This window comes from Triticum aestivum, chromosome 3D (genome assembly GCF_018294505.1).
Source record: "Triticum aestivum cultivar Chinese Spring chromosome 3D, IWGSC CS RefSeq v2.1, whole genome shotgun sequence".
Lineage (NCBI taxonomy): Eukaryota > Viridiplantae > Streptophyta > Magnoliopsida > Poales > Poaceae > Triticum > Triticum aestivum.
Genome location: NC_057802.1, coordinates 551,744,754 through 551,816,842, shown reverse-complemented (window position 1 = coordinate 551,816,842; position 72,089 = coordinate 551,744,754). Strand labels below are relative to the sequence as shown.

At 45.4% G+C, this 72,089-nt stretch overlaps 2 long non-coding RNA genes across 7 annotated transcripts; one reads left to right on the top strand and one right to left on the bottom strand.

The window, feature by feature from the left end:
* Window positions 1–46,097: 46,097 nt before the first annotated feature.
* On the top strand, window positions 46,098–47,705 carry LOC123075343 (uncharacterized). Its single transcript, XR_006436120.1, has 3 exons — window positions 46,098–46,906; window positions 47,019–47,152; window positions 47,258–47,705. It is a non-coding gene; the product is annotated as an uncharacterized lncRNA (long non-coding RNA).
* A 7,380-nt stretch (window positions 47,706–55,085) lies between these two features.
* Window positions 55,086–58,606, bottom strand: LOC123080427 (uncharacterized). 6 transcript variants are annotated; one of them, XR_006438425.1, is made up of 7 exons: window positions 58,228–58,606; window positions 57,553–57,625; window positions 56,399–56,741; window positions 56,200–56,329; window positions 55,836–56,120; window positions 55,486–55,711; window positions 55,086–55,380 (listed from the first exon to the last, which is right to left on the bottom strand). It is a non-coding gene; the product is annotated as an uncharacterized lncRNA (long non-coding RNA). The 6 variants fall into 6 exon arrangements; XR_006438422.1 differs by having other exon boundaries at window positions 56,479–56,741; XR_006438420.1 differs by having other exon boundaries at window positions 56,200–56,741.
* Window positions 58,607–72,089: the final 13,483 nt, after the last annotated feature.

The window sequence follows — 72,089 nt, the reverse complement described above, 5'->3', positions numbered from 1 at the left end:
TTACTATTTGCTACCTTGCTGTTTTTATTTATTCAGATTATAAAAATATATTTATAGCATCCATATTACACTTCTGTTACCATCTCTTCGCCGAACTAGTGCACCTATACAATTTGCCATTGTATTGGGTGTGTTGGGGACACAAGAGATTTCTTGTATTTGGTTGCACGGTCGTTTGAGAGAGACCACCTTGATACGTCTCCGTCGTATCTACTTTACCAAATACTTTTGCCCTTGTTTTGGACTCTAACTTGCATAATTTGAATGGAACTAACCCGGACTGACGCTGTTTTCAGCAGACTTTCCATGGTGTTATTTATGTGCAGAAACAAAAGTTCTCGGAATGACCTGAAACTCCACGGAACATCTTTTTGGAAAATATTAAAAATACTGGAAGAAAAATCCACGTCAGGGGGGCCACACCCTGTCCACGAGGGTGGGGGCGCGCCTGCCCCCCAGGCGTGCCCCCTGCCTCGTGGGCCCCCTGACGCTCCACCGACCTCAACTCCAACTCCATATATTCACTTTCGGGGAGAGAAAAATCAGAGGGAAGGATTCATCGCGTTTTACGATACGGAGCCGCCGCCAAGCCCTAAAACCTCTTGGGAGGGCTGATCTGGAGTCCGTTCGGGGCTCCGGAGAGGGGGATTCGTCGCTGTCGTCATCATCAACCATCCTCCATCACCAATTTCATGATGCTCACCGCCGTGCGTGAGTAATTCCATCATAGTCTTGCTGGACGGTGATGGGTTGGATGAGATCTATCATGTAATCGAGTTAGTTTTGTTAGGGTTTGATCCCTAGTATCCACTATGTTCTGAGATTGATGTTGCTATGACTTTGCTATGCTTAATGCTTGTCACTAGGGCCCGAGTGTCATGATTTCAGATCTGAACCAATTATGTTTTCATGAATATATGTGAGTTCTTGATCCTATCTTGCAAGTCTATAGTCACCTACTATGTGTTATGATCCGGCAACCCCGAAGTGACAATAATCGGGACCACTCCCGGTGATGACCATAGTTTGAGGAGTTCATGTATTCACTATGTGTTAATGCTTTGGTCCGGTACTCTATTAAAAGGAGGCCTTAATATCCCTTAGTTTCCGCTAGGACCCCGCTGCCACGGGAGGGTAGGACAAAAGATGTCATGCAAGTTCTTTTCCATAAGCACGTATGACTATATTCGGAATACATGCCTACATTACATTGATGAATTGGAGCTAGTTCTGTGTCACCCTATGTTATGACTGTTACATGATGAACCGCATCCGGCATAATTCTCCATCACCGATCCAATGCCTACGAGCTTTTCACATATTGTTCTTCACTTATTTACTTTTCCGTTGCTACTGTTACAATCACTACAAAACCCAAAAATATTACTTTTGCTACCGTTACCGTTACTTCCATATTACTTTGCTACTAAATACTTTGCTGCAGATATTAAGTTATCCAGGTGTGGCTGAATTGACAACTCAGTTGCTAATACTTGAGAATATTCTTTGGCTCCCCTTGTGTCGAATCAATAAATTTGGGTTGAATACTCTACCCTCGAAAACTATTGCGATCCCCTATACTTGTGGGTTATCAAGACTATTTTCTGGCGCCGTTGCCGGGGAGCATAGCTCTATTCTTTGAGTCACTTGGGATTTATATCTGCTGGTTACTATGAAGAGCTTGAAAGACGAGAAATCAAAAATTTATCCCTCAACTACGAGGGGAGGTAAGGAACTGCCATCTAGCTCTGCACTTGATTCACCTTCTATTTTGAGTAAGCTTGCGACACCTAAACCTGCTTCTGCTATTCGTTCTGATATGTCGCATGTTATTGATGATGCCACTTCTGCTATGCATGATACTTATGATGAAACTACTTCTATGCTTGATACTACTGTGCCACTTGGTGAATTTCTTGATGAACAACTTGCTAGGGTCAGAGAGAATGAAATTATTGAAACTGATAACATTGATGAAAGTGATGATGAAGACTCTCCCCCTAATAAATATGAATCGCCTGTTGTTCCTGAGGGTTATGTTTTGGAAAAATAAGCTGCTATAGCTATTTTAGCTTGCAAAGATAGATACGAGCTCAAGATGTTATTAGCTAAATGGAAGCAGCAATCTCTTAATGCTAGAATGAAACCTGACCCTGCTTTTGCTACTTCACCTATCTGTATTACTGATAAGGATTATGAATTCTCTGTTGATCCTGATGTAATTACTTTGGTTGAATCTAATCCTTTTCATGGCTATGAATCAGAAACTGTTGTGACACATCTTACTAAATTAAATGATATAGCCACCCTGTTCACTAATGATGAGAAATCTCGCTACCTATATATCCTTAAAATATTTCCGTTCTCATTAAAGGGTGATGCTAAGATATGGTTTAATTCTCTTGATCCTGGTTGTGTGCGTAGTCCCCAGGATATGATTTATTACTTCTCTGCTAAATATTTTCCTGCTCATAAGAAACAAGTTGCTTTGAGGGATATATATAATTTTGTGCAAATTGAAGAAGAGAGTCTCCCACAAGCTTGGGGGAGGCTTCTCCAATTAGTTAATGCTTTGCCTGATCATCCTCTCAAGAAAAATGAAATACTTGATATCTTTTACAATGGACTAACCGATGCTTCCAGAGATTACCTGGATAGTTGTGCTGGTTCTGTTTTCAGGGAAAGAACACCGGATGAAGCTAAAATTCTATTGAATAATATGTTGACAAATGAAAATAATTGGACACTTCCTGAGCCAATTCCTGAGCCTATTCCTAAACCAACTCCGAAGAAGAGAGGTGTTCTATTTCTTAGTCCTGAAGATATGCAAGAGGCAAAGAAATCTATGAAAGAAAAATATATTAAAGCTGAAGATGTTAAGAATTTACCTCCTATTGAAGAAATACATGGTCTTAATTTACCGCCTGTTGAAGAAACATATGATCTTAATCCATTACCTATTGAAGAAACTCATGGTCTTGATAACCCAACACAGGTAGTAAAGGTAAATTCTCTCTATAGATTTGATGAAGGTGATATTCCTCACTATAAGTCTGCTAGACAATGCTTAGAAGAGTTTGATAATTTTATTGTCAAACAAGAAAACTTCAATGCTTATTTTGGTAGACAATTGAAATACAATTCCGATACGCTTGAACACTTGGGTGATTATATGTCTAGAGTTAAAGGTGAACTTAAACTCATTACTAAACATGCTTCTATGGTTACCACTCAAGTAGAAAAAGTACTTAAAGCTCAAAATGATTTGTTCAATGAATTAAAGAGTAAGAATAATGACTATGTTGTTAGAGTGGCTACTAGAACTGGTAAAATGACTCAGGAACCTTTGTATCCTGAAGGCCACACTAAGAGAATTGAACAAGATTCTCAGAGAAATAATATTGATGCACCTAGTCCTTCTAAAAAGAAGAAAAAGAAAAATGATAAGACTTTGCATGCTTCTAGTGAACCTATTGCTGAACCACCTGAGAATCCAAATGATATATCTATTTCTGATGCTGAAACACAATCTGGTAATGAACATGAACCTAGTGATAATATTAATGATGATGTTCATGATGATGCCCAACCTAGTAATGATAATGATGTAGAAATTGAACCTGCTGTTGATCTTGATAACCCACAATCAAAGAATCAACGTTATGATAAGAGAGACTTTGTTGCTAGGAAACATGGTAAAGCAAGAGAACCTTTTCAGCAAAGAGAACCATGGGTTCAGAAATCCATGCCTTTTCCTCCCAAACCATCCAAGAAAAAGGATGATGAGGATTTTGATCGCTTTGCTGAAATGATTAGACCTATCTTCTTGCGTATGCGTTTAACTGATATGCTCAAAATGAATCCTTATGCTAAGTATATGAAGGATATTGTCACTAATAAAAGAAAGATACCGGAAGGTGAGATTTCCACCATGCTTGCTAATTATACTTTTAAGGGTGGAATACCTAAGAAACTTGGAGATCCAGGAGTACCTACTATACCATGATCCATTAAAAGAAACTATGTTAAAACTACTTTATGTGATCTTGGAGCCGGTGTTAGTGTTATGCCTCTCTCTTTATATCGTAGACTTGATTTGAATAAGTTGACACCTACTGAAATATCTTTGCAAATGGCTGATAAATCAACTGCTATACCTGTCGGTATTTGTGAGGATGTGCATGTTGTGGTTTCAAACGTTACTATTTTAACGGACTTTGTTATTCTTGATATTCCCGAGGACGATAGTATGTCTATTATTCTTGGAAGACCTTTTTTGAATACTGCAGGGGCTGTTATTGATTGCAACAAAGGCAATGTCACTTTTCATGTTAATGGTAATGAGCATACGGTACACTTTCCGAGGAAACAACCTCAAGTCCACAGTATCAATTCTATTGGAAAAATTCCATCGATTATTTTTGGAGGTTTTGAATTTCCTCTTCCTACTGCCAAGAAGAAATATGATATTCTTATTATTGGGGATGTGCATATCCCTGTTGAGGTAACATAGTGTTATTCGAAATTTCTCCGGTTCCGTGTTATTCGGAATGAGTTTGTTAACAAGACTTGATCAACCTTGTTAGTGGATTCCTTTTGATGAGCATGAGATGGATGAAACTAGAAGGCACAACCTTCTGTACCATCTTTCTACTTTCTGTTATTTAGTTGAAATAAAGTAAAAATAGTATTTTTCTGTCTGTTTTCTGATTTATCCGTGCAATATAAAATTACCCCGAAAATAAATGTTCTCCAAATGCCCTGAAAATGAAATATGATTTTTTCTGGAATATTTGAGAATATCTGGCACTGAGAACACAGCAGGGGGAGCAAGCACCTAGGGCGCGCCCACCCCTACAGGGCGTGCCCCCTGCCTTGTGGGCCCACGGTGGCTCCTCTCCACTTATTACTGCACCCACACACTTCTTCTTCCTCCAAAAAAAATCACCATCCAGCTCAAGCACGAGTTCTAGCTCATTTTGCTGCGATTTTCAATCTCCTTGCTCAAAGCACCTCTCACAAAACTGCTTGGGGGATTGTTCCTTGGTATGTGACTCCTCCATTGGTCCAATTAGTTTTTGTTCTAGTGCTTTATTCATTGCAAATTTGTGCTGCCTAGGTGACCATGTTCTTGAGCTTGCATGTCAAATTTATATGGTTCCAAGTAGTTCTAATGCATGATATAGTCTCTAGGCACTTGTAGGAGTAGTTGCTATCAATTCTGTTGAGTTTGGTTCACTTTTATTTGAAGTTACTAAAAATTTCAGAAATTTTTCAGAGGAAGAAATATGCTTAGGAAAATGTACCAAGGTGGTTCTTCAAGGAAGCAAGGACCCGGGCTTGCAATGCGTGATGCTGACGATGAGCCACCAAGGGACGCTCCAGTGCGGCCTTGTGAATGGCCTTCAGAAAACTTTATGGATCGAGCGGGAATCAAGGAAGAATTTAACGCATATTTGCGTAACGCTGATCTTGTGAGCTTCGAGGAAGAAAAGTGCCGCCAGTACCACTATCTCACTAGTTCCTTTGTGAGGAGGTTTGAATTTTCATCTTCATGCAATTCTCCAACTGTCCTGTTTGATCTTTATGAAAAATCTTATACGATGGACTTAGAGGATTTTACTATTGCTTGCAAACTTCCACATTGGGGTAGTGCTAGTGAACCCCGCAAATCTAAATTTAGAGATTTTCTTGCTAGTATAACTGTGGGGGAATCTAGAGATACAGCACAAGCTACCATCGGGAGCATTCATTTTCCTGCTATACATTATTTTGCTCTCTTCATAGGTAGGTGCATAAATGGTAAAGATGAAGCATGTCATATGTGTGTCCCTGACCTCAGTATTCTTAGGAGTGCTGTGTTAGGAGACAAATCTTATAATTTGGGAGCCATTGTTGCACGTAGGTTGCATCATAATAGATTTAATGGAGATTTCTTCAGTGGAGTTTATGCAACCCGCTTAGCTGATTTTCTTGGTGTAACCATACGTAATGATGATATAATTGCCTCCTGCTTACCTAGACTTTAATGCTATGGTTCACCACCAGTTTGTGGAGAGGAATGAATCACCTCTCCAGTATCGCTTAATCTTTGACAGACGTTGTGTTGTCCGTATTACTCTCCCTGCTCCTGCCTTCTTTGACTATTAGGCAAAAGGAAGACATTTTATTACCAGAGAGGAGGCAGATGAGTACGAGAGGAGGGCGGAGGCAGCTCGCCGCCACGCTGCAGCCCAGGAGGCAATAACTGCCACATCGCAGTACAACCCCAGCTACAACTATGGATATCTGCCAGGCCATCCGTGGCAATAAACCAACTTAGGCCAAAAGCCTAAGCTTGGGGGAGTACGTATTTCCCACCGACATTACATTTATGTTCACACACTCATTGCTAGAGGTCGGTGCCCATACTCTTTCACTGTAATATCCATGCTAGTTTATTTTCTTTTTCTTGCTTTCTTCTTGTGTGTTTAAAAAACCTTAAGAAAAACAAAACAAAAATTAGTTGTACCTTTTAGCTAGTTTACTTTCTTGCTGTAGTAGTAATAATTAAAAAGAAAACCCAAAAAGATTTCATGTTCTTCTTTTTGCTTGTTGGGAGCTTTCCCGTGTAAATAGTTTTATTTCTTTTCTTTTCTTTGGGGGTCGATAGGAGAATACCATAATTAAATTGTTGAAGTGGCTCTTATATGCATTATTGTTAATTTAACCAAGAGCCCATATTGCCTTGTCTTCTCCTGTTTATTGAATGCTCGCAGATTCCAGCTTAGTCCAATGCACGTGCACTCTTATTATTATTCACATCGTTCAGTCGTGCAAGTGAAAGGCAATAATGACGATATATGAGGGACTGATTAAGACCTCTCTTGTTTTTGTAAATATGATTAGTTCATCGTTCCTGATTCAGCCTATTATGAATAAACATGTTTGCAATGACAATTAGAGATCATAGTTGCTCGTGCCATGCTTGATTAGCTATGAGTTATAATGGTTTACCTTGCATGCCAACATGCTATTAAAATGGTTGTGATGTGGTATAGTGGGGTGGTATCCTCCTTTGAATGATTTAAGTGACTCGACTTGGCACATGTTCACACATGTAGTTGAAACAAATCAACATAGCCTTCACGATATTTATGTTCATGGTGGATTATATCCTACTCATGCTTGCACTCAATGTTTATTAATTTTAATGCATGTTCATGACTGTTGTCGCTCTCTGCTTGGTCGCTTCCCAGTCTTTTGCTAGCCTTCACTTGTACTAAGCGGGAATACTGCTTGTGCATCCAATTCCTTAAACCCCAAAGTTATTCCATATGAGTCCACTATACCTTCCTATATGCGGTATCTACCTGCTGTTCCAAGTAAATTTGTATGTGCCAAACTCTAAACCTTCAAATGAAATTCTGTTTTGTATGCTCGAATAGCTCATGTATCAACTAGGGCTGTCCGTATCCTCCATGCTAGGCGGGTTATTCTCAAGAGGAGTGGACTCCGCTCCTCATTCACGAGAAAATGGTTGGTCTCCGGGATGCCCAGTCCCATGCTTTATGCAAACTAAATCAAAATAATTGCAAACAAAACTCCCCCGGGACTGTTGCTAGTTGGAGGCACTCGTTGTTTCGAGCAAGCCATGGATTGATGCTTGTTGGTGGAGGGGGAGTATAAACTTTACCATTCTGTTTGGGAACCGCTTATAATGTGTGTAGCATGAAAGATATCGCCATCTCTTGGTTGTTATGTTGACAATGAAAGTATGCCGCTCAAAATATTATTTATCTCTATTTCAAAATCGAGCTCTGGCACCTCTACAAATCCCTGCTTCCCTCTGGGAAGGGCCTATCTATTTACTTTCATGTTGAGTCATCACCCTCTTATTAAATAGCACTAGCTGGAGAGCACAGCTGTCATTTGCATCCATTATTATTAATTTATATTGGGTATGACTATGACTGGATCTCTTTTACCATGAATTACAATGTCTAGTCAGTCCTTGATCTTTAAAGGTGCTCTGCATTTATGTTTTCCGGTCTCAGAAAGGGCTAGCGAGATACCATCTTATTATATCATATTATGATTGTTTTGAGAAAGTGTTGTCATCCGAGATTTATTATTATGGCTCGCTAGTTGATTATGCCATTGATATGAGTAAACATGAGACCTAAGAGTTATTGTGAATGTGGTTAGTCATAATCTTTGCTGAAAACTTAAATGTTGGCTTTACATATTTATAACAACAAGAGCAAACAGAGTTTGTAAAAGTTTTTCTTTATCACTTTCAGTTTATCAACTGAATTGCTTGAGGACAAGCAAAGGTTTAAGCTTGGGGGAGTTGATACGTCTCCGTCGTATCTACTTTTCCAAACACTTTTGCCCTTGTCTTGGACTCTAACTTGCATGATTTGAATGGAACTAACCCGGACTGACGCTGTTTTCAGCAGACTTTCCATGGTGTTATTTATGTGCAGAACAAAAGTTCTCGGAATGACCTGAAACTCCACGGAACATCTTTTTGGAAAATATTAAAAATACTGGAAGAAAAATCCATGTCAGGGGGCCCACACCCTGTCCATGAGGGTGGGGGCGCGCCTGCCCCCCCCCCCCTGGGCGCGCCCCCTGCCTTGTGGGCCCCCTGACGCTCCACCGACCTCAACTCCAACTCCATATATTCACTTTCGGGGAGAGAAAAATCAGAGAGAATGATTCATCACGTTTTACGATACGGAGCCGCCGCCAAGCCCTAAAACCTCTCGGGAGGGCTGATCTGGAGTCCGTTCGGGGCTCCGGAGAGGGGGATTCGTCGCCGTCGTCATCATCAACCATCCTCCATCACCAATTTCATGATGCTCACCACCGTGCGTGAGTAATTCCATCGTAGGCTTGCTGGACGGTGATGGGTTGGATGAGATCTATCATGTATCGAGTTAGTTTTGTTAGGGTTTGATCCCTAGTATCCACTATGTTCTGAGATTGATGTTGCTATGACTTTGCTATGCTTAATGCTTGTCACTAGGGCCCGAGTGCCATGATTTCAGATCTGAACCTATTATGTTTTCATGAATATATGTGAGTTCTTGATCCTATCTTGCAAGTCTATAGTCACCTACTATGTGTTATGATCCGGCAACCCCGAAATGACAATAATCGGGACCACTCCCGGTGATGACCATAGTTTGAGGAGTTCATGTATTCACTATGTGTTAATGCTTTGGTCCGGTACTCTATTAAAAGGAGGCCTTAATATCCCTTAGTTTCTGCTAGGACCCCGCTGCCACGGGAGGGTAGGACAAAAGATGTCATGCAAGTTCTTTTCCATAAGCACGTATGACTATATTCGGAATACATGCCTACATTACATTGATGAATTGGAGCTAGTTCTGTGTCACCCTATGTTATGACTGTTACATGATGAACCGCATCCGGCATAATTCTCCATCACCGATCCAATGCCTACGAGCTTTTCACATATTGTTCTTCGCTTATTTACTTTTCCGTTGCTACTGTTACAATCACTACAAAACCCAAAAATATTACTTTTGCTACCGTTACCGTTACTTCCATATTACTTTGCTACTAAATACTTTGCTGCAGATATTAAGTTATCCAGGTGTGGCTGAATTGACAACTCAGTTGCTAATACTTGAGAATATTCTTTGGCTCCCCTTGTGTCGAATCAATAAATTTGGGTAGAATACTCTACCCTCGAAAACTGTTGCGATCCCCTATACTTGTGGGTTATCACACCTTCATCCTACACCTCTCACGGATTGATAAAGCTTAGGTCATCCACTTGAGGGAAAATTGCTACTGTCCGACAAAACTCTGTGCTTGGAGGCCCAACACATGTCTACAAGAATAAATTTGCATAGTAGACATCACTTGGGCATCCCCAAGCTTGAGCTTTTCTGTATCCTTAATTCCTCTCATATCACGGTTTTCCTAAATCTCAAAAGCTTCATCCACACAAAACTCAACAAGAACTCGTGAGATAAGTTAGTATAAACCAATGCAAAAACCTTATCATTCTCTACTGTAGAAAATCACTAAAATTATTATTCAACATTGCATACTAAATGCCTCTGCATATTTAATACTCCTATCCTCAAATAGAATCATTAAACAAGCAAACATATGTAAACAATGCAAACATAACAGCAATCTGCCAAAACAGTATAGTCTGTAAAGAATGCAAGAGTATCAATACTTCCCTAACTCCAAAAGTTATGAAAATTTGCCACACTGTAAAAAACTTATCAGAGCTTATTTTGCAAAAAGTTTCAACATTTTATCACATTCTGACTTTTCTATGGAATTTTTGCAACAACGGTAAACTTTCTGTTTTCAAACAGCAACATGTAGACTTGTAAAATAAGCATGGTGAAGGCTATCCTTGACATTTTTATTGATGTAAAAGATGCAAAACATTATTCTAAATAACAGCAAGAAAATAAAAACAAAATAAATTGACGCTCCAAGAAAAACACATATCATGTGACGAATAAAAATGTAGTTCCAAGTGAGGTTACCGATAATGTTGAAGACGAAAGAGGGGATGCCTTCCGGGGCATCCCCAAGCTTAGTTGCTTGGATCTTCCTTGAATATTACCTTGGGGTGCCTTGGGAATCCCCAAGCTTAGGGTCTTGTCACTCCTTATTCTCCTCATGTCGACATCTCACCCAAAACTTGAAAACTTCAATCACACAAAACTTAACGGAACTTCGTGAGATAGGTTAGTATGATAAAGAGCAAACCATTTCACTTTGGTACTGCCAAAGACAAGATTCATAAATGTTTCCACACAATGCCTACTTTAGCATATCATTTCCACAATTTATATTGAGCAATATAAGCCATAGAAACTAGGAAGCGAGCAAACTATGCATTGAAAACAGAATCTGCCAAAAACAGAACAGTCTGTAGTAATTTGTACTCAAACCATACTTATGCTACTCCAAAAATTATGAAACAATTAGGACCACGTAAAAAATCTGTATATTAATCTTCTGCAAAAAGAATCAACTCAAAAGCACTCTTCTGTTAAAAATGAGAATTATTTTCGTGAGCACATAAGTTTATGTTTTCAGTAAGATCAAATCAACTATCACCCAACATGATCCCAAAGGCTTTACTTGGCACTTTATTGAAACAAAAGCAATAAAACATGATTACTACAGTATCATAATCATGTGAACACACTAAAACAGTTGGTAAAAGTGTTGGGTTGTCTCCCAACAAGCGCTTTTCTTTAATGCCTTTTAGCTAGGCATGATGATTTCAATGATGCTCGCATAAAAGATAAGAATTGAAACACAAAGAGAGCATCATGAAGCACATGGTAAACACATTTAAGTCTAACCCACTTCCTATGCATAGGGATTTTGTGATGAAACAATTTATGGGAACAAGAATCAACTAGCATAGGAAGACAAAATAAGCACAACTTCAAGATTTTCAACACATAGAGAGGAAACTTGATATTATTGCAATTCCTACAAGCATAAGTTCCTCCCTCATAATAATTTTTAGTAGCATCATGAAGAAATTCAACAATATAATCATCACATAAAGCATTCTTTTCATGATACATAAGCATAGAAATTTTGTTACTCTCCACATAAGCAAATTTCTTCTCATCAATAGTAGTGGGAGCAAACTCAACAAAATAACTATCATGAGAGTGAAAATTAAAATCATGATGACAAGTTTCATGGTTATCATTTTTCTTTATAGCATACATGTCATCACCATAATCATCATAGATAGCAACTTTGTTATCATAGTCAATTGAATCCTCATCCAAAATGGTGGATTCATCACTAAATAAAGTCATGACCTCTCCAAATCCACTTTCATCACTATAATCATCATAAATAGGAGGCATGCAATCATTATAACAAATTTGCACATCAAATCTTGGGGGACTAAAAATCTCATCTTCATCAAACATAGCATTCCCAAGCTTATGGCTTTGCATATCATTAGCATCATGGATATTCAAAGAATTCGTACTAAAAACATTGCAATCATCCTCATCATTTATACCAAACATTCTATTGAATTCTTCTTCTATCAATTGAGCACAATTTTCCTTTCCATCATTTTCACGAAATACATTATAAATATGAATAATATGATGCAACTTTAATTCCATTTTTTTGTAGTTTCGTTTTTATAAACCAAACTAGTGATAAAACAAGAAACTAAAAGATTCAATTGCAAGATCTAAAGATATACCTTCAAGCACTCACCTCCCCGGCAACGGCGCCAGAAAAGACCTTGATGTCTACTACGCAACTTTATTCTTGTAGACTCGTGCTGGGCCTCCAAGCGCAGAATTTTGTAGGACAGTAGCAATGTACCCTCAAGTGGATGACCTAAGGTTTATCAATCCGTGGGAGGCGTAGGATGAAGATAGTCTCTCTCAAACGACCCTGCAACCAAATACAAGAAATCTCTTGTGTCCCCAACACACCCAATACAATGGCAAATTGTATAGGTGCACTAGTTCGGCGAAGAGATGGTGATAAAAGTGTAATATTGATGGTAGAAATATATTTTTATAACCTGAATAAATAAAAACAGCAAGGTAGCAAATAGTAAACGGGCACGAAAACGGTATTGCAATGCTTGGAAATGAGGCCTAGGGTCCGTACTTTCGCTAGTGCAATCCCTCAACAGTGCTAATATAATTGGATCATATAACCACCCCTCAAAGTGCGATGAAGAATCACTCCAAAGTTCCTATCTAGCGGAGAATATAAGAATAAATTGTTTGTAGGGTACGAAACCACCTAAAAGCTATTCTTTCCGTTCGATCTATTCAAGAGTTCGTACTAAAATAACATAAAGCTATTCTTTCCGTTCGATCTATCCTAGAGTTCGTACTAAAATAACACCAAATAAAATTCATATTCATAATACTCAATCCAACACAAAGAACTTCAAAGAGTGCCCCAAGATTTCAATCGGAGAAACAAAGACAAGAACGTGCATCAACCCCTATGCATAGATTACCCCAATGTCACCTCGGGAATCCGCGAGTTGAGTGCCAAAATATATATCAAGAGAATCAATACGATACCCCATTGTCACCATGAGTATTCAATTGCAAGACGTATATCAAGTGTTCTCAAATCCATAAGAGTATTCAATCCGATAATACGAAATCTCAAGGGGAAAACTCGATTCATCACAACAAGATAGAGAGGGGAAAACACCATATGATCCGACTATATTAACAAAGCCCGCGATCCATCAAGATCATGACATCTCAAGAACACGAGAGAGAGAGAGAGAGAGAGAAAGAGATTAAACACATAGCTACTGGTACAAACCCTCAGCCCCGAGGATGGAGTACTCCCTCCTCAGCGCGGTGGCCGCCGGGAAGATGAAGATGGCCACCGGAGATGATTCCCCCCCTCCGGGAGGGTGCCGGAACGGGGTCTAGATTGGTTTTCGGTGGCTACAGAGGCCTTCGGCGGCGGAACTTCTGATCTAGGTTAACCCCGAGGGTTTTTGGAATATTTGGAAATTTATAGGGCGAAGAGGCGGTGCGGGAGGCCACCGAGGTGGGCACAACCCACCTGGGCGCGCCTGGCCCCCAGGCGCGCCGTGGTGGGTTGTGCCCCCCTCGGGGCACCCCGCGGGTGCTTTTCTGGCCCACTGGATGTCTTCTGGTCCATAAAAAATCCACAAAAAGTTTCACGGTGTTTGGACTCCGTTTGATATTGATTTCCTGCGATGTAAAAAACAAGGAAAAACAACAACTGGCACTGGGTCAATAGGTTAGTCCCAAAAATGATATAAAGTTGCTATAAAATGATTGTAAAACATTCAAGAATGATAATATAACAGCATGAATACTTCATAAATTATAGATACGTTGGAGACGTATCAGCGGCCGGGGGCCTCGTCCCCGACTCCCCTTTGCGCTCCCCCTCGCTCCTCCCTTCCGCCGTCGCCGCCGTCGGGCGCCGCCGAGCCCTGCCCGCGTGGTGTTGGCGGCGGCGGGCCAGCCCTTCCTCGTGCGCGGCCTCCCCTGCTCAGTCGGTGCTAGCTGGTGGCGGTGTGCTTCGGCCGGCGTTGGTGTGGCCCGGCGGTGGTGCTGCTGCGTGGCTGGCGGCACCCGCCCAGCCCAGATCTGGGCCCATTTGGACCCCATCTGGGTTGGGGCCGGCCGGTGGCTCGGCGTTCGACGGCGGCGCTTCCTGGTGGTGGAGAGGTGGCGGCGGTGTGCGGGCGGTGAGGACTTTGTCGATCAGCGAGCTGTGGCGTGGTGGCAGGACTGTCCGGGTCCACTTGCACCCGGCCGGGCCGTCAGGGCCCGGCAAGTCCTCATCGCTGCGTCCGGTCGGCTACGCTGCGGCAGTGGAGGCTATCCCCTCCTTCGGTCGAGTTGTGCTCGCTCCCGTGGCCGGTGTTGTCTTTCCCTCTCCAGGTCTTGTGTTGGCAGTTCCAGTGAGGTGGCGAGGGTTGTCAGGTAACCGTGGTGGCACAAGCTGGTGGGCGGCTGATGGGGTGGTGCACTTCGAAGTGCCTGGGGTGGTGGTGGTGGTCATGGATCAAGAGAAATCCATGTCGGCTTATCCAGCACCGACGCGGTGACGCCTGAGGGCGCCGTCGGTCCTTCCTGAGGGGCGTCGGGTGTATCCCTTCCCCATTATCCCCCGTGTACTGGGGAAACCCTAGAACTTGTTCGGGCAACAATGGCGACGCCGTCTCATCCCTTCTTGAAGGTATTGCTTGGTGCACGGCGCTTCGGGATGCTGGGAGCATGGTGGTACTTCTTCGGAGGGTGCAGTGGTTGCCGGGCTTCCTTTCTCCATCGATCTGCCGGTGTCGGCATTTATTTCTCTGTTTTTCTTCTTGTCTTTCATTTTGGGCTTTTCTGTGCTGTGGCCCCAGTAGGCTGGATGTATCGGACGTTTGCTTTATATATAAAGCGGGGGGAAACCCTTTATCATCAAAATCAACACTATTGGTTGGAGCCTTTTGGTTGTCTTGGTGCAAAACTATATATGCGGCTACAAAGAAAAGCGGAACACTTTGGCTTGTATTCATTTATGCCGGCACCGTTATTTGTAACTATTTTGCTATTTTCAAATTGGTTAATATATAGTATTTTGTGCACAGTTGATTTAAATCATTTGTTGCTTTTTCCTCTTATAGTACAATCATGAGTTCGACTGGCCCATTGGTGCACACATGCATCACTAGCTCCCTCTAGCACGGATTTTGCCTTATTTTCTTTTCCCATTACGCATGGTTTGAAAAATGTTCTCAAAGTAGAAAAAATGTTAACGAGTTTAAAAGTTTCACGAATTTATTTTTTTCATGAATTTGAAAAATTGTCACATATAAAAAATATTTGCATATTTAAAAAAAGTTCATGATATTCAGAACTTGATGGTGGATTCGAATAAATGTTCTTGAATTTTAAAAAAAAGTCTGCGGCATTCACAAAATTCTTGTGGATTCAAAAACATTCATGAATTAACAATATTTGCAGATAAAAAAATATTCATGAATTCGAATAATCTTTGCATAATCAAGCAATGGACATGGACTCAAAAAATGTCACGAATTCAAAAAGGTTCAATAATTCAAAAAAATCATGGATTTGAAAATTTGTTGATTCAAAAATTGTACACAGTTAAGAAAAATCAATTGAAAAAATGTTTACAAAATTGGAAAACTATTCAAAATTCAAAAATTGTCTGTGAATTCAGAAATGTTCATGATTTTGGAAAACATCCAAAAATTTAAAAATATTCATGAATTCTAAAAAGTTCACAGATTTTAAATTGTGTTCCCAAATTCAAAAATTGTTCATGAATTCCAAAAATAGCATTTGCCGTGTGTTGGCACATTGAGTTGGGCCCTTTATATTCGTTGTAAAGCAACTATAGTGCCAATTATCTTGGGTGATTCAGAAAAAATCTAATCATCTTGGGTCACCAGTCCATGTTTTTCTCCGCTGAAGAAAAAAAAGTCCAGATTTTTTACACATAAATTTTGGTTTAGTGGGTCATGCTACTACCCATGGTTTCTAGTGAAAGTCTATTTGGTGTGTTTATGGTGCCAAATATAATAGGTAGGACATAATGTGAGAGCTATATCTCATGTTATGCGAGACCGAAGGAACTATCGCCTGAAGAATCCACAAAACAGGTCGGCCATTAGCTAACAATTAAAATAAATATAGAGGAAAATGTGGAATGCCATGGATCATACTAAGGACTCATGCATGTTGATGTGCCACAAGCCACTCTGACAATATCCTGTTAGTTGTAAAACAGAAGGGTGAGGGCCCCTTAAAGTAAACGAGCCGGGTTTTCTACTTGGTTTATTATTATTATTTTTCCCTGGTTTTGTTTTTTCGCCAGTTTTCTCCGATTCATTGCTTTTTCCCGTTCTTTATTTTGTTTTTTGGTTTCTTTGAATACATGGTCAACATTATTTCTATAAATATTTAACATTTTTTAAAGACAAGTTTAACATTCTTTGAATAAATGGTCAACATTTTTTCTATACACATTGAACATTTTTCAGATACAAGATTAGCATTTTTTTATAATATGGTCAAACTTTTCTGTTTTTATTTTCAATTTTTATTTATTTCTTAGATTTATTTTCATTTTATTTTTTATTTTGTTTTATTTTGCTTCATTTTCGGGTTTCATTTTTTTGGTTTCCTTTGTTTCTGTTGGTTTTTATTCTACATTTTTTGTATACGTCACCAACATTTTCCTAATACACTTTTAATATTTTCCCAATACAAATTAAAAAAATAATACCAGTTAGGAAAATTTCTAAACAAATTTTAAACATTTTTCAAATGCTTGATTAACAATTTTCAAATACAATACTAAATTTTTTCTATACATGGTCAAAACATTTCCTATACACAGTTTGAACTTTTTCTAATGCTTGATTAACATTTTCCAAATACAATATTCAAAAATTATAATACATGGTCAACATTTTTTCTATGAACATTTAACATTTTTCAAATGCTTTATAAAACATTTTTCAAATGCAAGATTAACATCTTTTTGAATGCATGGTCATAATTTTAATATACAAATGTAACATTTTTCAAATGCTTGATTAACATTTTTGAAGTACGTGTTCACAATTTTTAAATGCTTGATTAATATTTTCATATACATGATCAAAAGATTTCACCACTTTCTAATACACGGTCAACATTTTTTCTAAACGTATTCAACATTTTTCAAATCCATGTAACATATTTTAAAATATGTGATCAACTTTTTTTACACCGATTGTATATTTTTATATACATTTTTCGTATACATGGTCAACATTTTTGTGTACACATTTGACTTTTTTCAAATGCATGATTAAGATTTTTCAAAATATTATGAAATATTTATTAATATATATGTTTATAATTTTTGGAAGTAAAACAAAAGTAAAAAGAACACAAATCTTAAAAAGAAAACAAAAGGTCAAAAAGGAAGAAGAAGAAGTGGCCTCGTGCGAGCTGGGTAGCCCCTTTAGGCCGCTGCGTTCAGCCTGAATCTTTCTCGCTTGCAGCGCGACATAGTAGCACAGAGCATACACCACCCCTCCTAGTATGTTAGTTTCTTATTAGGCCGGCCCATTAAGGATCACCCTCGCACCAGACGAGTTTGTGAAGCTTGATGAACGGGGACCTACAGCATCTCTTTCTTTTATCGAGGGTTCTATGCGGCGCATCCTGCGGCGAATACGGAGCGGGACGCACACATGAGCCGTGTCGCTGGACCGGCCCACTAAGACACACCGCCAGTAGTTAACAGTAGTAAAAAATGAAAAATCAAAACAAATGCCACCAGGATTCAAGCACGGGAAGTCGCTCTGCTCCGGAGCGCTGCCTACCACTAGAGTAAATGGCCACATGTCAAGAAAAACGCATCGCAAACGTATTTAGGAACTTACCTTTGCGGGATATTCCCAGTTGGATGTAATTTTCTGTACATGTACAGTAGCATATATATTTTAAAAAGTTGAACACATTTCGAAAGCACACGAAAGAATTTTTGAAGAAATGTGAACAAAATTTGAAATTCCAAAAACAAGAACAAAATTTGGAATTTCAAACAGATTTTGACAAAATAGTCTTCAAAAAACAAGAACAAAATTAGTGAAGGAGTTATTTTTACTTTGGAACAGATTTTCAAAATATTAGAACACATTTTTTAATTTATATTTTCACAAAAAGGAATTAATTTTGAAACCCCGAACATATTTCAAAAGAATTAAGAAAATTTGACGTTCCAAACATTTTTAGTCAAAAATCGGAATGTTCTACGAAACACAAACTCTTTCCGAATTTATGAAAAAAAATTCTAAAATATATTTTTCAGAAAACAGGAACTTTTTCGAAATCATGAAGATTTCTTGGAACAGGAACATTTTTCCAAATTCCAAAACAAAATTTGGGGACACAAACATATTTTGAAATTCCTAAACAAAATTTGAAACCATTAGCATTTTCTGAAAATTGCAAACCATTTATGAAACTGGGACATTTTTTGAAACTCCGGAAAAAATGAAAACGTGAACATTCTTTGCAATTTGCGAATATTTTTTTAAGGCGAAGTATCAGGTGAAAATCTGAAAATTTCTATCGTGGACTGTTGGATCAGGAGCGGACGTCACGGATCACAGGTGGGAGTCCTAACAATCCACTTAAACGAACATTAGCAGATAACCCCCCTCTCTATTAATCATGAGGTGAATAGGGCTCGACCCTTCGTGAGATCCTGAGATCGGATTCTTCAATCGTCTTGAGCGCCGCCGACGATGCACTTTCCACCGGCGCGTAACCACTGCCCTCAGCCGGCCGCGACTGGCCCTCCGACCGTCGGGATGGGCCTTCCGTCCACCGCAACTCTACCTCTGCCAACCGCGCCTCGCCATGGCTGCCCTTCCATCGACAGTGAATATCCTCGGATTTTGGTTCATCTCAGTATGTACTTGGGATTTTGGTTCATATCCAATGCGTATGTTGGTGCAGAACAACAACTTCATGTGTTGGATAAATTTTAAGAATGAATATTATAGTTCTTCCGGGAGCTGTACTGTTGTTATTTCTAGATGTGAATATCATACTTCTTCTGAGAGGAATAACTTGAAGTTGTTGCCACTTTTGTAGCCTGGGCATGCCTTGAATAACGTCTTTGTTAGATGAAGCTCGTTCCACAACTAGCACAACAATGCTAGCTGCTAGTAGGTCCTTTGCAGACTGAAATCCACCCGAACAAATCTTTCAATTATTATAGATTGAATGACTGAGAACCTGACCTTTTTTCTTCCCGTTTCAATTATCTTCAACTGAATTCATATTAAGGGCCAGTATGAATGGATTGCCCAAAATAACTCACATTGAGTGACTAGAAAAGGGCTCAGAAAAGATACTGCTGGAACAGAACTTCGCTTTTCTGTTTTGTCAATCACTGATTTAAAATAGCCCAGCTCAGGAAATTTATTCAACTAAATTCATACATCCAAAGATTACAGATTGCATGCCAATGCAACTTCAGAATTTGGACTACATAAGCAAGCTTACAGGCTTCACCAAAAAATACAACATTCAGATACAACTTCTGAATTAATACTAAGAAGCAAGCATTGGGCTGTAGAATAAGACAACAGGAGCAAGCCACTGCATAATAAGCTTTGGGTCTATGTCACCGCCGCTTGAGGGCATCACGACGGCCATCAAGCCACCGTTGTGCGGGGAAGCCTCGCGGCGACCGAGTCGCCGTAGCATGAGGGGCAGCTGCGCGGCCGTAGCGTCACCCGAGGCGTCGAGCACCGTCGTGTGCAGGCGGAGCTCCGGCCGCCGAGTCACCTGTGTGTGAGGCAGCGCCCTGACCACCAGTCGCCGTCGCCCGAAGCGTCGACGCACCGTCGCAGATGCGGGAGGGGTAGCCACCCGGCCATCGAGCCGCCCTCGCCTGGAGAGAGCGCCGCGTCGTCGAGTCGCCATGGTGCGGCTAGGTTATGGAGGCGGTCAATTTTCTCATACGGGGTAACTAAATCCTGGAGTAGTTGAATAGAGAGAGGGGGTTATTTGCTAATGTGCGTTTAAGTGGATTGTTAGGAGTCCCACCTCTGATCCATGACGTCCGCTCCTGATCCAACAGTCCACGATATAAATTTTCAGATTTTCACCGAATAGTTATTTTCACCTGATACTTCGCCTTTTTTAATGCCTAAACATTTTTTGAATAGGTGTGAAAACAATGAACAAAAGCATCCGCAACACTTTCTTAAAACAACGAGGATTTTTTGAAATTCAGAAAACGCGAAAAATTATTAAATTGGCCTAACATTTTTGGATTTGCGAACAACTTTTTGGAAACATAAACATTTTTTGTAAAGATTGGAACTTTTTATAAAAATGAACAATTTATTCAAAACACGAAAAATTTATGAAATTTCCCTAACATTGTTGAATTTGCAAAAGAAAACTGGCAACATGAACTATTTTGAATTTCTGAACAATTTTTTAAAGCAGGAACATTTTCTGACATCTGATATTTTTTGTATTTGCGAACAAAATTAGGAAATACGAACATTTTTGGAAATTTTAAAACTTTTTTGAATATATTTACATATTTGGAAATGAAGTGAACAAATTTTGAAATACTAAAACTTTTTTGAGATTTCTGAACAAAATTTGAAAATAGAAACAAAATCTTCCTTGAATTGCTGAAAATTTGTTGAAAAAAGAAATTAGGTTGAAAGGGAAAAAATAAATGAAAAGAAAAAAGAAAAAGAAAAGAGAAAAAAGGACAGAAAAGATAAAACAGAGAAAAAAAGAAATAAAAACCGGTTCAGGAACCATCCAGAATGTTCCTAAAACCGGTAAAAATCGGCTGGGAATCCTCTAGAAGGTTCCAAAACCGTAACCTGAAAACTATAGGTACGTTACAGATGGGCCGGCCCAAGTCGTTCGCTAGGTCGTCTCACCTGTGCAATTGGTTGACAGTTTGACGCAACCCCCTCAAAAAAAAAGACAGTTTGACGCAAAGTGCGTCGAATAGGATTTTCCGGGTTTGTGAAGCTTGTAGAACGGGTCTCTTTTTTTGGCCCATTTTTTCTTTTTTAAAAATCGTGAATAATTTTTTATTTTCTCAATATTTTTCAATTTTGTTTCAAATTCCGTGAACTAGTTTCAAATTCCACATTTTTTCTGAAATTTCATGAAGTTTTTCCAAACTGCGTAAACTTCTTAAAATTAGTTGTTTTTTAATCAGTGGCCATTTCCTCAAAATCATGAACATTTTATTTTTAATAAGAAAATTGGCCAGTTTTGTAGGGAAGGGCGGTTTTTTCTAAGAACAACGAACAACTGCAGCAAATGAGAGCTGAAAAAACCATCGGGCCGTGAGCGAGCGAGCGGAGGATGCGGACGTTACTGAGTTGGGCCCACTATGGCCTATGCGCTGTTTGCACCTCTGCTTTTGTCCTAGGACGTTTGATTAGTGATAATACCATCTCAGCATATGTCTGTATGTATTTCATGAAGCGTAACAAAGCTAATAGGAATAGGTTTTGTGCGCCCAAACTGGATATGATGAAGGCCTGTGACAGAGTTGAGTAGGACTATCTGAAGACCATTATGACTAAGTTGGGGTTTGCACTAGCTTGGATCACTATGATTATGGGGTTGGTACGCTCTGTAAATTTCTCGGTGTTGTTTAATGATAATAATTTAGAGAACTTTAAACCAACTCGAGGTATCCGCCAAGGGGACCCTATCTCTCCATACTTGTTGGTAGCCGAGGGCCTTTTGCGCCTCTAAAAAGTAATAGTCAGTCATCGCACCTAAGTGGCATCATGGTGGCTTAGTCGGCTCCGCCGGTGAGTGACTTGCTTTTCACGGACGACAACCTGTTGTTCTTCAAGGCTTGTGGTTATGGAGCTAGAGGGTTGTCCTCTCTATTGGATTTCTACTGGAAGGCATCGAGACAGAAGATTAATTTATCCAAATGCTCGACCTTTTTTAGTAAGAGACGTCCGGAGGCTTTAAGGACCGATGTGAAACAAATCCTTCATGCAAGCTCAAGTTGGCACCTCACCATCTTAGATTTGGACGGCTACAAATGGAAGCAAAGGAAGTTCTTTATCTGGGTCTGATCCGTAGAATTGGTAACTGTGAAACGACAACTGGATTCGAAGGGAATGCAACGTGCGACCGCTCACATGTATTTCTCAAGAATGCCCCCAACTTGTAGGTGATCTTATCCTGGATAGTGAGGCTGATTGGGAGAGAGAATTAGTTTGCAACACTTCCATAGCCATTGATGCCGAAACCATCCTATCTATACTGCTTTGCACTAGATAGGTTGAGGATTTTTGGTCCTGTAACTTTGATCGAAAAGGTATATTCTTTGTGAAGTATGCTTATTGGATGCTAGTTTCGATTAAGCACCGGGGGGAGGCTAGCTGGAAGGATGAGCTGACTCGTCCGATTCAAAGATTGAGCAAAGATAATGGTGCAGCTTATGGAAGGTGTAGGATTTGTCAAAAATCAAGATATTTCTATGGCGGGTTGCCTTACAGTCCATACCATTAGCCGATCTTCCCCACCATCGCAATATGGCTCATACTAGTAAATGCACTCTTTGTACGGCATGAGACTCGTTTTTTTAGAAAAGGAGGAGGACCCCCGACCTCTGCATCTGGGCGATGCATCCAGCCACTTTATTAATTATTCACAAAGACCTTACAAAGAAATACAACAGTAAGTCTGAAGCCACCGTCTAGGCAACAATTGTCGCTACTCCTATCCAGTTGATGCAGGGATGCTAATGGTCTGGGACTAATACCAAACAGACCTTGCAGTCAAACCTAACATCTAAGACCTAAGGCCCCAGCCAAGCCACTTGCCGGGTATAGGGCATGAGACTCGTGGAGACACTCCCTCTTGTACCGCACCATGTCTCGTTGTGTGTGGGCTCTACCAGACCCAGACCTAGTTGAAGCCATGAATCAAAGAATCTCTCTTGTGGATTCTCTCCTACACTCAGACTTCATTGTGTTCTGATCTTTATATGGGCAATATGGCACGCTTGACAAAAAAGCAATGCATGAGCAAAAATTTCAAAGTCCTAGCAGGACATACCAATTCGTTCAACGAATTCTAGGTGAGATAAATGCATGCAAAACAACCCCATGTTGCTCAACATATGGTTCCCCGCCAGGGTACTTCTACTCGATGGATCCCTCCTCCCACTAGCATTGCTAAACTTAAGATCAATGGTGATGTGTACAGAATATCAAGTAGAGGTACGATTAGTGCAATATGAAGGAACATTAATGGTGATTACCTGGGCGCATTGGCCCTAGGGTTTTAGGGAGTCACTGATCCAACTTCCTTGGAGGCACTGGTGCGTCGGGAAGCTATGGCGTTAGTAGACCATGTGCAAAATCATATTGTCATCGCAGCTGATGGCAAACAAGTGGTGTCGGACATAGAAGCAGGTGCCTGAGGGATATATGGACATACCATTCCAGATATCAAGATGATGACTAGCGAGTTTTAAGATTGCTCTTTTATCTTTGAAGAAAGATCTATGAACATTGAGGCGCATAGCCTTGCTATGCATGCTCTAGGACTATTAGAATGCCGCCATCTTTGGCTCCTTCATCATCCTGATCTAAATTGTATTCCCTTAGACATTGTTGATCAATAAAGTGGAGCTCGGTTTAGCCTAAAAAAATTTGGTGCTATAAGTGCGGAAGAGGAGGTCTCGAGCATATCACCCTTGTGAGTCATGGTTGTATTCTAGGATTCGTTTAGTAATTTATTATAGTGTTTTAGCAGTTTTCACATCTTTTTAATTTCATATTTTGCCAAAATATATACATAAATTTTGGAGATTCTAAATCGATCATAAGTAAGACTAGATTCCAAAGATGTGGAGATTTTGAAAATTACTATCCAAATATAAGCATGTGAGAGAAGACCTTTTTTCAGATTAAAAAAAATTATTGATCTGGTAATGTGATTACAATCAAATTGGAGAAGCTCCTAGATGCACGAAGGTGATGCAATTAAGCCTTGAAAGTGCGTTAAGTCGACTAGAGAGGGGGTGAATAGGCGATTTTTATGAATTCTTCACTGAGGAATTTCAGGGCAAGGAAATTCCTAAGAAAAGAACTACTTGCAGCGGAATAAGTACTCAGATGCATACATGACATAACATAACCATGGACATCATGATGAAATGAAAACAGATACAGAGTACGGGAAGCGTAAGCACGGGATAAAACAGGATGAAGACAAACAGACTGAAGAAATTGAACTGAGGAAATTGAGAACGTCTTCAGTCAAAGTCTTCAAACAGATATGAACAAGCACACAACACAATAATTAGGAAATGAAATAGTTGAGGAAATAGAACCAGTAGGCTTGGTGAAGACAATGATTTGGTAGACCAGTTCCAACTGTTGTGACAGTTGTACGTCTGGTTGGAGCGGCTAGGTATTTAAACCTGAGGACACACAATCCCGGACACACAGTCCTCACTGTATTCTCCTTGAGCTATGGTCACACAGACCTCGCCCAATCACTCGTGGTAAGTCTTCAGGTGACTTCCAAACCTTCACAAACTCGGTCACTCGGCGATCCACAATTTCCTCTTGGATGCTCTAGACCATGACGCCTAATCGTCTGGAAGATGCACAGTCTTCAAAGGAAATAAGCGTCGGATCCACGCAGGATCAATCTCTTCAGTGATGCTCAATCACTTTGGGTTTGTAGGTGTTTGGGTTTGGGTTTTCCTCACTTGATGATTTTCGCTCAAAGTCCTCGGAGGATGGGATGCTCTCAAATGACAAGTGTCAGTTTCTCTCGGAGCAGCCAACCAGCTAGTGGTTGTAGGGGGCGGCTATTTATAGCCTAGGGAGCAGCCCGACATGATAAGACATAAATGCCCTTCAATGATATGACCGTTAGGTGGGTAGATATTTTGGGACAGCTGGCGCATAGCACAGCAACGGTCGGAAATTTGACTATCAAATTCCTTAGGGCTATCATGTTCCTCACTTGTAGGCAATCCGCACTGGCGAATTCCTAACTCCTCAGTCAGAACAAATTCCTCAGAGACCAGAAGAACTTCGTCTCTGTCACTGAAGAAAGTGACTGAACTGCATGAGATTTCCAATGGCTTCACTCGAAGGGATTGGTAGGTGTAGGATTTTGAGATGAGCATCACTTGGAAATTTTTCATTAGTATTTGCTCGACCCCCTTTAATAGTACGGTGTTTCCTATGACTCAATAAAGAGAAAATGAAACTACGAAAACAAAAGTCTTCATGCTTCATGTTCCTCGAATGAATACCAAGTCTTCAAGGTCACACCAATTTCTTCACTTTTAAAGTCTGCAGAAAGTCTTCAGAAATCCAAAGTCTTCAGTCGAAGATATTCATTTTTAGGGGTCGACTTTCTCTGTAAATATCAAACTCCTTATAGACTTATATACCTGTGTACACTCAAAAACGCATCAGGCCCTTAACCTATAAGTCTTCAATACACCAAAATCACTAAGGGGCACTAGATGCACTTACAATCTCCCCCTTTTTGGTGATTGATGACAATATAGGTTAAGTTTTCAACGGGGATAAACATATGAAGTGTAAATACTGATAATAAGGAATTTGATTGCAAGATATAGAAGAACTCCCCCTGAAGATGTGCATAGTGAGGAATTTGCTTTTGAAGCATTGCACACTTGAAGAGTAGAATCATGGAGATCTCCCCCTATATCTTGTAATTCATACACGCATTTGACATATAATCTGAAGAATTTGAAATGCATGATGAAATATGGTGACTGATGTAAGCATGCGTGCATTAACATTAATGAGGAATAAGTATGCAAAAAACACAACAAAAGTATCAGACCACCATAGGATTTAAGTTTACAACTCGATCCAGCAAAGTCTTCAAAAAGAACGAGAGTTGTAACTTAGCAAAAAAAACGCCCATATAGGTAGACCCGCTTGAAGACTAACTCAAATTTCTCCCCCTTTGTCATCAAATGACCAAAAGGATTAAAAAATGAGGACTAACGCCACTGAAGAATATCATGTTGAGGAAGGAGCTCCAGCGTTGTTGGGGCCGTTTGTCATAGTAGGGCCTGCCGCAGTGTCGTCCAAGTCTTCATGCTCATCCGTCTCGCGAGATGAAGAATATGAGCTGGCTACCGTTGAAGGAACTTTGACTTTCTTGAATTTCTTCGCTGGTGGTTGAGACCAGTCAAAGTCCTGTTGGAGGCCCATTTGCTTCAGATCTTCTTCACCATATATATGTGACAGAACAGCCCAGGTGCGACCGAAGACTTCATGGAGGTAGTAATGGTTTTTCTTCACTGCATTGTGTGTAGCAGTCATGTTGTGAAGAATAGAACCAAACTGACACTTAACCCATTTGTGGTTGCGATCGACCTTCTGGTGAAGACTGAGGAGAAGCTCACGATCAGTCATCACCCTTGGAGCTGTGCCTTGAGGATTTTGCTTTGAAGCATTTGCGGCAGAGTCATGAGTGGCAGAGTCATCATTGGTGGAGTAAGATGCAGCTTTGCGGAACTGACCATCCAATGGACGAATGCCTTCATCAATAACAGTAGTGGCCTTGCCCTTTTCATCAGCTGAGGAAAATGTCCATTTGAGGACTTCAATGGGGGGCAAGTAGCTGAGATGATTTTGAAAATCAGCCTTGTAGTTGAGTGAAGACCTTGTTCTGAGGAATCTCATAATCCAAGGAGAGTAAGGCTTCAACTCAAACGGAGAGAGTGCAACATTTGCCAGAGTCCTCATGAAGAAATCATGGTAGTTGACAGGAATGCCATGCATGATATTGAAAAGCAGATTCTTCATGATGCCAACGACTTCTTCATCATTCGAGTTGTGGCCTTTGATTGGACTCAATGTCTTCGTCAGAATACGATAGACAGTTCTAGGCACATAAAGCAATTCCTTCACGAGGAATTTGGTCCTTGGGGCTTGACCGGGCTTCAGCGGCTTCATCAACACTTGCATGTAGTGAGCGGTAAGTTCAGGTTCATGGTATATGCAACGAGCACCTTCAAGGGGAGGACTGATAGGCAGGGCATGAAGCAATTCAGAGGCCGGTGCTTTGAAGTGAGTATTCTCTGTCATCCAGTCCAAAACCCAAGAGTTCACATCGGATGCATCACCTGTGATGTGCAGTGTTGCATAGAACTGAAGAATTAGCTCTTCATTCCAACCAACTATATCAGTGCAAAAGTTGAGCAGCCCTGCATCATGAAGAACACTGAGGACTGGCATGAAGCAAGGCAGTGATTCCATGTCCACGTGAGGAATATGCTCATGGTCGAAGACTTTGACTTTGTTGAAAAGCAGTGAAGAATAGAAGTTGGCTTGGCTGGCAGTCCAGAAACACTTCCTTCTAAGACGAGCAGAGTCATAGGGGTTGTAGTCTGTGAAGAATACGTGCTCGTGTAAGAAGTCATCGGCCTTGAATTTTTGCTTCTTCGAGAAGGGATCCTTTGGCTTGGGCCGTGGAGTGTCAGTCAATTGCATCACAACCTCAGGAATCGCAATCTCAGGATCCACAGGCTGAGGAATATCAGTTTCTTCAGTGGCAGCCTGGGTCTTCAATTCTTCATCAATATTAACATCAGCACTAGTGGTTGGAATCTCGTCGTGAATAGACGGAGTAGGGTGTGGTTCTTCAGATCCCATTTGAACTTCAGTATTTACTGGGGATGAGGAATTTGTTGCAGAGGTGTGAACAAAGGAGAATTGGGGTGCTGACTTTCTCAAAAGTCATCATTCATCACTGGTGTTGTGCACCCAATATCCACATCCTCATCTTCTTCATTCATTTCTTCAACGCCGGCCTCTTCAGCAGTGAACTGAGGCATGGGCGATGAGACAACTAGTGTTGAAGGGATTGCATCCACTTCAATTTCTTCATCCAACTGCTCTGAAGAAGCAGCAGAAGGAATATCTTCATCAGATCCGCTTGGGATCACATATTCTTCATCAAAAGGAACGAGTTCCTTTGATGGCATGCTTGAGACTAGAACAGCATCAATCGGATTCTCAAAAGAGCTCGTCAATTTCTTCATCTTCTTCGGAGCTGAAGTTTCTGATGAAGTTGATGCTTTCCTTTTCTTCATAGCTGCACGCTCCGCAGCTTTGGTCTTCTTTGCATCTGATGCAGAAGGAAGAATCGGACTTGGTGTAGGTGCAGGAGGAGCAGAGGAAATTGGCTCATGTTCTTCAGGCACAATTGATGCAGTTGCCCTGGCATGATCAGTTTCTTCAGGAACAGCAGTTGAAGCTTCAGCTGGCCTGACTATTTCTTCAGGCGCAACACTAGTGGTTGCCCTGGCAGATTCATCAGCGGCTAGAATGCAGTCATCAGCCCTGGTGCTAGCAGTTTCATCAGCAGATTGATTTTCATCAGCGGTGCTGGCATGTTCTTCAGTAGGCTGAGCAGATGCCTCAGCCTGAGGAATTTCTCGTTGCGTTGGGGCTGCAACATTGGTTGTGAATTTCTCAGATAACTTCACAAATCTGACTTTGGCTCCAAGCCAGTCAGCATAGTAGCGATCAAATTCATCACTCAGACTCTTGATCTCTGATTGCAGAGCTACTAGTTCTTCAGGTGAAAGCTTCAAGACATTTTGCTTCAGAAAGCGCTCTTTCTTGTACTGTGCTTTCTTCACCTTCCTCCCCTGTTCATATTTCCATTTCTCTTCATCAATGAAGGCAGTCAATACATGACTTTGACCAGGTGTGAGGTTCATCTCAGGCAGAGGTGTGTTGGGATCTTTGTGCCACAAGTCGATGAATTCGAGGATCAACTTTGGATCCAGCATAATTGGCACATTACTGCCTTTGGCTCTAGCGGCCTTGTGCTGCCTGTCTCTGATGATTTCATCGAGTTCTTCATCATCAGCTTCGTCATCATCAGAGGACTTGGTCGAGAACCTCGTCCAGCAGTGGCCTTTGTCTTCAGCGGAGTGGGGCCAGTTGAGGAATGCGGAGGAGTAGAAGAACTTGCAGAGGCTCCTGAGGCAATAGAGATGCATGTTGTCCTTTGGCACGAGGCGATATGCGCAGGTGCTGAGGATTTTGATGGAGGAGCGGAGGACTTAGGGGGAGCAGGTGCAGCTTGAGGAATTTGCCGTGAGGGCATAGAAGTTGAAGCACTTGGCTTGTGAGCAGGCTTCTTGGGCATAGCCTTTTTAGGCTTACTAGCAGAGGCCTCAGCAGTGGCAGCAGCAGAATCTTCGTTAAATTTCTTCACTGCTTCTTTTGCCATTTTGGCCAGTTTAGCTTGACGCTTGGCCCATTCCTTGGGAAATTCTTCACCTCTTCTGATGCTAGAGGGATCAGCTTCTTGGCCAGGTGCCAATGGAGGTCTTGGGCATGGAGGGTGTACAACGATTTTCTTCATGTACTTGGGTGTAATATAGCGATATTCCCTCCATTCTCTGGCCCATCTCCTCTATATCCTCTGGATGCGCACTTTGCGCTCATTCTTTGTCCCATGAGGAGGAGTGCAGTACCCTGCATAGATGTCTTCAGGTATCTCAAAAGCATTGTTGACTTCCAACTTCTTCCCTCCCTTCTGAGGTTTCTTGCCATCAGCCATTTTCTTCAGCTGAGGAATTTGAACAATAGAATTCTCTGAAGAGGTATGTAACTTTTCTTCGAGGAATGCTACAAATGAGTTAAGTTGATGAGAACCTAGTGATTCAGCAGCGGACATGTGTACCTGTGAACAGAGTACAGGTGCGAAGAATTTGGAGAGGTCATATGCGTTCTTAGAAGTTTTTGCAAAAAGAACAAGTTTGAGGAATTTGACCAGATGAGTCTTGAGGAATTTCACTAAGCGTTCTTTGACTTAGGTTCCAGAGTTGTATAGATTGAAAATCCACACAATTGAGGAATCTTGAAGAAAAAATGTTGCTTAGGGAAACAGATCAAGAACAGATGTTATGTGAGGTGTTTAGGGTGTGAGGATTTGAAGAATAAACACCTTTTGAAGATTTTGTTGAAAACATCAGAATCAACAAGGGCAGTAAAAGTAACTTTTAATTACCCTTGACGAAGAACACGACGAACTGTGAGGTGTAGACTTAGAAGCTCGTCAGTTCGGATCTTCCACGCCATAACTTGGCAGAGGAAGACAGCTACGGCGGAGTGAAGAAATCCACAGCCGGCGCGAGTACGACGGCGACGAGGTCGAGGCAGTGAAGCTCTTCCTCACGGGCGACGATGGAAGTAGCGGCGGCGCTAGGGTTTGAGAGCTCGAGCGAGGGAGTGAGGTCGAGCGGAGTAAAAACGAAGTGAGGAAGGGAGGGGGGTATTCATAGCCGAAGTGAAAAACTGCTCGCCCGAGGAAATTGGATGAACGTGCCCCTGACCCTTCTCATCCGCGTGACATGTGTCACCCACGTACCGAGAGGCGGCGATCGTGTGAGATCGTGGGTGAATAGATAAGTCCATCGTGGAATGTGGAACGGTTTGAGCGGCAAACACCGAAAATTCAGATAAGATAATTTTAAAGTTTCGTTCGCGACTTCTTCAGCTGACAAGGACACAGTGAATATTTTGAACGAGTTTCAAATAGAAAGCACATGAAGAGTTTGTGAATAGACTGGGTTGGGTTTAGCATAGAGGGGGGAGGGTCCGATCACATTCACTTAGCAGAAGAAAAACAACTTGAAGAAATGGCAATAAGTGAATGTTGTAGAGGACATAAACTCATATATATATATATATATATATATATATAGCCAAGGAAGAACAACAACGTAAAGAGTGAAGACTTCAAAAAGTTGAAGAAAATGAACAACTGAGGAATTTCAAAAATGAGGGAAAACTCAAATTGAAGATTTTCAACTTTTGTTGGTGGCGTGACCCACCGTATAAGAATGATGATTTCAGACACCGCGTACAATTATCGTAGGGCTATGAGAATCAAATTCTTTGTTAATTTCTTTACACTTAGAGTGTTAGTCTTCATTGATTGAAGAAAAACGTTTCTTCGTGTGTTGCACATCTAAGTCATCAATTTTGCATAAGTATTAGGATGTGTGTCCTTTTCAAAGGACATACGAAGATTTTAGGATATTTAGCTCACACCGCAACTTGCTAAATCTCTTCTCATCCAAGGGCTTTGTGAAGATATCGGCTAGCTGGTCTTCAGTCTTCACATCCTCAATAGAGATGTCGCCCTTCAACACATGATCACGAAGAAAATGATGACGAATCTGAATGTGCTTTGTCTTCGAGTGCTGAACTGGGTTATGAGCAATCTTGATGGCACTCTCATTGTCACAGTAGAGAGGCACATTCTTCATGTTGACGCCGTAGTCCTTGAGGGTTTGCTTCATCCATAGCAATTGAGCACAGCAAGAACCAGCAGCAATGTACTCAGCTTCAGCAGTAGACAGTGATACGCAGTTCTGTTTCTTCGAGGACCAACAGACCAAGGATCGTCCGAGGAAATGGCATGTGCCTGATGTTGACTTGCGGTCCACACGATCACCAGCATAGTCAGAGTCTGAATATCCAATGAGATCAAAAGCCGAGCCCTTGGGATACCATAATCCAAGTGTTGGTGTGTGAGCTAGATATCGAAGAATATGCTTCACAGCCTTATGGTGTGATTCCTTCGGTGTAGCTTGAAATCGGGCACACATGCAAACACTAAGCATAATATCTGGCCTAGATGCACATAAATACAATAAAGAACCAATCATGGAGCGGTATACCTTTTGATCGAAGTCAATACCATTTTCATCAGTGCATAGATGGCCATTTGTGGGCATAGGGATTTTGACGCCTTTGCAATCTTGCATGCCGAATTTCCTCAGTACATCCTTGAGGTATTTCTCCTGAGATATGAATATGCCATTGCGCTGTTGACGAATTTGAAGACCTAAGAAGAATTTCAATTCTCCCATCATAGACATTTGATATTCTTCACTCATCATATAGGCAAATTCATCACTGTAACGTTGGTCAGTACAGCCAAAAATGATATCATCAACATATATTTGGCACACAAACAATTCACCATCATAAGATTTAGTGAAAAGAGTTGGGTCAAGTGAACCGGGTTTGAAGCCTTTCTTCATGAGGAATTCCTTCAAAGTATCATACCACGCCCGAGGGGCCTGCTTGAGGCCATAGAGGGCCTTATTGAGTCTGAAGACTTTGTCAGGATGCTTTGGATCTTCAAAACCTGGGGGTTGAGCAACATATACTTCTTCCTCAAGCTTACCATTGAGGAATGCACTTTTCACATCCATTTGATATAAGATGATATCATGATGGTTAGCATAAGCAAGTAATATGCGAATAGCCTCAAGTCTAGCAACAGGTGCAAAAGTTTCATCGAAATCAATTCCTTCAACCTGTGTGTAGCCTTGAGCTACAAGCCGTGCCTTATTCCTCACCACAAGGCCATTTTCATCTTGCTTGTTGCGGTAGATCCACTTTGTGCCAATGATATTGTGCTTGCGAGGATCTGGACGTTTGACCAGTTCCCAGACGTTGTTGAGCTCGAATTGATGTAATTCCTCTTGCATGGCCTGAATCCACTCAGGCTCCAGAAATGCTTCATCTACCTTAGTGGGCTCTGTGATAGAGACAAAAGCAAAGTGCCCACAAAAGTTAGACAAATGAGAAGCTCTTGAGCGTGTGAGAGGACCTGGAATGTTGATGTCGCTGATGATTTTCTCAATCTGCACTTCATTTGCGACGCGAGGATGAGCGGGTTGCCGTCGAGGAATTTGATCAGCATTTTCTTCAGCACCATTTTCCTCAGGTGCATCAGCATGACGTTCTTCACGTTCTGGAATGACTTCTTCAGCAGATTCTTCGGTAGGAATGACATCCTCAGTAGCCTTGAACTTGATGGATTCCTCAGGTGATTTTTCATCTAGCACAGGAGGTAGGTGCTCTCTTTGCGAGCCATTAGTTTCATCGAACCGCACATCTACAGTTTCAACAACCTTGTGGTGAACGTTGTTGAAGACTCTGTAGGTGTGCGAGTCCTTTCCGTACCCAAGCATAAAACCTTCATGTGCTTTCGGTGCAAATTTAGAATTGTGATGAGGATCTCTAATCCAACATTTAGCACCGAAGACTTTGAAATAACTCACATTGGGTTTCTTGTCAGTGAGGAGTTCATATGCAGTCTTCTTGAAGAATTTGTGAAGATATACCCTGTTGATGATGTGGCACGCAGTATCAATTGCCTCAATCCAGAAATGACGAGGCGTCTTGTATTCATCAAGCATAGTGCGAGCCATCTCAACAAGAGTCCTGTTCTTGCGCTCCACGACGCCATTCTGCTGAGGAGTATAAGGAGCAGATAACTCATGAGTAATACCAAGTTCATCAAGATAGTCATCAAGACCAGTATTCTTGAACTCAGTTCCATTGTCACTTCTGATGTGCTTGATCTTCACACCAAAGTTGGTTGAAGCCCTCGAGGAAAATCGTTTGAAGACTTCCTGCACTTCACGTTTGTAAGTGACAATATGCACCCATGTGTAACGAGAGTAATCATCAACAATAACAAAGCCATATAGAGATGCTTCATTAGTGAATGCAGAGTAATGGTTAGGACCAAAGAGATCCATGTGAAGCAATTCAAATGGTCGAGTGGTAGTCATGATAGTCTTCGCTGGATGCTTGGCCTTGGTCATCTTTCCAGCTTCACAGGCTCCGCACAAGTGATCCTTGAGGAATTTGACATTCTCAATGCCAATGACATGCTTCTTCTTCGCGAGCGTGTGCAAGTTCCTCATGCCAGCATGACCTAGTCGTCGATGCCATAGCCAGCCTTCTGAAGCTTTTGCAAGTAGACATATAGCTGGTTGTGGTCCTGTAGAGAAATCAACAATATACAGATCTCCTCTCCTAAAGCCTTCGAAGACTTTGGAATTGTCAGCTTCCATGATCACAACACAATGATACTTGCCAAAGGTAACAACCATATCAAGATCACAAAGCATTGAGACTGACATGAGGTTGTATCCTAAGGACTCGACAAGCATGACTTTGTCCATGTGTCGATCCTTTGAGATCGCAACCTTACCTAGACCCAATACCTTGCTTTTGCCTTTGTCAGCGAAGATGATATGCTTCAGATGCGATGGAGATAAGGGAACGTCCATCAATAGATTCTTGTCACCAGTCATCTGATTAGTACATCCACTATCGTGGACCCACTCAGTGGCTTTGGGTAGATCATCCTGCAGATGAATTAGTGCAACTTACGAACTCATATACTTCATCAGTGAAGAATATGACATCAATTCATCAGATCAATTTCATCAAGAAATAAAACAGATAAAGCAGTATGAGGATGTGAGAAATGAGGATTCATTTCTTCATGATTAGCCTGCGTCCTTTCAGGCAAGTTTCAGGTCTCCAGCAATTTCTTCAGACGTTTAAGCACGTCTGGAGACCTGACCCTGCATAAGAGATTAGTTCCTTTTCTTCACCACCCACATCTGAAGGGTTGGCAAAGATTTCATCATTCTGCGAGCTCCATAAGAGAACGGTGGCATTGAAACCAGTCCACTTCATTTCACATAAAAGGAGTTAGGGTAAGCACATGAATAAGTAGAGAAATTCTTCGAGGACTTATGAACATAATGGTTAGAAGAATAGCGCTCATATTCATAGCCCTTAAATCTTCCCTGCGAAACAGAAGTGTTACCACGATGATGTTCATATGAGGAATTTGATCCACGTGAGTAATTTGGTCCGTATGAGGACTTGGATCCATATGAAGAATTTGATCTAGGGTTCCTATTCTTCACAGGTGGTGTCATGATGACATTCACCTGAAGATTTTCAAGGCACCTTTTGGGAACCCAGATTTTCTTCATAGGGGAACCTTTCCTGCAGTTAGTGCCAACATATCTAGCAAATACTTCACCATTCTGATTTTTGAACAGTTTATAGTTGGAGTCAAATGACTCATCAGAAGAATGAGGAGATTCACATGTAAAGCCGGATAGAGTGGATGGATCTACTGGAGGTCCCTTTTCAGCAACCCATGAGGTTTTGGGATACTGCTCAGGCTTCCAGTATGTCCCATCAGCATTGAGTTTCCTCTCAAAGGCAATACCCTCTTTCCTAGGGTTCATGTTGAGGATCTGCTTTTTAAGCACGTCACAAAGAGCCTGATGCCCTTTGAGGCTTTTGTACATGCCTGTCATATACAATTCCTTCAGCCCTGCATCATCAGTGATACTAGCAATGTCCTCAGATGAGGAATTAGTGATAGCAGAGACAGGTGAAGAATTTGTACATTAGAAGCATTTGAACATTCAGGTGAAGAATTAGCAGATTCACGTTCAATGCACTTCAAACATGGAGGAACAAATTCTTCCTGAGCAGCGCTGATTTGTTGAGCAAGTAATGAATCGCGCTCCTTTTGAAGATCTCCATAACTCACCCTTAGCTTTTCAAGATCTTGCTTTCTTTGAAGAAATTCATAAGAAAGCTTCTCATGATCAGATAAGAGAGTGTTATGATGACTTTGAAGGTTGTCAAACTTAGACTGAAGTCTCTGAAGATTTTCAGTCAGGGTTTTAGTGCGATCCATTTCTTCACCCAACATATCATCGCTCTTACCCAGCATGTATTGAACTTTTTCCAAAACTCTTTGTTGTTTAGTGGCAAGGGAAGCAAGTTTGACATAACTGGGTCCAAATTCATCACCAGATTCATCATCACTGGACTCGGATAGGTAGCATTCTGTTACCTTAGCACCTTTTGCCATAAGACATGGTGTAGAGGATGACGACTCTGGTTCGAATGTCATAGCTTTGAGTGATTCCTTGAAATCCTCAAACCAAGGATCATGACGATTTCGATGACCTTCATAGACCTCAGAGAGTGGGTCCCAGATAAGCTTCGCATGACTGAGATGCATGATATTCCTGAACTGATTTTGAGACAGACAGGAGCAAATGACGTCCTTCGCCGTGAGGTTGAGAAGAGTGTACTTGCGAATGTCATCAGCTTCCGCCATCTTGCACAGATCGGTAAGACCAATCTCAGTGACGGTCCACAGCTCGTTGTTCATCGCCATGAGGCACTTCTTCATCATGGCCTTCCACTTGGGATAATCGTGACCATCAAAGATGGGGCATGACACGGTCTTCATTCCTGCGGTCGACATAACTAAAACTCCAGGCGGTTAAACCAAAATCACACAGAACAAGGGAGTACCTTGCTCTGATACCAATAGAAAGTGCGTTAAGTCGACTAGAGGGGGGTGAATAGGCGATTTTTATGAATTCTTCACTTAGGAATTTCAGGGTGAGGAAATTCCTAAGCAAAGAACTACTTGCAGCGGAATAAGTACTCAGATGCATACATGACATAACATAAACATGGACATCATGATGAAATGAAAACAGAACAGAGTACGGGAAGCGTAAGCACGGGATAAAACATGATGAAGACAAACAGACTGAAGAAATTGAACTGAGGAAATTGAGAAAGTCTTCAGTCAAAGTCTTCAAACAGATATGAACAAGCACACAACACAGTAATGAGGAAATGAAATAGTTGAGGAAATAGAACCAGTAGGCTTGGTGAAGATAATGATTTGGTAGACCAGTTCCAACTGCTGTGACAGTTGTACGTCTGGTTGGAGCGGCTAGGTATTTAAACTGAGGACACACAGTCCCGGACACACAGTCCTCACCGTATTCTCCTTGAGCTAAGGTCACACAGACCTCGCCCAATCACTCGTGGTAAGTCTTCAGGTGACTTCCAAACCTTCACAAACTCGGTCACTCGGCGATCCACAATTTCCTCTTGGATGCTCTAGACCATGACGCCTAACCGTCTGGAAGATGCACAGTCTTCAAAGGTAACAAGCGTCGGATCCACGCAGGATCAATCTCTTCAGTGATGCTCAATCACTTTGGGTTTGTAGGTGTTTGGGTTTGGGTTTTCCTCACTTGATGATTTTCGCTCAAAGTCCTCGGAGGATGGGATGCTCTCAAATGACAAGTGTCAGTTTCTCTCGGAGCAGCCAACCAGCTAGTGGTTGTAGGGGGCGGCTATTTATAGCCTAGGGAGCAGCCCGACATGATAAGACATAAATGCCCTTCAATGATATGACCGTTAGGTGGGTAGATATTTTGGGACAGCTGGCGCGTAGCACAGCAACGGTCGGAAATTTGACTATCAAATTCCTCAGGGCTATCATGTTCCTCACTTGTAGGCAATCCGCACTGGCGAATTCCTAACTCCTCAGTCAGAACAAATTCCTCAGAGACCAGAAGAACTTCGTCTCTGTCACTGAAGAAATTGACTGAACTGTATGAGATTTCCAATGGCTTCACTCGAAGGGATTGGTAGGTGTAGGATTTTGAGATGAGCATCACTTGGAAATTTTTCCTTAGTATTTGCTCGACCCCCTTTAACAGTACGGTGTTTCCTATGACTCAATAAAGAGAAAATGAAACTACGAAAACAAAAGTCTTCATGCTTCATGTTCCTCGAATGAATACCAAGTCTTCAAGGTCACACCAATTTCTTCACTTTCAAAGTCTTCAGAAAGTCTTCAGAAATCCAATGTCTTCAGTCGAAGATATTCATTTTTAGAGGTCGACTTTCTCTGTAAATATCAAACTCCTCATAGACTTATATACCTGTGTACACTCACAAACGCATCAGTCCCTTAACCTATAAGTCTTCAATACACCAAAATCACTAAGGGGCACTAGATGCACTTACAAGCCTCCCAACCGCGGATTGCATGTTCTTTCGAGCATGTTGAGCTAAATTATAAGTGAGTCCATTACACTCCCCCTGATAATCCAAAGTCGAGAACTAGTCGCAAGAGGAATTTCAACTCATCAAAGGCATGTCCTAGAATCAATATGTCCTCCCTAGTTCTCTTTAAGCCAATGATGACCGATGGCTGATACATTCAATGATCACATCATAAAATCTCCACACCTTAAGCAAGATGCCCTCGGATCAAGTTAGAGTTTTAGTAGCTTCCTTCATGCTATATGCCTAAATATTCCCACAGCGACAATAGCACCTCACATTGGCAGCTTTAAATAATAATGCAAGCACTAGAAACTCCTAACTCGTCACAGAAGGATGCATCAATGTTCATTTTCACTGAGCTCTTAGGTGACCCCTTCCGATATGGCCACTCGGGGAAAGGTGTGAATGAACCTGGGTGAACTGTACATATATACCCCCTTATTTAAACAACCATTTTTGCATCTCAATCCATGCATGACCTTGGATTGTTACAATGACATCCATGGAGCTGATCACCCATTTCCCCCCGAGGTCAGCTTTGACTCGTCGCACCAATCTAAGATTCCTTGTAGTGAACCATTGAAAGACATTAGTTTTTGGTGCAACAAGCGAGTCAAAAAAAGTTTCTTAATACGAGTTGCAACAATTGATGAAGTACAAAAACTAGACTTTCTGAATTGGAGACTTAGGAGAAGAAGAGAAAATACACGAGTAGTCTCAAAAATTGCATTGTTCACACCCGAATTTGTCTTTTTTGGTTCTATTTGTATACTTTGAATTCGGATCTGAAAATTTTAGAGGTTGTATACATATTTGTTGTGAACACTCACAATTTTTTTTTGGAATTTTTTGAAATATTTAAATTTGACACTTTTGAATTTGTATCATGTTAGCATGAAAGTTGGTAGTATCACCTGGACGCAGCTGTTGTGATCCCGAGCTCATATGAGATCGGGTAAAAGGTAAAATAAAAAATTGGGTTTTTTAAAAAAATCTGATTTTTTTGTGTCAAACATTGACAAATGTTTAAGTCTCCAAAATGTTATTTTCGAAAACATATTGGAGCATCGATTTTCTTTTGCCACGTTTTGAGCGAATGTCACCTCATGATGAAACTTGCAACCAATGAAAGCATTTGTCAAAGTTTGACACAATTTTTTCCAGATATTTTGAATTGTTTTTTTTTATTTTACTGTTCACCCAAGCTCACATGAGCTCGGGATCAAAACATCACTTTCTGTATCACCTGATATTCACCCAGGGACAATGTCATGGGTGGATTTCTTTTTCTTTTCTAGTGTGCTCTGGTCCTTATATGGCACAAGGTGCACAAAATATATCATTCTGTACACTGGTTTTAGAATACTGATACTCATGTAGTATCGCACATCGCAGTGGCTTGGATGGTGGTGGTGCTGGTGGCAAAGATTTCAACTTTTTCATTAAAAAAATTACAGTACCGGCATCACACGGAGTAAGGAGTAATGTAGTACTTCCTCCGTAAATTAATATAAAGAGTGTTTAGATCATTAAAATACTGATCTAAACGCTCTTACATTAATTTACGAAGGGGTACATAATTGATTCAATGGTTTTGATGTTTGTAATGAAAATTAGTAATGTAGTACTTCGTCCGTAAATTAATACAGAAGTGTTTAGATCATTAAAGTACTGATATAAACGCTCTTACATTAATTTACGAAGGGGAACATAATTGATCCAATGGTTTTGATGTTTGTAATGAAAATTTGGCTCAAGGACAGTTCCGTAATTTCCTATTTGCCTGACGATGGGCTAGTTGTGGTACATTTGTCCTTTCACTGGAAAATGCCAATGAATCTGCAGTAAACTATAATTAATCGCTCGTACTATTCGCACCTTGCGCAGATGCATGGGATGACGCGCCCGTTGCCGGAGCAGAGCCGTGCTGTGCGGCGGCGGCATCGGCGACGCTACTCCTCGCGTACAGGGTAGTGGCCATGGAGCGTGTCGACGGAACGCTGCTCTGCAGACGTCGCCCATAGCTCTCTGGTTCCATTGTGCAAGCCTCTAATTAAAGCGTGCATTATTGCCTCTGGTTCTGGATTTTTTTTAAATATATTATTTTATTATAACAAATTCTGAAAATGTATGCCCTAGTTAAAAAATCAATTCTAGGACCCAGTCGGCCTTGTTGAAACCGAAGAGTGACTTTTCGGTCAACCCGAGGCCTAAGAGGCACTTTTCGGTCTTCACTAATGTTATGACCGGCATAGGGGCTTAGCCCAGTGGGTTATGACTCAAGTATCTTAATTAGGGGTTTAGCCAATTATCTTATCGTATTAGGATCGTTTGCTTAGGAGTCAAGTAAACCTCTTTATATAAGGAGAGGATATGTATCAATCTAATCAAGCAAGAAGCAATCAATATTTGCTCGGCTTTCCTTAGAGAGCCGGGAGACCTAAACCGTAGCCGCCTCCTGCCTTCGCTGCCGCTGCTCCCGTCGCAAGGACGGCGCCACGCCGCCGGCCGCCGCGCACCAGCCCTCGCCCTTTCCCCTCCTTCCCCTACAACCTACGCCCTAGATCCGGCAGGGCCCTAACTCCTACCAATTTGGTATCCAGAGACTCGGGCTCGATCATGTCTTCATCAACGCCAACGCCGCCGCTGCCAATCATCACCACCGCACCGCTGACCACCGCTGGTTCCCCACCGCCGCCGGCCCCGGTCACCGTCACCACCGCCCGTTCCCCCACGCCGCCGGCCCCGGTCACCTCCGCTGCGCCAACAACCGCCGTTTTCACGCCGGAAGAAGTCACCAGCATCTTGCGGGATCTCGTGACGGCCGTCCAGGGCATCCATCTGTACCTGGCCGGGCCGCCCGCACCTCCGACGGTTGTGACTACCGCCGCCTACGGCCACCCCGCGCTGCCGTGGCCGTCCCAGGGTGCGCCTGCAATGGGCGGGCCACCGCTGCCGCCGTTCCAGGCGGGGCACCCCAGCGGGCCGCCTTCACCGCTACTGCACCTGCCCTGGTACTCGGTACCCGCGGCGATCGCCAGGGCCCATCCGTCATTCCAGCCGCCGCCCGCCCCAGTGCCGTCCTGGCCACAGTGGCCCGCGCCGATTCTCGCGGCGCCATCCGCGCCTTCCGCGCCCGTCCCAGCGCCGCAGTGGCCGCACCGGCCCGCGTCGACCGCGCCGGTCCAGCTTCCACCGCAGCCGCCCGGCTCCAGACTGGGCCAGTCCACACCAGGAGGCCTCCCGATCCAGCAGGTCCGGTTTGCGCCGTCACCGTCCCAGATCCCGGCCTGGCTATCCGGGACGTCGCCACCGCCAGTTTACACGGAGGCCAGGGACCCACCGGTACCAACGCTGCAGTCTGGGGCCTCATCCGGCTCCGCGGGGGCCTATGATGGTCTCCCCACCATTGACCGGGCGCCGTCATCATCACTGCCCCGCACCGCCGAGCCGGTCGGCCATGGCGCGCCGACCCAGACGCCGCCATGGTTCGCCAAGATCAACTTCGCCACTTATGACGGGACGGAGGACCCGCTTAACTGGCTCAACCAGTGTGAGCAGTTTTTCCGTGGACAGCGCACGCTCGCGTCGGAGCGCACTTGGCTGGCATCCTACCACCTCCGCGGTGCAGCCCAGACCTGGTACTACGCCCTCGAGCAGGACGAGGGTAGCATGCCCCCTTGGGAGCGCTTCCGCGAGCTCTGCCTCCTTCGTTTTGGGCCCTCGATCCACGGGAGCCGCCTGGCGGAGTTAGGCCGCCTTCCCTTCATCTCCACGGTTTAGGACTTCACCGACCGTTTCCAGGCCCTGGCATGCCACGCGTCGGGCGTGACGGCACAGCAGCGGGCCGACCTCTTTGTCGGTGGACTTCCGGATCACATCCGCGTGGACGTGGAGCTTCAGGGACCCCAGGATATCCAGACGGCCATGTACTACGCCCGCGCGTTCGAGCGCCGCGCGGTGGCCGTCCAGCAGGAGTCACTGTTCCGGGCCACTGGGTCGCTACCCTGGCCAGATCCCGCTCCGGGTCAGACTGTTCAGGCTTCCGCGGCACCACTCGCCGCGACCGCGGCGCACCCGTTCCGCCGACTCACCTCGGCCGAGCTACTCGAGCGTCGCCGCCAAGGGTTGTGCTTCAACTGCGACGAGCCCTACACGCCTGGCCACGCCTGCCCGCGACTCTTCTACCTGGAGGTTGCAGACTACATTCCGGAGGACGCCGTCGCCGCCGACCTTGCCGCCCCAGCTGTCGCGAAGGTGTTTGACGCTGGTTGATCATCTCGAGGAGTTCAGCAAGCGCTTCCCCACCTTACAGCTCGAGGACGAGCTGTTTGTGCAGGCGGGGAGAAGTGTTATGACCGGCATAGGGGCTTAGCCCAGTGGGTTATGGCTCAAGTATCTTAATTAGGGGCTTAGCCCAATTATCTTATCGTATTAGGATTGTTTGCTTAGGAGTCAAGTAAACCTCTCTATATAAGGAGAGGATATGTATCAATCTAATCAAGCAAGAAGCAATCAATATTTGCTCGGCTTCCCTTAGGGAGCCGGGAGACCTAAACCCTAGCCGCCTCCTACCTTCGTTGCCGCTGCTCCCATCGCAAGGACGGCGCCACGCCGCCGGCCGCCGCGCACCAGCCCTCGCCCTTTCCCCTCCTTCCCCTACAACCTACGCCCTAGATCCGGTAGGGCCCTAGCTCCTACCAGCTAAGCCGAAGATAGCTCTTTGGTCTACAATAAGCCAAAGAGAGGCTGAAACTGGCTGATAAGTTGTCGGCAGTTGGCCTTGGGCCGAAAACATTAACCTCGGCGAGGCGTCTACCGAAGACACATACTTCGGCCTACCAGCGATCGAAGAGCACTCTTCGATCAGCCCCTGGCCGAAGAGGTCGGGATAAGGACGAGCTTATTCTTCCTCCCGACGGCTATTCCTCTCTCACCTCCCTCTCCTTTCTCTCCTGATTTTTTGGCGATCTCCTTCGTTTTCCGGCCACTCTCGCATCCAACCCGCAGAAATAGTAGATCATAGCCATCCCCGATGTCCTAGGGTACGATCTATCCATGGGGTAGCTTTTTTGGTCGTAGGTGAGGAGGAGCCGCCATGGTGGGGTGGAAGTGCTGCTCGGGAGGAGGTGGTGGTGGGGAGGAGTGTTGGAAATATGCCCTAGAGGCAATAATGTTGTATTATTATATTTTCATGTTCATAATTAAGAGTTTATATTTTATGCTATAACTGCTATGATCCTGGAATATGCGGTTCAATGAAAAACTCATATAGACGTGTGGAATGATAAATGGTAAAGAATATGTTCCTAGCCTGGCCTCTAAAACTGGCTCAAGTGTTGTTGGTGATCATGTTTTATGGATCTTAGGATATTGTTAAGTGTAACGTTAGTCCTAAAACAACATTGAGAGCATAACGTTAGAAGAACGATCATATTAAATCGACTCAAACTTGTTTCTTATATTTTGAGATAATATCGTCTGAAATCAATTATGGTTTAGTACCCATCACCGTATAATGTAGTGCCTAAGAAAGATGATACAGTTCAATCGGTTCTTGGTTCGACACCTCTCAGCATCCAATTCAGAAGGGCCTTGTAGGCGATAAATGGATGATGTGGCTCCATTTAGTTCAGAGGTTGATGTTGGTCAACCTATCTCATGTGCCTAGCGTTTTTAGATGGAGACTAAATACAAATAGGGTGTTTGTTGTCAAGTCTATGTATGCATATCTGATCAATACGAGGCATGTGTTCTGTACAAAGCATGTTTGGAAAATCAAAGTTCCTTTAAAGATAAATTTTTATGTGGTTTTTTCATAGGGTGGTGATCCTCACCAAAGATAATTTGGCTAAACAAAACTGGAATGGATGTAAGAAGTGTTGTTTCTGTGATCAGGAAGAAACAATTTAATAAAATTTTATTTCATGCCCTTTTGGGGCTTTGATTTGACACACGGTTCATGTTAGATATAATCTGCCACCCCCAACAAGTATCACATATTTGTTTGGAAACTAGTTGGTTGGTATTAACAAAAGGCTTAAGGGTCATATCCGTGTGGGGGTTTGTGCTTTACTTTGGGCAATTTGGAATTGTCGCAGTGATTGTGTTTTTAACATGCCTCGCTCTATTAACTTTTTGCGGGTTATCTTCAGAGCAGTCGCATCGATCCATATGTGGGGCAAGTCACTTTCAAGGTAGCACCACAAGTCAGTAGGGGTAACTTAGGTCATTTATACAAACATTGATAGGGTTTTCTCTAGTTAACTCGCTAAAAGGAACGGCCAACTCAGAGAGATTGAGTGGAGTGACAATTGTGATATATTGTCAAAGATTAAAAATGACAAAGGTGAAATGAAAAATTTAAGAGTGCCATGAGGAAAATGTACAAAAACTAGAGTGGCAGAAACAATAAGGTGCCTCCTAACCCTAAGGTACCAACCTGAAAGTCCATGATATATTAAGTTGTGAGGACCATGAAGAGGGTTATACACATAAAAGATTTCCACTTCACTTTATAGCTAAAGCATGAACCACAAGTACAAGGACGAACAATGCATGGTGGTGAGAACGCCCTCAAAGAAGCAGAATATAGAAAAAGGACAACATACATTGGAACGACGAAGCCGCCAAGTGAAAATATGAGGACCTAAAGACTACACCACACCAAGACAGATGACACCTAAGTTCCACGGAGGCACGGCGCAAAGCGTCACCATTGTCGCATCCGATGGATTGGACAAAAGTCCTCACCTGGAACCATCATAGGGGAAGCGAAACCGCAACAATATCGTCAAGAGGAGAGCGGCCTTCATGGGCATCGTCGCCAATCATAGAGCTTTCGCTCGGTTGCTTCCTCGTGCCATCAAGCAGCATCACAGTCACCTGCAAAAAAAAGCAGCAGCACAGTCAGCTTCCACGACGAAGTCGAGACCTCTAGCGCCACCCACCGCGACACATCTCATTTCCCACACGACCAACAAACACAACCACCACCGCCACCCAGAGACCTGCCAGAGAGCCAACCGAGTAGCCCACCACCTAGGACCGCCACCCCAGCATCTCACTTTGAACCTCTCATTGATGCCAAAACACATGAACTCCATGGACCGGAGGGGAGGCAGACGCCTCCCCACCTATCCTCAGTGTCCCACCACTTGATCGATCAGAGGGGGGTAGCACCGCCGCCACGGCTGGCCAACAAGCAAGCACTGGATCGCATGTGGGGAATTTTTTGTCCTGGGCAAGCGAGGGAATGCCCCACCCCTACACCCGGGCTTGCGTTGACAGCACCTCCGGAGGGAGCAACAGTTAGCGCTCCATGAGATATGACCCCTCCAAATGTCAACGGGGAGCTGCCCAAGAACCGGCACCTCCGGTCGCCGAGCATCCTTAGCAGCGTCCCGCGGCTACCTCCTAGCCCCCACACAAGCGCTAACGCCCCACCATAACCCACCGAGGTCCTACATCTCGTTGTCAACCCATGACCTGCATGCCCGCAGAGAGAAGCGAAGACCCAACAGTCATCGGCCACCATGCTGCCATGACCAAGCATCGTCGGGCCACCGTTGCCGCTAGCCATTGTCGCCCAAGGCATAGCAGAAGTCGCCGGCTCCCGCCGCGAGCCGCCACCAGATCTCAGATCTGGGCGGAGCCTAGGTCGCCGCCACAGCCACCGCCCGCACACCCCACCGCCCATAGGCCAGTCGCACCACTAAAGCCACCAGTTGTCAACCTCGGGAGGGACCCTTGTTGCGCCGCCACAACCCACCAAATCGTGGTGCCGCAACCCATGAACCCGACCCGAGTCGGATCCCACGCAAGGAGGCAGGAAGCCCCGTCGGCGCCGGTTAGACTCCGATCGGTCGCGCACTCTGGCGGCGGCAGGGAAGGGGGTGGGTGGGGGGGGGGAGACGCCCCGTGGCGCCTAGTGCTTCCTCCGCGTCTCATACGAGAGTGACGCGCGAGGGAAGGGGGGGGGGGGGGGGACGGACCCATGAAGAGGACTATTCTTAGTCGAAACCACTAATTTCTATTCCTCCTAATCTCTGCTCTTTCTGCTCAAATTTTCTTTTCGTTTGTGCTAGAGTCCTTATCCAACGCAAACAAAAAATTAAAATTTGTGGCTCCCGCAAATTAGCAGTTGGGATGAGGAAAAAAAAAAGGAAGAAAAGAGCTCTCACTTCGGCTTCCTCAGTCCTGTCCCAGCCACCTGCCACCTCCCACCGCCCTCACCCCCTTCCCTGCCCCGCCTTGCCACGACCAATCCGGCGAGCCCCGGCGCGCCCGTGCTCCCCGCTGCTCCATCCATCCATCTTCTACTGCCAGCGGCGCCCCGACTCCGCACCGCACCTCCGCCGCTCCGCGCCTTGCCCTCCTCCTGCTCGCCGACCCCAGGACACTCCCCTTTATTCCCTCCCCCCTCCCCCACCCCACCCGACCCCTCACCGTCGCTCCTGTATTACAGGCAACGCGCATGGCAGTCCCCGACGAGAGCTGGGCGCTGGGCGCCCTCCCGGTGGACGACGACGCATCCATGACCAAAATGACCACGAGCCAAACAGTAGGCCGCATCCTCCTTGTCAAGCTTGTTGGCTATTGCCCTGGTGGTGCTCAGATCTTAGCGGTAACATCTGGCACGCTGCTGGATCACATCGAAAAGAAAACATATGTTCATTCTCTGTGCGCTTGCTGGAGCTTCAGTTTCAAGTCGATGTTCTGAAAAATGGTTACCTTTTCTTAAATGGCAGGTTCGAAAGGTTTCATAACTAGTTTTAAAGAGGGATCATGTTTCAGTGTAGTCTGCCAACTATGATGAGCCAGTGAAATGCCCTCCCGAGCCATCATGATAAGAAAAAATCTGTTGCTGACATCATTTGATGTGTCTGGCTTGAGGGTGCACAAGTGACTGCATTTGTTTACGTTTTAGTTCTTCATGTTATGTATTCACCTGCTTTACATGAAAAAAGAAGACAGTATACGTATTCCGTAAATGTAGTATCGAATCTGATCGTGATGATGAGCTATTCACTACTGCTGGAGTTTCGAAGCGTAAGTCTCTGAACTTTCTACAGTAAGCAAACTTTTCCAGTGTACTTCTGTTCGCCATCAGCCTGTAAAAAGGATTTGCAGTTACTCAAATTTGACTTGTCCTACTTCTTAGGTCGTTAATGAGCGCGCCATCAGATGTCCACTGTCCAGTTGTTGAAATGGCTACTAGATCTGTACTCAGCTGCCTTGCTGGAACAAGTACTCGAAAAATGTTGTCGCAAGCAGTGAAGGCATAGGTACTGCTAGGTATGTTCAAACTCGTCAAATGACCTTGCTCTGTTATACAGTTTATTTTGCGAAATTCTGTGCAGTTCACTAAAAATTATGGTATCTGTTTATTGCTTTTGACAGTGTATGATGGGAGTACGAAGAGCATGAGTGTTGATTTTTCACGTACAGAGCCCTCGATGCTTGTATCTGGTGGTGATGATTGCAAGGTACTCCCTCCGTTCGGAATTACTTGTCGCAGAAATGGATGTATCTAGACGTATTTTAGTTCTAGATATATCCATTTCCGAGACAAGTAATTCCGAACGGAGGGAGTATGTGAGAGCCGAAATGGTTCAGTTATTTTTGTTATTCCCAAAAGGAAGGAAGCTTGATTGTAATTCCTGGGCGGGCAATGATGGGATTTATTTTCATCGGGGGAATACCTCTGAATATTGCATATCTGCATTCCAGTTCTGTAGTTCTTCTGTAATAACTGAATGGAATGTACTAGTAATAGAAGAAGACAGTTTGTTGTAATAGGTGTGTTGGTAACTTGGGTTACTCTGCTCGTCTTCATGTCTTGCTAATCTTTGCCTCAAAATTTGTTGTGGATTTGACATCATGATTTGTACAAGTGTCAAACTCATGGACCTTTCAGAACTAGGGAACTATATTATATTCTCTGCTAAAACTTTAGATTGGCAGGAGGATGATACAGATATTGTTAAGTTGACTGCATACCATCCCTTGTTTTTTCCCCCACTATAGTTGACCTATCAATTTGTCTGGCTACATTAAGTTTGGGAGATATGATGGAAGTACAAGCCACCATAGTCTATGATAAACATCACTAGCTTTGTATTTCAAAGAGTAGTGAAAAGATACAACATAGTTCAGTAAAAGAAACACATGCTGCTACTGTAAACCTCGCGAGAAATGAAGTGGCCTTGTTCTTCCTTTTCTTCTCTCCCAGCTTAGATCATTCACAGTACTGTATATGACAACTCCAGCTCAGTCCTCCTGTAGTCCTCTTCTGCCTTCCTCTTCGTCTTCCTTGTCATCCACAATGTCCACGGTCAGCAAGACTAAATTCTGAAGAAACAGGGCATCGAATCCCATGCAGCCTGACCACTGAAGAAACAATTGTCAATTCTTGTCAGGCCAAGGACGTCGTTGGAAGGAGGAGCTCCGTGGAGTACGGCTAGCGGCGGCGGCAGAGAAGAAGGGCGAGGACGAGACGATGCACCGTGGCGAAGGGGGAGGCGGCTTTGCTCTGGGTCGGGACAGCGCTAGCAGCAGGGTGGCCCCTCCTCTCCCAGTTTCCTCCTCCCTGACTCGTTGTGGTTGCCATGACATATGCAAAGCGTGGTTCCAACACAAGTCACTGGTTGCAGCTCCGTCATCCCACCACACACGCTCGCTGCAGCACCAGCAGGTTGTAGCACACCTTTGACGGTTGTAGCATGGTTGCAGGTGGGCTGCAACTTCTGCCCACAATGGTTGCAGCTCTGATGCAGGAGTTGCAGCTCTGTGCAGCTTCGCCTACGACAATTCCAGCAAAAAACAATGCCGGTTTGCAGCTTCGGTGGAAGCCAGTTCTAGAAGAAAAGAAAATCGCCGGTTGCAGCTCTCATGTAGCCGGTCCCAGCAAAAAAATATTTGCGGTTTGCAGCTTCGCCGCTGATTACTCCAGCAAAACGAAATGTCGGTTGCAGCTCCAGTGGAAGCCAATTCCATGAAAAAAATATGTAGCCCGTTTGTGCTTGTGGGTCGCAACAACCGTCATTCACGGTTCCGGCATCAAGCCATGGTGGTTCCAGCATCTTGGCGTCACGGTTGCAGCTCGCCATCATGCCGTTGGCAACTCCGTCGGGCACCGGTTGTAGCTTGTCATTGTGCCGGATGCAGCTTCATCAGGCGCCGGTTGTAGACCATCATCGTGTTGTGCGGCTCTTGAAGCACACCGTCCCTGCCTGTGTCGCGTGTGAACAACAGCCTTGCGACAGCTTGAAGCATAAGCCATGGCGTGCATCGCTAGGGGGAAGAAAAAGGTGCGTTGTGGAAGCAAGAAGTTGTGGGAGAAGAGGTTGTAGGCAGAGGCCGGTGGGCAGGTCCGCCGGAGAGAGGAAGGCGGGGAGGCTGGCTAGAGGAGGCACAAAAGTGGCGTTCGACCATGGTGGATCGGCAAGGGGTAAGCGTGCGATCTCGCCAAATCGTTGGGCACGCGCCGGTCGCCCGGCCAGAAACATTTACCTTTGCGAAACAGTCTTGCTAATCCTAAGTCAACTGAGACTTGGCTATGTCTTGGTCGCAAGATTTTCTTTTGGGGTTTTCTTCTTTCTTTCTTACATGGTATGTCACTTAACCGAGACTTGGTTAAATCTCAGTCGATTGAGACTTAGAGCAACTCCAACGCGGCGACCCATTTCGTCCACGCGCGTCCCTTTGGGTCGGCGCGGACAGAAAAGTCGGCCCAACGCGCCAACCCAAACGAATGCGCGTCCGCTTTACGTCCGCCTGCCGACCCATTCCCGGCCCATTTTTTAGCCGAATTTGCGTCGGTGCGGACATGAGACGGATGCGCGCGCGCCCGCCTACTCCTCCCCCCTGGCTCGCTGGTCGGTAGCACCATCCACCATTTCCCTCCATTTTCCCCCAAAACCCTCCCGCCCGCGCGCGCTCCCGCCGCTCGCCATGGACGCCGACCTCGATGCCGCCGCGGGCCTTGCCTTGTCCGGCATCACAGCCGCCCCCTCCGGCAAAGGGAAGCCTCGCGCCCCCCGTAATACCGCCGCCGCGCCCAAGCCGAAGAAGAAGCTGACGGCCGACGAGCGGGCAAGGGAGTCGGCAAAGAGAAAGGGCTGGAGGCACGCGGCGGACGCAAGGGAGGAAGCCATCGCCGCCGCCGCGCAGCAGGAGGCCACCAACGCCCGCGTCGCGGCGGCAACGAGGGAGGCGCTGATGTACCTAGGGTTAAACCCTGGCCAGCACGGCCTCGTCAACGCCGCTGTGGCCGCGGCCAGCACCGGCTCATCCGCCTTTCCTTGAAGGTGCTGCCCGACTCGCCCCGCGCGTCGGCTTGCACCCCGACGCCCGGCTTCCACGTCTACCCGTAGGCCTCCCGATTCTCCGGGGAGTGCTCACACGAGGTGAGCGTGGTGGCACCTTCGACGCCCACGCCCGCGCCTATCGACCTCAACGCCACACTGATGGTTGATGGCTCATCATCCGGAGGCGCGAGGAAACGCGCGTGGCACATGCCAGCCGACGTGTTGTCGGGCACACGCAACCTGTTCGACGGAATGCCGGCCTCCGGTGATGACGATTACATGCAAAACAACATCTTCGAGGGTGGTGCGGCGGCCGCTGGCGGTGCCGCCGGGGCCGGCTACGATCCCAAAGAGACACAAAGCCAGGACAGCCGAGGGCTATTCACCCCATCCACCTTTGATCAAGATCAGGTGGCCTTCATGCATGATCAGGTCGACCTGGACCTGGACGGCTTCCCACTTGACCACGAGTTTCTAGAGGACTACGGCCAAGATGAAGAGGATGGGTTTGTGATCGAAGGGGAGCCTTTGTTCGAGGACGACCTCGCCAACCAAGCCGCTGGGGGGAAGATGAAGTGCAAGAGTAGGCGGACCAAGGCATACACGGTGGCCGAGGACAAGCTCCTTTGTGAGTGTTGGAGGGACATTGGGCAAGACCCCAAGACCGGCGCCGAACAAAAGGCATCAACCTTTTGGACTCGTGTCCATCGTGAGTTCCAAGAGCGCAAGAAGTTTCCGCCGTACCAAATGCAAAGCACGCGCGGATGGGTGTCCATTTTGAATCGTTGGAAGGTGATCCAACAAGAGTGCAACAAGTTTTGTGCCACTCTTGAGAGCATCAAGGCATGCCCCGTGAGCGGCATCGGCATGCAAGGCATGGTATGCTAGCAAGTGGCCCTCTTTTGTGTCATTCTGTTTATACTTGCATGTCCATTTCCATATCCATTTGCCAATATGCTTGCATGCAATTCATTTGTAGGCATTCCAAGCTTTGGAGGCATTCAAGGTCCAACATGATGGCAAGTGTTTCAACCTCTCCCATTGTTGGAGGGTCATCAAAGATGATGAGAAGTTCAAGGCGCAATATTGCCGCCCTCAAGTCACATGGGGGGAAGAAGGCCGTGGAGGAGGAAGAAGGCGAGAAGCCATGACCACGAGGGAAGACCAACTCCAAGAAGAAGGACAAGCGGGATGCGGCGTCAAACGCCTTGATCGCAAGCGTAGAGGGCATGTTGACCAAGAAGGACTCGAGGGAGGAGGAGCGCCGGCAATACAAAGAAGAACAAATGAACTCCTTCATGGAGATCCAAAGAATGAGGCTTGACATGGAGGCGGAGAAGCAAGCCAAGATGCTAGAGATCAAGGCCGCCAACGCCAAGACCAAGGCGAAAGAAGTGTCTCTCGCGGGCATGATGACGGGGGTGGAGATCATGAAGGTGGATCTCAACACCGTGTCGCCAAGGAAGAGGCCGTGGTTCGAGAAGATGCAGGCCGAGATGCTCAGGTTTGACAACGAGTGATCTATGACGGCGAGCGCCATCCTTTTTCGTATGCCGGCAAGTGTGCCGGCTTCACCACGGCCGCGATGGCGTGGTCGAACTCTCCTGCCCCTTTTTTGTGTGCTGGCATGTGTGCCGGCCGCTGGCAAGTGCGCCAGCTGAACTGCGTGCTGTTTTTCGTAGCTGGCATTGTATGACGGCGCTGGCATGATGCCGGCATGAACTTCGGGCGACGACATGGCCGCTGGCATGATCTATAGTCGTGGACCTTTTCCGAAATTTGCGTGCGAACATGAAATGGGTCGTCGCCGTTGGCCGCACTGCCGACCCAAATCTTAAAGAAGGGCGGACACCGAGCGGGCGGCCGACTCAAACGGACAAAAAGCGGACGAATCCGCCGTCCGTTTGAGTCGGCGCGTTGGAGTTGCTCTTAGCCACACCCTTTGCGAAAAGCTTTGCTAATGACTCCGTTCGTTTCATATTAGTTGTTCTTGAAATTGATATATCTAGACATATTTTAGTGCTAGAAACATTCGCTTAAGTGATAACTAATATGGAACCCCAGGGAGTACTTGATGCGAGCTTACTGGTTGCACCTCTACACATATTGTAAAAAGAAAAGGAAAAGAAAATACAGTTCTACATAACAATGCATCAGGCTCCCGATGTATTTATAGCCGGGTAGCCCTTGCCACGGCTAGTATAACCAACCAACCCAACTTCGAGCGACCGGCGATTGCTGCGAGCCGGCCGGCCGTAACCGTCGAGGAGCCGTGGTGTCCGTCACGGGCGGGGGCGTTGTCGTGCGCGCCGTCATCGAAGCAGCGTTCGCCGACGTACACGCAATGGGCGAGGCGAGCTTCCTCGAGGCGAGCTCTGCCAAGAAAGACAAGAACGAAGCCAAGAAGCACAAGGTCGAAGCGGTTGCTTCGGTCGCCGGCGAGGTCGCGGCGGCGGTTGACGCCCAGTTTCCGTCGCGCGAGGCAGAGGAAGGGAAGAAGTGCAGCGTCGAGGTCGCGGCGGCGGTTGACGGCCAGTTTCCGTCGCGCGAGGCAGAGGAAGGGAAGAAGGGCAGCGTCGAGGTCGCGGCGGCGGTTGACGGCCAGTTTCCGTCGCGCGAGGCAGAGGAAGGGAAGAAGGGCAGCGTCGAGGTCGCCGGCGAGGCGAGCGATCAGGGAGCCGCCACCACCGGAGGCGCACTGCCGGGGTCTGGTTTGGTCACGGATTTGCAAGAAGTATGGCGGCACAATTGGGAAGGGCAGATTGAGACGCTCAACAATCTGATGGATTTCCGTGTGCAGATCATAGTGGCCATCGACACTGAGTTTGCGACGAGGGCAGCCACCACCCGTGGTAGGCCGCGAACTGGCGAAGACTGGTATAATCGGGTCAGGGTGCTGGCCGGCACGGCACACCTGGTGCAAGTTGGCATTGCCCTATGTTTTCCGGAACTCAGCAGCAATCAGATTAGAGTCTGGGAATTCAACATTTACTTTGATTCAACTGCGCACAACTATAACAGGGACACGCTCCAATATCTGAAGGACTGTGGGCATGACTTGGATCGGCACAGGGTGGATGGCATACCACCGGGCGACTTGGCCGGATGGTTCTCTCAGCTAGGCACGGTATTCAGAAGACCAGCGGTGACCCTCCTCACCTACCAGGGCGACTACGACGCAGCACTGCTAATGTATCAGCTGGGTGTGCCAATGCCGCAGGGCCGGCTACAGTATCTTCTAGACTTCAGTGCCAGCTTCCCGGCTAGAATCGACGTCCGTGTTCTTGCGCTAATTTGGCAACCATCCTTTCAAGGCAAGTTAGATGATCTTGCCGGGATGTTGGGCGTCTCCCGAACTGGAGCTAGTCACCACGCCGGCTCGGATGCCGTGCTCACCATGCGCTGCTATTTCGCAGTCCGCTGCTTGCTCGGGGGTGACGAGGTGGTGAGAAGACACAACAGGGTGCTCTGCGGTCTGTATCAGAGCGAGGTGTCTGTCTTCACAGCGTGCCCAGCAGGGGATCTCTCCATCAGGGTGCTGCACGTCCGGGCACACAACTTCCAGGACGTTGCCGGACAAGTCGGCGCGATCATCCAGAGCAACTTCACGTTGATTTCTCTCAAAGTGTCATGTGTTCCACCGCTTCGGCCCGGCGGATTCAGCCCGGACGCGCAGCTCTGCTATGATGGCATGCAGCGGCGGCTCGGCGAGAGAAGGACGTACGACATTGCGCTGGTGTTTGCAACCATGGAAGGCCAAGTGGCAAGTGCGACCTGTTTCCTGGTCCACCTTTGCTTGTCAGGCGGAGAGCTCATTCAGCCGGAGCAGTTTGCGAGGATGATGATCGATCAAGGGATGCTGAGAAACCAGAGCCTCCAGTGGGTTAGCTTCATCGGAGCAGAGTCCGTGGCCTTGATTTATGACATTGTGAGCTGCAGCTCCGGGTACATGATCCCCTTTGCATTCCATGACTATCTGACGAGCCGACGCGTCATGTTTCCCGCAATGCACGACCTGGGACTTCTAGTGCCGAGGGGTGGTTCCATGGACCTGCGGCAGATCGCAAGACGACTTGGGATTGAGCATGCGGAGGAGATGCCAGAAGCTGGCATTGGCAGGGACGCACTTCTGACCATGAGATGTTTCATTCAGCAGCTCATGACCGGCCATGTGTCATCGAGGGATGCCCGGCATCTCCTTGCAAGCTGTTGCTGTCGCTCAATGTGCTTGAGGTAGTGCCTGCTCGTCTTCAATTGCTACTGCTAGGAATAGGATGCATGAAGCTCAAGCTGCCACGCGAATGAGTGTACATACAGGTAGAATTGTCACCACAGACACAGAGCTCTCTGAGCAAACATAAACACTTGGGTTCGTTATCTGTAAAAATTGTCCTGAAATGTGCAGTTTATTCAGGATTCTCTTGGGTTGCACGTGTACCAGCCATTATTGGTTCGTGTGTTTCTTGCAGTGCAAATGAATGGTCTGTTGATTTGAAACAAGCATACGCTTTTTATTCGCTGCTACTGTTGTAGTAATGCTTTTATTTTATTTTATTTATACCTGGCTATCTATGTGCACAACACGAAAGGTTAGGTATAATAATAATCCTCATTCCTAATTCTGGCGAGGCTCCTAGACTGAAGCCATCACCCAAATACTGAAACGTAGATGCACAACAGGTAATAACCCAAGTCTGTACGGTGGCAACACTGTCATATCAAGGGACATGTATGCGCTCATCTCTAATGCTAAGACATATCCTCTGTGAAGCTAAAGCAATGCAAAGAGAAGCTGGAGTACAAATAAAGACGATGCTCATCTCTAAATCAAATTGGGCACTCCAGGAAAGAGGCATCGATGCAAAACAACATGATCCATACAAATAAAAATCCATCAGGGAGAAGACATGCAATTGAAATGGACAACACGTTTGAATCATCAGTTTGATTTGGAAACAAGCCCCAGAGTACATAAGTTGCTAGGTTACAGAGCATCGGAACGGCGCTGCCAGCAGATTGTACATGCCGTCCAGTCCACATATTTACAGAGGAAACAAACGAGGCATACAGTCTCTATCACCCTCCACACACGGATATCGCCGTGATTAAAACTGAAACACGAAGGCGGAAGGCGCTTTGAACGACGCCGCAGAGCAGCCGGCTGACCTGCCCATTCATTTTGCAGGCACGAACTCCAGAATGTGCACATATGCGCTGCAAATGCTCAACACAGCCAATAGAGATGAAGTTAGGCCACAACAATCTGCCAATTAGACTCAAGAAATGGGATAACAGAAAGGAATTAAAGATAGTGTATACCTGACAAAAAGACAGTCTAGATCCATGCAGCCTGATAGTCCGGATGGACAGCGATATGGCTATGATAACAGCCACTGTCGCTCAGAAGCAACCAAGTAAGTTTCACAATAAGTGCCTGCGAGCCCAAGCTCAGGCAGGGGAATTGCAAGTACAGGCGCACTGATAAGAAACCATCTACTTAGAGCCATGTTTTCCAAAAGGCTTGCATTATCAAAAGATACTTCTTCTTTTAAAAAAGAGAGAAGAATCGATGATCAATATGCAGGTGTAGCAACATACAGTAACAAAGGCTGGAAAAGATGATACATGACTCATGAAAAACGACGCAGGGGGATAAACAACATAGATACCTAGGGGAAGGGCCTCCTTCTTCCTACCCCGCTTGCCCGTACTCCCTGAAAGAGTGGTGGACAAGGATGGCTCAGACCTGAAGGCAACAGACAAGGGAAAGAGAAATATGAAAATGTGTGCAATAGTCGAAAATCTGCATCTGAGCAGGGCAACAATAAAGATCTCTTTGCATTGGGTGTCTGATCAATCAGTGCTGGACCAGCCTTCTCAGCGACGATATCAAGCTGTGGCAGGTTGTCTTTCCTAACGATAGCTCCGACAGTTGATCCCAGTGTTCTACCAGCCTGTGTGACCAAACATAGGTAAGACAGTAGGCACACAGAAAAAGAATAATCTTGCAGATGCGAGATAGTCTGAAATTACCAGGCCCTCGCCAGTTGAGTCAACCAGTTCACCGTCAGTTGGCCCAAGTAGTTGAGCATCATCTGTGTCAGCCAGGCCATCCTTGAAGGGAACCCGCTGAGACTTTGGCTTAATTTCATAAGCTACACCACTGTCAAGAAAAACATGTCAAGAAGATGATGCAATAATAATATATAAGTACAAGTCGAGATGCACCAACCCAACCATAGATGCCGAGGTGAAGACAGGGAAGGCACAGGAGTACGACCCTGAACAGAGACATAAGGGAAAGGTGTCTACCTCTGGCGATGCAGTAACTGAAACGAGGGGGCTGGAGGAAGACCCTCCCACAGTGCTAGATGGCATAGGTAATACCGCCGGAGAGGGGGAGAGGGTCATTAGGCAAGGAGCTGGAGCTAGTTGATCCAGATGGCACACCTGAAGCTCGTTACACCACAGAAGACCGCGGTTGTTGCCCAAGAGGTGCGTCAATCTAAGCACCTGGAACAACAGATCATTGATGTACCATCGGCACGCAGCACTACCACTTACAAGGAGAAACACTGCATAAGAAGACAAAATGTAGGTAAACACAACAGAATTGAGAGAGAGTAGAGCATATATCAGGAGCCTTAGAAACGGCCGTACAAATTAAATATACAGCAAGCATCCTTTCATAAACAGATGTGATTATTTGAAAGTACTCCCTCTGTAAAGAAATATAAGATTGTTTAGATCACTACTTTAGTGATCTAAATGATCTTATATTCTAAAGACATAATACAATGACCCTCACACACCCTATTTTTAAAACTCTAACCAACTGTGAATACAAAAACTGCAACTGAACACTTGCATTTGCACCTACGACATTCGCCTGTCCCCCAACCTGCGTCACGGGCCAGGCAGACCCGGCAAGCCCGCCTGCAAGTAGCACAGCCAACTGTGCAACGCCTTTGTAAGCTAACATGCTCTAATAATTATAGTCTGCAATCACAAATCCATACATCCCCAGTAAAAAGCGAACCGCCTGGAAAGCAGCCTGGTCATACAAATAACAGCAACCATCGAAAGAATCGTCTAGAAAAAATGTGTCTGACAGAAGGCCTCCATCACTAATGAAGACATCGATCTCAACCCCTCCAAGGTCAGAGACATCAGGTGCCACTTCTCGAACATAAGAATGAAACGGCAGTCGGCAGTAGCTCGCAACAGCCTCAAACAGAGGCACACAGGACGAACATAGAACAAACGTGCCTATCCCAAAAGACACCAGCGCTGTGCACGCCAGACAAAGGGACAAACACATAAGAATACTAAATAAACAAATAAATACATGACAAGCAAGAGTAAACAGAGCAAGATATGTGTTACCTTGTCAACCAAATAGCAAGAGCAGTACCTAGCAGGGTCCAGAGGTGCACAGAGACCCAAAGTCACCAACAAACTGGAAGAAGAAATCAAACAGAAAGTTAAAAAAAGGAAACAAAGCAGGGTATATAAAACAGAAGCTGATCAAACAGTGACTGCCATGTTGCTCTGAATCCTATTATGTTCACACTTGCTTAGCTGAAGACTGATCCATGGTATATACAACAGAATCCAACAAGGGGATATACTACTCACATGCCACCCACACACTGCACCAAAACTTAATTGAAAAGCCAAATGTAACCTAGACCAACTAAACACAAAGAACTTTTCCAGAAATAATGCATGACCTATTCGCATTGTTCACCATAGATGATAGATTTAAGATTCCCACATGCTTTGACACCTCTAATGATCCCCTAAACGTGTCTTATAATTTCCACGAATTAGGTAACTCAAATTCAGAGTGGACGATGCTTAAGATTCTAACCCCCCCCCCCCCCCCAAAAAAAACAGAGTAGCACTTAGCCTTACTTGAACACCTAGCCTATACATACAATGATCCTCACAGTAGCACCACATGTTCAACGACTTGCAGCTCCGGCTTGCCGCTCAGAAAAAAGGGGATCACAACTGTGTGTATGGACGTCTGTGAGAGAGGAACCTGGGATGTAGTACCTGAGCGCACGCGCAACGCAAGCACGACAGCTGATGGCCCCAACAGAGCAGCGGAGTGAGCCGCGACCTGCGCTTTGCCGCTGCTCTGCCAGTTCTGCCGCTCCGTGTCCTCTTCTCATTCCTCCCCCACGACCTCCTCTCCCTCCTGTCCTGTGAGAGGCTAGGGTTAACCGCTGTGCGAGCGCGAGCGGGGGCGTAGAGCAGCGGCTAGGGCGGGGAATCGGTAGAGCGAGGTGAGGACGACTCTCGCCTGTTGATGGCGGCGCCGGAGACAGCCGTGCCCAGGAGGAATCGGAGGTGGCGGCGGCGGCGGCGGTGATTTGAGAGAGAGAGTTAGGAGAGGAGTTAATTGCGCGTTGGTACCACACTTGCGCACCTACTCACGAATCAGTACCATTAGTCACTTTTTTTGTCATGCAGTGCCAACTCTAAGCCTAAGTGTTGCAAAACAGTCTCACAGCCGTATAAGCGCGTATTGACGGTGTATCTGACCGCTGGGACCCGTGCGTCCGGGCTGACGTGGCATGCTCTTTTACAAAAATAACCCTTGCTTTTTATTTAATCACGCGCGGGTGCCGTAGAGGAACGGCAGGTCGCCGGCCCAGCGCGCGGCGACGGCAGGGCCGAGCGCGGCGGGGTGGCGCGCGAGCCAGGCGCCGAGCAGCTCGCCGCCGGGGAGCACGGCGGAGGGCGCGGCCGGGTGCGTGCCCATCCAGAGCTCCGCGTAGGGGCGGGCCTCGTCGATTTCGGCGGCTGAGAGGCGCGCGACGAGGGAGGCGGCGCCGCGCCGGCCCCATGCGTACTGCTGCACGCCGCCGCGCAGCCGCAGCGGCGGCGGCAGCTCCGGCGAGGAGTCCTCGGGCGGCGTCTCGTCATTCGGCGGGGAGGCCTCGGGCGGCGCCGGCGGGGAGGGGGAGGGCGCGGTGGAGGTAGCACCCATTCTCTGTCGTGCAGGGCGAAGCAGGGTGGGAGCAGGGAGAGGGCCCCGGAGCTCCGGCGAGCCAGCGACGGGGCTCCGTCGAGGGGAGGCCGGCGAGGTCGAGGCGACGGGGCTGCGGCGAGCCAGCGACGAGGCTCCGGCGAGGTCGCGGCTTTGAGCGATTAAATTTATAACAAAGGGGTTTTCTGAAAAAAAAAATGCCAAGTTGGCTGTTGACATGCGGGCCCCGCTGGTCAGATACATCGTCAATACGTGTTTATACGTGGCTTAGTCTGTTTTGCAACACTTAGGCTTAGAGTTGGCACTGCATGGCAAAAAAATGACTAATGGTACTAATTCGTGAGTAGGTGCGCAAGTGTGGTACCAACGTGCAATTAACTCTTAGGAGAGCTAGAGAAGAAGGGGTTCGAGCGAGAGAAAAAAAACCATATTTAAAGTTAAAAAAATCGAAAATAATTCTGTGGAAATCTGTACTGTATTCCTACGGATCCATGATTTTTTTTTTAAATATACTCCCTCCGTCCCACAATATAAGAACATTTTTTACACTAGTGTAGTGTCAAAAACGTTCTTATATTATGGGACGGAGGAAGTAATTTGTAAGCTGTAAAAAAACAAAATTTCATCCCCCAAAACAAAAAATTCCAGCCCGTTTGAAATAAAATACATATTTGTTTTTTTAAGCCATGTGTAAAAGTAAAATGTAACGAATATTTACACATATGTAGCATACTAAGAAGTGTTCCGCGCGCTTCGCTGTGCCGACTTCTTTGTTGCGCATCTGTACAAACACCGGTTGTAATACTAAAACAAAATCATATGTTAGAACAAATTAATTTCACATAAAAGAAGTTTTTCTTTGATAGGAGAACACAACACTACACATAGTTCAAACATGAAATGTTTTTGACCAAGAACTCAAAGGATCTACAGACGTGTGTGTATGGTAAAATCACGAGGTAAAAACACCACATATCCTGGAACTTGCATATGGTGTGATGATTTAGTCCTACAACTTGCAAAAGCTAACTCTTTACAGTTCGCGGTTTCGCTTGGATAAGGGCCGAAAATAGCTGCAGCAGAACAGAAACCTCATGGACCTTTAAATTTTGAAAATAAATTTTCGTGCGAGAAAAGAACACAAGCAGTAGAACTAGGTGCATCCATACATACTTGATCATCCATACATAGTTGATTTACATATACTAGATCAGAGGAGGCCGCCTACCCCTAACCCTAATGCCCATAATGTGACTCATGGGAGCACTCCGGGTGCGGCGGTGACGTTGCGGCGGCGGAGATTATCAATCGTCGTCATCAGAGGTGAGGTCGACGAAGATGGCATCCTGCGCGGCGGCTTCGCGGCGCCACACGACCAAGTTGTCGTCGAAATCACGCACCCTCGCGAGCCCCTGCTCGTACAGGATGGCGTCGAGTTCCTCGTTTCGGTGGCGGCGTTGCGCCGCTTCCTCCTCCTCCCGTGCACTTCACTCGAGGATGGCCGCCTCGATGGTGTCCACATTGAAAGGGGGGAGGAAATCCTCCGGCCCTATGACGCTGGCACTCCGCCTCTCTCTTCATCGCGCGGAGCGATGGGAGCTTCTTCGGCTTCCTCTTCATCGGGGGGAGCGACATACGCGAGCTAGCCGACGCGGCGGAGCTGCCCGCTCCAGAGGAGAGCTGAGCCTGCCGTCGGTCGTACTCCTCCGTCTCGCGGCGAAGGAGGGACGGCGGCGGCTAAAGGCCCCGGTTCGTGTACCGCCGGGCGGACCACTTCCTCGCCGCGTCGGCAGCGACGCAGCGCTGTCGCTCGGGGCCCTCGCCGCCGTCGAAGCTCCACATCCCGCACCACATGCTGGCGGATCTGTCGGCGGTAGCGGATTGGGTTGCCGGCGGGCGAGAAATCGGAGGGGGAAGGGGAGATTGCGGCGGCGGGGTGTAAATGTTTTATGGCCGGGGCGACTATACGGGTCTGGTTTGGCCCAAAAACGGGTCAACCCTGTATAGTCGCTGGAATTATACGGGTCGGGCGCTTTTACAGCGTCTGCTGGAGATGCTCTTAGTCCTAGAACTTACACACAATATCACAATTTAGTTCAGAGCGCATCAAAGCGAGACACGTGACGCCAGCCGGTTGTCGTCGCACATTTTGCATCCCCCTGTCGTTTTTACAACTCAACCTGAAGGACAACCTATCTGAATTAATTTTCAGATCAAAAGGCTGGGTGTTGTAGGGGTTGGATCTTTTGCCCCATTTTACATAGGGTTTGATAATTTGCCACAAACTTATCTCAATGGCAAGTGGCTTTGGTCTCACCCGTCATTTTAGGGGGCAAATGATCAAAATTAGAAGAAAAATGGGGTAAAAGATTCAATTTCTCGTGTGTTGTAGCTGGTGCGACCGAGAAATGAGCTTGCACAGCTGTTGCAGCCGGGGACGCGCCGACCGGGATGGTAGAGGATCTGCTCGAGTGAGCGCGGGGCCCGCGCACGGCGACCAGCTTTGGCGAGCGTTGGAAGGCCATCGCGGCGAGGCTGGACTGGCTCGGTCACGTCGTTTCGCTGCTGACTCGAAATGGTTGATCAGTAAACCGTTGACTTTGGGAAAAACAAAAATCTTGAATTCAAAATTTGACATGAATTCTAAAATAGTTCGCTGGAGAGGGTGCCGCCATGCCTGTCCAACTTGTCCAGCGGGTGGCGGCAGCAGCCTCGCAGACGGACGTGCGAGAGCTGCAAATCGGGGGCAGAAATCACATATTTGACCTAAGGGCGAAATCAAATCACAAACTGACCTGCTCTCGAAAAAATTTCACTCTGCTGACCCTTTCGTGTGGCGCCCGACAGCGAGGCGCCGCACCCTACTGTGCAGCGCCCTTCCCTTAGGCGTCGCACTTCCTGCCAGCGTGGCAGCCCTGGTCCAGTTGCGGCCCCACAGACAGCACTGCAGCGCCTAAGCCTTGGGCGCCACACTGTGTAAAGTGCAGCGCCTATCGCTGGGGCGCTGCACGTTGACTTAAGCCGCATCGGGTCAGCCCCTCCCAGGCAGTTCTTCCCCCTCTCCAGGAAGTTGCTCTCTGTACAGAGAGCGGCGGCGGCGCCCCCTTCGGATCCCCCCACCCCTCTCAGATCTGAAGATTTGAGGCCTAGATTCGATCTCCAATCCCTCCTACTAGGTAAACTCCTCCGTTCCCTTTCATTTCCTCCGTAAATTTGTTGCAATTTTAGGGATTTGCCCAAGATTAGGTGGAACCTTTGATTTGCTTGGTTTGGATCTTTATTTGTCCAAGATTGGGTGTTGTGATGGAGGATGTGTAGTCATATCCGGTACTATATGATTCTTGTTAGTGAAACCTAGATTGTTTATTTTTTTAGATATATATGAGATGCCTAGTTTTGAGAAATATATATGAGAATTTAGTTTAGATATATATGAGATATATATGAGATGTTGAGTTTATTTGAAATATGAGATGTTGATTTACTTGAGCACATATGACATACGAGATATATATGAGAATTTACAATCATTTATTCATTGTGTGAGAAGGAGATGTTGAGATTCTTGTAGATGAATACATATGAGATGTTTAGATGAACACATATGAAATGTTGAGTGTATACCGATATTTGAGATGAACTCATATATGTTTATTGTTTGAACTTTGTAAGGATGGTTTGGCTTCTCGACAATGCCATTGACACGAAACACCGGGCCTACATGATGCGCGAGAAGGAGATGGTAATAACGAGTAATCTAAATATTTTTCAAATTTGCCTTAAGTTGAAATTGACATGCCCTAAGATTTGTCATTACTTGTTTTTTGCAGAAGCTTGAACCTCTGAAGATTCGGTATCACGGGGTCTGGTCCTGCCATGCCTTACGATGAGCGGTACACACCGTACATCAAGCAGGCAGGACTACTACCGTGGATTCAGTTGGTCAGCCGGTCCACGCCGAATCTGAACGCTCCACTGGTGTCCGCTCTTGCTGATCGGTGGAGGCCGGAGACGCACAGTTTCCATCTTCGGACTGGGGAGATGATCGTGACGCTCGAGGATGTCTCGTTGATCACCGGTCTTGCTATCGACGGGATGCCTCTTTGTATGAGCACCGATTCTGATGGGTGGCGCGAGCAGATGATTGCTCTTATCGGTATGGCTCCTACCGAGGCTGAGGCTGATGTAGAGGAGGAAGAAGAGCCAAAGAAGAAGGAAAGGAAAGCAGCCGGAGCTGCTTTCACGTGGATTCAAGCAAACTTTGCGCATTGCCCTGTGGATGCCATTGATGATGTGATACAGACACATGCTCGTGTCTATATGTGGTACGTTGTCTCGAGGACTTTGTTTCCTGACTCCATGGGCAAGAATGCTCCATGAATGTGGCTGAAGGCGTTGACCGTCTTCGATAGCAAATGGAGCTGGGGTTCAGCGACTCTTGCGTACTTGTACCGACATGTAGTTGGTTTGTTTTGTTATCAACTCATTTGTTCATTACCAATGCAACCTTGCTGTCAACTTAACATTGTTTTTCTTTCATATGCAGCTGGGCGATGCGTGTTGCAGGATCACAGATAGGGCAGGCATTGGTGTTAATATGCTTCTACTTTCTGTATGGAGCTGGGAGCGTCTGCCTGTTGGACGCCCGAAGAGCGTAAGGTTTAATCCTTGGTATGAAGATGAAGATGACGACTTACGGCGCCCCACTTGGGCTTACAAGTGGGATGTGGTTTCCGAGATGACGAACGATGTCAATCTCATGTACCAAAAGTACATTGCCGAGTTGGACACGATTACGCCTGAGCAGGTAACGAGGTCATTACTTCAGTCATTTCTCATGCTTGCCTGAAAAAAAGTCACCAATTTTACATTGTTGCCCTATTTCATAGGTGGAATGGCAGCCATATGGCGCCGATGACAGACTTGGGTACACCCCGGAGTTTTCCATCAACCCGATGTGCTTGCGGGATAGGGATCTCTGGCTTATGCGGTGCCCACTGATATGCAACTGGGCTGTTGAGTTTCATTTGCCACATCGCGTGTTTCGTCAGTTTGGTCTGTTCCAGCCTCACCCGCCGGAATGGGTGGATACGGACAAAGCACTTCATAGGTAAGAGAGCGTATTGACTAAGCATCGTCAGTCCTTCTTGATTTTGCTAATGTTTGGTATTGTACCATGCAGGTTGGACAGGTGAAGGCAGCGGAAGATAAAGCATTGGGACAAGCATCATGCATCATATGTTACCCGCTTCCAGCTTTGCGTGGAGCAAGCTCGTAGTAGTGCACGCGCCCAACTTCGTGAGCATAACCCACTTGCTTTTGATAACTACATACGATGGCTTCTTGAAAATACTCGAGTTGAGATATGCCCGCCGGCATATAATGAGGATATTCTTGAAGAACCCGTAAACTTTGAGGATCTATCAAAGGGGAAGTACAACAGAGATGTCAGGGTAGGGCAAGGAGTCCCTGCTGTTCCGGTGATTAACTATGTGGTAAAGTGTTCCTTCTTCACTTTCCCGTTGGCCGTATTACACATGTTTGAATGGCTAACGTGTTCATTCTTTCTCATTCGCAGCGCACCGAGATCAAGAAAGCAGCTGATGAGAGCCAGTCTATTCTGGAGAACACACCAGTTGGAAAAGGCAATGATGATGGTTCACTACGAGCATTCCTCAAGGTACATATCGCATTCACTATGAGAGCCAGTCTATGTTGCGGAGTTTGATATCTTCCACACTTGTTCATGTTACAGCGTCAGGCCAAGAAGTTAAGGCAGTTATCGAATCTTCTCGGTTGCCGTGGCCCCGAATTTGATGAACCATCTGCCTCTAGGTCTGGTACACCATCAGACCCCTCATCTCACCATCAGGGGGACGATGTGAGTTCCTCATATGCTTATCTGGATGATGAGGGTGCGGTCACCCAAGAGGTATGACTAATCCTTTAGATGTGATTCTCACTTGATTACGACGCCGGTCTTCACCATATTGTTTGATTGTGTGATAGGGCCATGAGCTTGATGATGACATGACTTTGGCGGACGCTCAACTTCGGTCCCCATATGTGTTCAAGCCTAGGCAGCCCAGACGCCGGTACACGCCCAACGACTTTGACAACAGAGGCAACCCAAAGGTGGTCGTAGGGACCTCGCGGATGGCTAGCTTGGATGATGGGTCGGAGGCGGAGGCAGAGGAGGAAGTGCAGGAAGAGGAGGCTCGTCCACCCAGGAAGAAGAAGATTGCCTGCAGGCGTGGCACCAGGAACACGCGCGGAAGGCATTAGTGCTTGTGTTTGTTAGTGCTCTTGTAGCCGTTTCATTAGGTTGATGAACTTGTGAGGTTATGTTATATGTTGGTGAACTCTTACTAGTGTGGTATTTGTGTTTGCGAACTAGTAGTAATGTTGAATTGTCCTGCATGAGGCCAAAATGGCATCTGTTTTTGCAGTTTGGCAGTTAACAGCACTGCAGCGCCCAACAGCTAGGCGCTGCACTATACTGTGCAGCGCCCAATGCTTAGGCGCCGCACCATACAGTGCAGCGCCCGTCTCATAGGCGCTGCTCAACTGGCCATGGCTATCCAAAGAGCCACAGAAGGCTTGCAGCACTGACCATCCACGAAAATTACCAAGTCAGAGTGCAGCGCCCAAGAGCCAGGCGCCCTTGGGCGCTGCACAGTATAGTGCAGCGCCTGTGTTCTGGGCGCTGCACGGCTGTTTACTGGAAAAACAGAGTTTATAGCACGTTCGTTTCACCGGAACATCATAATACTTACAATGACAGCATCACATCAATTTGAACAAACACAAATTTTATGCCGATGAGTTCATAACTTAAGACAATTCAAACATTACTATGACATGGTTCACGACACATTCATTACAAATGACAAATGGCAGCTTGCCCTAGAAGATAGTTCACCAACATCTCACATGCCCTCACAAGTTCACGACACATTCATTAGAAGATAGTTGACGACGAGTGCACCGAAGCGAAGTCCCTACTGAGTAGAGCGAGGCCATTTCCCCTTCTTGTCACGTGCCGAGTCCTCCTCTTGCGCCTCGCGAGCCTTTGCAAGCTTTCTTGCCCTCTCCTCCTCACGAGCAAGTTTCGCTTGGCGTGCCCTCTCCTCCTCTCGTTTCTTCTGCTCCATCCTCTCCTTCTGACGACGCTCTTCCTCCAAGCCTCTTCGAAACGATTCTTCGAACCGCCATTGCTGCCTAAGACAATCTTGGTATTGGTCCTTTTTGACATCTTCTGGCACTTCAAGATCTATCCACGTGAAGTACTTGCATAGAGGAGGCGGTGACTGCATACAAAATTTTTGTTAGTGTTGACACACATTTGATAGTAACATTTTACTTCTCGAGCTTACCGGTGGTTGGTCATAGGCGTTAGTTGGAAGTGCATGATCATAAGCATAGTTCGAGCATACAAAATATCTCCGCCCTTCCGTCCATGATTTCTTTCGGTCGGTGGACACCTTCACCTTGCAAACATCTCCACACCAACATGGCGGGATGTTGACATCTTTCTCCTTCACCTTGTCCAAAGATGCGTCCTCCCACTTGTTCGGCATGTCTTCTTGGTTAGCACACGGTGGCCTCGTCATGGAACCGGATGAAGCCATGCCTACAAAACCGAGAATTCTTGGTTAACACTAACCCCCACTTAACAATAACCACAACCCTAACCATAGCATAACCCTAACACCAACATCAAACACACATAACCCTAACCCTAGTATACTATGAAAGCCTAACCATACCAAATTAGCAAAGAAACATAACATGATTCAACACAAATTTGCAAATCCAAGCCAAAACTAGGGTTTCCCCAAAGTAGCAAGATTTGAGCAAATGTGACAATTCCTATGGATGAAAACGAGGGGATCGGAGGAGAATACCTTAAGGGAGGGGTTGGCTTCGAAATCCACGGTCAAATACTCCGGATTTGAGAAGGATTTGAGAGGGGGAGACAAGAGGGCAGAGGGGAGGCACTGAGCTTCGGGTTTGTGTGGGGGTGGGGGTGTGTGGGGTGGGGATGGGTGGGAGCACTACAAAAAAATACACTTCCGTGATGATACGTGTTTGTCACAGTAGGTCGCGTTTTCTGTCATGCATGTACATCCATGACAAATTTATGACAGAATCAAGATAGTCATACCTGTGCTGTCGTAGAAGTGTTCCATGACATTGCCAAAATTATCATCACGGAAGTGTCCACTTCCATGACGATAAATCACGCGTCACAGAAGTGCTTTCGTCAAGGGTGACCGGCACGTGGCATCCACCGTAACGGAACGCCGTTAAGCTATCGGGTCGGATTTTGGATCCGATAACCCGTTAACAGCCAGGACCAATGCCGATTTTCCACGTGTAAAATTCTCATTGGCTGACGGACCGACACGTGGACCGGCCCAAAAGTGGCCCACAAAGTTTAAATGGGCCGACCCAACCGAAGGCCCATAAGATTTAGCGGACCATAATGGGCCGGCCCAGCTAAAGGCCCACAAAATTTAGCGGACCATAATGGGCCGGCCCAGCTAAAGGCCCACACGATTTTGCAGACCATAATGGGCCGGCCCAGCTAAAGGCCCACAAGATTTTGCGGACCACAATGGGCCGGCCCAGCTAAAGGCCCATAAGATTCTGCAGACCATAATGGGCCGGCCCAGCTAAAGGCCCAACATTCTCTGTCAAATTGGCCCGTCAACGGCCTGTCCTAAACTTGTCATCAACGCGGCCCATGGTCACTTCTGGCCCGTTAACACTCCGCTAAGTAATTGGGCCGAATTATGGCCCGGTGTATTTCCGGCCTGTTAAAGGTCCGGCTTCATTTGGGCCCATTTACAGGCCATCAAAACTTTCGGCCCATAAACGACCGTGAGGGATTTGGGTCATATTCGGCCATGTCTAACATTCGGCCTGTTAGAGGCCCACTATAGCTTTGGGCCACTTTCGGCCTGTTGTCATTCTCGGCCTGTTAACGCCGGACGTAAACCATGGGCCATATGTGGCCCAATGTCATATCGGGCCCATTAACGGCCCATATAAAAATGACGATAATCTAGCCCGACCGAAGTTCCGGCCTGTTAAAGGCCCGTGTATTAGGTCGGCGCATTTACGGCCCGTCCGAATTTCGGCCTGTCAAAGATCCGCATCGTAAATGGGCCACCATTTCGGCCTGCTAAGTTCAGTGGGTTATTTGGCACAATCAGGGCCCAATCTCACTTTCGGTCTATTAAAGGCCCATGTTTTTATGGGCTCGAGATATTTACACCTGTAAACGACCTATTTTTACTGAGGGCCCAAATTGTGTTTAGGCCTGTTAAAGGCCCACTATGGGCACATGCCTACCAGAAAAATATGAAAGCTTCTGCTGATTTAGGCCCAGATATTTTTAGTGGGCTACATGCCAATTTCGGCCCGTAATCGTTTTTAGCCCAATTGGAATGGGCCCGACGAATGTTGGCATGTTGGGCTCCTACGAAGTTTTCGGCCGATTACATTACTAAGATAAACCTACACTATACAAGAATAGCGTCGTAATTACTGCAGCCTGAGGCAGCATCATAAATGTTGTATCACAACAAAATAGTTTCCAACCATACAACAAAAGGCCTGTTGGCATAAAGTTTACAGTCCTTCCAGATAAAAGCACCATCAGATGTATAGAAGCACAGATCATTTGACCTGAGTGCTAATGTTTCAGGCTGTAGAATCTGATGGAGCAGCATGATCTCCACCTTTTTTCCGCCATTGCTCTTGAACAACAAAGCGAATGTCTGATAGTCTGGTTTCAAAACCATTCATATCCTGACGACATTTCTCAACCACTATTCTTGTTTCTGAAACAACGTCCATTAGGGATTGGACTTGTGTCTGGAGCACAGATATATCACTTTGTCTAGCAGGAAGATTTTGTTCAGTAGGCGATTTGGACGAGGTTACCTTGACAACCAACCCAGAATTACGCAGGAAGGTGCTTTTTGCACTGTTAGTGGAGAGATACTGACGCACTGCAACAAGAGGTGACATTGTGCATGTAGTAGCCTCGTCACCTTCAGGTGGTTGTGGCAGTTCAATCATTTGTTCCATAGCTTCCTGAAAGTTTGAACTTGTAGATTAGTGTACCAGATAAGTTACTAATGAGACAAAAACAAACAAAGTAGGTTAAACGTTTATACATAACTTATTTTGGTGAACTACTGTAATACATTAGCATGTATTGTAGTGCCAACTACATAATAAAATCACTTTCGGAACATATGTCCATGTAGCATGCCTACTGTATTGTCTATTTCCTCACATTCGTTGACATCTAAGGATAAAGAGACATGGTTTAAAGTAGGATGAACATAGTATGACATCATTCATATCATGGGCAAACAGATATAAAACAAACAGGCTATTTTATCATTGTGTGCGCACGTGAACATAACAACTAGATTACAGATCAAGACCAAAAGAATATCCTTCATCTCTTTTAAAGCATGTAAGGTGAAATGATACGTTAAGACAACTGTGAATAAAAGTGAACAGAGTAACTGACATTGGCTGCAAACCAAGTAGTTAAATGAACACATCACAGTACCAATCAGTTCAAGGCAGGAGGAGTAAGGACTTACAATAGCGGCTTGAACTGGTGTGCTCATGCCCTTCATCTTGCTGGTGTGGCAATCCTTGAAGATTTGCACTGCATTCGGTTCAGGTTCTTTTTGGTCCGCACGGGCTTTCCTCTGTATTTGGAACAAGTCAATATAGATACGATAATATGGCACAAAAAAAAGAAGGAAGTAGCAGCTATTTACAAGAGCCTCGCAGTGTGCAATATAGCTACGAGATCCTGTTGTCTGTTGGAATTTCACTTTAGAACGGTTGGTTTTGTTCTTCAAACAGTTGGCCTAGAAGAAGATACACTTGTAAGGCACATACATAAATACAAGTTCAATATGTGGTCTGATCAAATACATATAGCCTACCTGATACTTTGGGTCAGACCAGTGTTTAACAAGGGCTGTCCAGTCTTCATCTGTAATATATTCCACTGGAGATGTTTGGGCGATTTCATTGTTAGCCTTGCCTTCAAAGTGAGATTTTCTAAGGTGGTACCGATACTATCGCAGAGCAGACTGAAAAACGTGAGTGCATGCTTGTTTAGTTGCATCATCTTTCGGATCCAACTTGAACCTCATCTGTTGAAAAAAGAATGTGAGTCTTATTAGGAGGAAGCTAGAAAGTATGGGACAGAGCAAGACAATATTACTAATTGCGATGAATAACATTACTTACGAATAAATGGTCAAGGAAGGTGTTAAACTGGGTATTGTCTTTCTCATTCCTGTACTGGATCCACGTTGGGAGGATACGTGCATGACACCTAACGGCAATGGCTGCCTCTGATACTAACTTGGCTGACTCTGTAGCATCACGTGGCCTTTTTAAACCTGCCTCAAAATGGACCTCCATTCTTCCTCCTTTAGATTTTGTTAATCTGTCAAGTATTATCGCTGATGTCTGTTTCCGCTTGCGCCGTGGTGCTAGTTCAACAACGAATATGGAAAGTGTTAGTGTACATCAAACTGTGAGAGTACATATAAAGGAGCATGCAACTGCAACTTGACTCGGTCAGGTACCGTCTTGGTGTTGATGCTCATGAGGTTCATCTGATCTTGCCAAGTCCTGTTGTGTCAGCAGTGCTTCGGAAGTAGTGTTAGGTGTGAAGGCAGCTTGGGAACTGGCCAGTTCCGGAGCAAACGAACGAGTAACTGGTTGAGATGCTGGTACAGTTGAAGCGGATGCTGCAGCTGGTGGAGCAGGTGATACTGTGTTTGTAGATTTAGCCGGTGGGCTTGGACCTTCTACTGCACTATAAGTACCAGCAGAATCTCGACGGCAGAACCTTTTCCGTTTCACCCGACGAGTAACAACACTCCCTACTATATTATTTTCCTTGCTCTTTTTTGACTTTGCCATGTCAAGCTGTACCCACAACACAAAAGAATAAAATCACTCTTCAGAACTCATTGATGCATGATACAGACAAGCAATACTTTGATGTAAGACAACCGTATGAGGATGGAATATGTAAGAAAAACAGGACGGCATGACATATTCACAGCTACGATGTGCAAACTAAGCAGAAGGATTTTCAAGAAAATAGAAGTAATGCAAGCTAGACACCATATGAAAGATGCAACCAATATTACTCTGCCAAGTTAAAAGTGTCTTGTCATAAGTGGCAATTCGAAAAATTAGAAGCAGTACAACGTAGAAATCAATGCAAGATGCAACCACTATCAAACTGCCCTGTTAAAAGCGTCCAATCATGAGTGACTGATGCGGGATACACAACAACAGTACTTTGATGTAAGAACATGGTATGATAGATAGATGCAGTGTATTCTAGACACAGAAAGCCATGTCATATGCACATGTATAACGTATGAACTCAGCACGTGCAACTTAATCAAAAAAGAAGAAATACAGGCTACACAACATATGCAACATGAAACCAATGATCACACTGTCAACTTAGAGCAAGCACCTGCGATGGTGGAGTATGGGAGATGAACTCATCATGTAGACTTGGGACTTCAACTTCATTAGCAGTAGCAGTGGCAAATCTAGAGAGTCTCTGTTTGCGTCGGTCCGGAGGACCACCAACATCCCCTAACTTACTCTTTTCCTTCCTATTTTCTGATATTGCCTTATGAAGTCAAAACCACAAGAAGATGAATAAAATTAGCTCTGCATAACTGGTTGATGCATGATACAGACGAACACTACTTTGATGTAAGGCAAGCGCAGGATAGGAGGATGGAATATATACAAAAAAAGACAGCGTTTCATATTCACACGTACGATAGGAGGATGGAATATGTATGAAAAAACAGTAAGCGGAAGGCATTTCAACAAA